Source organism: Myotis brandtii, unplaced genomic scaffold (assembly GCF_000412655.1).
Source record: "Myotis brandtii unplaced genomic scaffold, ASM41265v1 scaffold56, whole genome shotgun sequence".
Lineage (NCBI taxonomy): Eukaryota > Metazoa > Chordata > Mammalia > Chiroptera > Vespertilionidae > Myotis > Myotis brandtii.
Window position 1 is genome coordinate 291,253 of NW_005370080.1, and position 72,089 is coordinate 363,341.

The 72,089-nt window shown below is 42.0% G+C and overlaps 1 pseudogene; it reads left to right on the top strand.

Annotated features, from left to right (window-relative positions):
• The first annotated feature begins 33,524 nt into the window (after window positions 1-33,524).
• LOC102242801 lies at window positions 33,525-49,747 on the top strand (annotated as a pseudogene).
• The last annotated feature ends 22,342 nt before the right edge of the window (window positions 49,748-72,089 follow it).

The following is a 72,089-nucleotide window of genomic DNA, read 5'->3' on the forward strand; positions in this document are numbered from 1 at the left end:
AAGAAAGTGAGTACTCACAGGCTTGATTGTGTATGTAGAACAGAGTTCTAAATAGAGGGAAAGAGAGTAGAACTTCATACTACATGATTTAAACTATTAGCCTAGGCTTGCCGAGGTAGTCTGTCAGTCCAATGACACTGACTGAACTGAAGTTCAATGCCAACAAAATTAAGCCAATGCCTTTCAGCCTCTGACTGTACTTATATGACTCTTGAGCTACCATAGTCACACAGAGGTTTAGTCTATTCTGCATTAGTTTATGAGCCCCCTCAGCTTGAATTGGACACAAAACATGACTATGCAGTATAATTTTCTCCTGAATAAATTGGTTTTCAAACAAGTTTCTCCTTGCCCAGTAAGAGCAAGGGGCAACTGTAATATACCAGGAAACCTTTGAAGTTCTACCTCTCTGTCTTGTCTCTCTCTCCTCAGTTCTTGCATTCACATTTTAGACATCCCCTTGGTTCTAGAGGTTTTCTTTTTTGGAGACATAGCTGTCAGTTCCCTATTGGTTCATATTCACAGTCTCATGGCAGCCTCTTCTACACCCAAACACAATCCAGGTTCTCTCTGCCACAACCAAGGCCCAGAAAAATAGTCCAGGCAGGCGCCATGGCCTGTCCTGACTCAGCCTCCCTCCCAGCAAGGGTTGGATGACCCCTATTTCATGCAGGCCATTGCCACACTTCCTAGGGGCACACAAGATAAGAAGCAGAATATGCAGACCTGTGACTTTCATGGACAACCTATTTCTGGGACGGTGAGGCTCTTGAAATCAATGTTTTGATTTTGTTTGTTTGACTCTCAGGATGAAAAGATTTCCATCAAGGCAAAACAAGGAAACAGCAACTGCTGGCCCATTGAGAACACTACATATTTACTATAAAAAGAGGGATTGGCTGTGAAACAGGTAGGAAAACAAAATTCAATAGCTAATAAAACTGGGGTGAGTATGGATGAGAAAAAAAAAGAATGGGTGAGAACGACACAGTCTTTTGGTGGGCAGCATCAGAGAGAGCCTGCTGACCCCTCAGAATTTCACTCGGGCTGTGCCAGCACTTGGTGGGGGAAAGCAATTATTTTAAGAAAATCTATTTGAGTTTAACATTGTCATTATCCTTTTAATGCTGCTGTTCCAACAACTCAGTTAAAAGAGGGTTTAAAAAATAAGAAATGCTCTTTTTGCCAATACAATTAAAGCATTTTTGGAGAGGCAGATGCTATTAGTTCAGCCTTTAGATGTGTTTTTTTTTTTTTTTTTTTTTTTTTTTTTTTTTTTTTTTTTTTTTTTTTTTTTTTTAAAAAAAAATTTAAAGCATTTTTGGAGAGGCAGATGCTATTAGTTCAGCCTTTAGATGTGTTTTTTTTTTTTTTTGCCATTTCTAGAAAAAAATTGCAAGTGTGGTACAATGTTGTAACCAAGTCTGGTATAGGCATGAACAGCCAAGTGATTATAGTGGCCTACCAGGAAAACACACACACACACACACACACACACACACACACCAATGCAAAATGGAGCTTCCTCTAAGATTCAGAAAAATCTGTTTTACATCAGTAGAGAATAAGTGGAAAATTACCGTGCTTTCCAAACAACAAGAGAAGAGATAACTTTGAGGAACTAACAAGACGTTTCTCTCTGTGTAATAAATCAGTTGCCCTGGAAGTGGGTTATCTCATTCTTCTTTTTCTCTGCATAGGGCAACTGCATTTGCCTGACATTAGGTGATTCAAAGGGCTTGAAGTTTAGCTAATTAAAGGAGCTTGAAGAGGGAGCTGGAGAAGCAAGAGTAGATAATTGAGAAGGTTAAAAGTTTTGGCCCAAGTTTATTTATTAGTTGAAATCCAAAATTAACTCATAGAACACTATGCCTGAAAATATGTGGGGTTATGAAGGCAGGACTATACATCTGCTATTGATGGGCCAGAAAAATCAAAATAGTCCCTTTCTAGCAACACACAAATGATCCTATTTAACATTAAATAGGGTAGATATAAGCAAAATAAAGAAGTAATAAGAATTGCAAGAGTACACTGCCCGAACATTTTGTACAAACAAATCAATTCTAATTCGGGGCATGTGTGGAAATTGGCTTTGTGCTATTGATATAAAGATGACCACATTGCTATGAGGCATGTGAAAGAAATCCACATTATTGAGGCTATAGCTTTGGTTCCCAGACTGAAACTTCCAGACAACCGTGTTGGGAAACAAAACCTTTCTCCTTACTGCAAAATGCAATGCAAAGGGTGGTTCCAACCACTCTGTGCATGACCTTGAGTTCCTACCAACCACTCTGTGCATGACCTTGAGCGACTCTCCAACCATGAGATGAAGGGCTGTAGTAAATTATCTCTGACACATTCAAACTTTTATGTTCTTAAGACTATGAATGCAGTATATGGTCCACTGTTTATGGGAGTTTTCAGTCCAACAGAGAGAGAATACATGCACACGATTTGTCAATGCAAGGCCGTGCATTTCAGGTTAACTGCATAGTACAGGCATTCATGTATGTATGGCCAAGATGCTGTGCTTATAAGGCAGATCTTCCCATGACCCTCATCCTCCTCTAACTGTGTATGCCTTACCTTCCTCCTTCCTCTCATGCCCAAATTTCTAGAACAATTAGTCTTCAGCTACTGTCGTCATGACCTCATCTTCCATTAAATTCCCAGCACACTGAAATTTGGCTTCTACTTCCCCAGCTCCATGAAAACTGTTTTCTACCAAGGTCACTATCAACCCTCAAGTTGCCAAATCCCATAGACTCTTGAGGCACCTCATTTTGACTTCTCAGTATTTTATACCATTGACAAGTTGATCTTGAAACTGTCTCCCTCCTTTATTCCCGAGATCCTATTCTCTCTGGTTCTCTTCTTTCCTTACCAGCTGCTTCTTTTCAGTTTCTCTTATAGGCACCTCCCCTCTGCCAGCCCTTAAAATCCATGTGCTTCCTCAAGTTCTGTTCTGGGCTCTGGCTGCATACTCTACCTCTCTAGACAAAAGCTTTTAACATCACAAATGCTGCTGACTCTCCAATCTGTCTCTCTAACTGAGACCACTCTATCCTGTTGTTTATTGGCTAATTCATCTGGTTGTCTCAAAAGTATTTCAAAATTACATTCAAGGTCCATCTTAGGACCATCCCCCCAAATTATGTTTTATCTTCCTAAAATCAGTTCCAATCTGTTGCTCAAGGTAGAAATTTGGGAGTTACCATGAATTTCTCCCAGTCCTTCATCCTGCCCCCCATGTAATAAATTGTCAAAACTCATCAATTCTACAGTCCAATTGTTGCTCCTCTTCACCCCCTCTATCCCTGCCCTGGTCCAGGACCACACCTCTCTCTCTCTCTGGAACATTGCCTGGCCGCCCTGACTGTCCCCAGCCACCCACTGACATCAGTAGGTTCCTTCTCACACCCCAATTTAATCATATTCAACATTCTTTGTTGTATTGAACTTAGTTGATGTTATAAATGCCGATGTGGTTAGGGCTACGCCTGCAATTTACTTTGAAATCCATTAAAAAATAAGATGAAATTGATGAATAAATCAGGAGACTGATAAACAACTGTGTGATGAACTAGAGTGCTCACTGTCCAGTTATTGTTGATAATTGTTAAACAAAAGCATGTATCATCTGACAATGCCATTTAAACTTCTCAAGTACTGGACCACCGTAATGCAATTCTGTGCCATCATTGCTCCTAACACAGGTACGGGCAAAGCAGATGCCCTGCAAATATTTTGGCAGAAACAAATGGAGGATATAATTTCTAGTTGGCCTTTTGTCTAAGCTCAAAGAATGACGGAGAATACTAGAGAATGAGTCGGGATATATACATTAAACATATTTGTTCAATTATACATTTTTAAAAATCATTGATTGAAATATGTTTTTGAGGCATTAAGAATTCATCTACATACCAGAAAGTAGGGCTTCTCTCTCTATTTTTCTTCATATATGAGATTAAAACAGCAGTAACCTTGAGGCACTTTTCATTTGAAGAGAGAGTAAAATGACAGATTATTTTGTCAATAGTAAGCTGTTAACATTGAGTTCAGTAGATATTTAAAAGGAATTTACTAGAGCCTCACTATGAAACATTACCTGAGTCTCATGCCTTGGAATAAACTATGAGACCATTTCGTAATAAGCCCTTTCTGCAACCTCAATAAATATATACTTTTGGATAGTGTCCAACACACTCTTTTTATAAAAACCTGCCCTTTTTTGGAACAGCAATATGTTTAGGTTGACTAAAATTAAGAATTTCTTTTGCAAATAACACAATTCTAGAGATATTTATAATCTAAAAATCAGAAGGGATTCATTTCTCACTGTACACTCTCAGTGTAAACTGGAACTCTTTTGTCACAAGAAATCGGAACCAAGCATATTCTAGTTCCAAGCATAATTTGGCATTACTTTATTATATGTGGTCCAATTTCTTGCAGTGAAATAAGTCCAATTTGTTTCCCATGAATCCAATTCAGAGTAATCTTTCCAAAGGAGTTTGGCATCAGAAGAACGTCAAGGAAAGCATGCGGGTAGGGGCGCTGAAAAAGAGGGATGGGCCATTAGTACCGAATTCTAACAGTGAGTACTCTGTGGACTTGCCAATCAGTTTTCATCACAACCTGATTTCCAGGTACCTTTTCAACTTTGTGAAAACTTCTTCGGGTATCCAAAAAACATAAACAAAAAAGCAAAACCAGAAACAAGATAACTTTTCCTCCCATTTTTGATGTCAGCCTAGGAACATTTGGGGGAAATGCTACAGAGGAAGTCTTATGAGGATGTAAACGAAGATATACTTTTACCAAATGTCAAACTTATGTTGTCAAATTTGATATGCAATGCCACAAAAATGGATTTATTGCATAGATTTCCGTGGTAGTGGTTCTCTGTGGGAAAGAGTATATTTGGTTAGGAAAATAGTTTGCAGTCAAAGTATTATTGCTTTGGGGGCAAGGAGGATGTCATTCAGAATAATATAGCAGTAAAACATGCTGATAACTTTTTTAGTTACCACATTGTTAATAGAAAGTAACATGTGTGAGAGTATCAACCACAGTTTGCATTCTAACTATTAGAAACTTTGGCATTAGATTTATGGAACTGGAAGAAAATGTAAGAGTTTGGCAGAACCAAAGCAAAACTAAGGATTCATGGATCTTCTGGAATATTAGCTCTACCACTAGGGTCTGAGGTTTGGTCACCAGAGATGAACTAGCAAAAGTGAAAACTACTTGCCCTCTTTGATTAAAACTGCCAGTCTTGCCAGCCAGCGTGGTTCAGTGGTTGAGTGTTGACCTATGAATCAGGAGGTCATAGTTTGATTCCTAATCAGGGCACATGCCTGGGTTGTGGGCTTGATCCCCAGTGTAGGGCACACAGGAGACAGCCGATCAATGATTTTTTCCTTACTACTGATGTTTCTCTCTCTCTCTCCCTTTCCCCTCCTCTCTGAACTCAATAAAAATATATTTAAAAAAGACACACACACAAAAACAACAACAACACCAAAAAGCTGCCAGTCTTTAACCTTGGGCGTCCTTTATGAGATGACCTAAACTAAAGCAACCCATATTCCGATGATAACCTCCAGTTAGTACATCTACTTGCTTCCATAACTTTGTGGCGAAAGCATGGACTTTGAATTGAACAGAGATGGGTTTAAATCCTAGCTCTCCCACGTACTACCTGCATGGAAGTGGATAAGCTACTTGGTCTTTTGAAGCCTCAGTTTTTTCATCTGTAGGAAAGGTATAACAGTGCTTACCTTTTAAATGTTATTATTGAGGGTTTCATACCATCTTGTTTGGCAGATTCTCAATAATGAGGAGCTGTCATTGCTATGAGAACAGCAGTAAATTTTCTTTTCCTCTTAGGGTGATGGTGACAGTTTCCTCCAATGACCTGAGAGTGAGGATGAAGGTTGGGGGCAGAATTTTGTCATGAAGACCAGTGACATTTTGACTTTCCACTGTCACTGCAGAGTAGGTCCTCCTGGGAACTGCTCCTGGTGGCCTCTTTTGGGGTTGCCCTGTTCTGTCCTGCTCCCCTCACCAGCAACCCTTGTGAGGCTACAGGCACAAAACCAGGAGAAGCAATTATAGCTACAACCCCTAAAGGGTGATGAGCTCTTTTTTAAAATATATTTTTACTGATATCAGAGAAGAAGGGAGAGAGAGAGATAAAAACTTCAATGATGTGAGAGAATCATTGATTGGCTGCTTCCTGCATATTTCACACTGGAGATTGAGCCTGTAACCCGGGCATGTGCCCTGACCAGGAATGAGCCGTGACCTCCTGGTCCATAGGTCAATGCTCAACCATAAGCCACACCAGCTGGGCTGATGAGCTTTTATAGAAACTCTATTTAGGGAGGTTTAATTTAAAAAATTAAAATGTGGCAATGAATAGCAGCTGCTTCAAATCCCCTGAGTGATCTCCTCCCCGTTTTCCTCTCCCCCAAACCCCTCCTCACTGTGATGGTTATTCTTATGTTTCAACTTGGATAGGCCATAGTTAGTATTCAGCTAATCAACCACTCTTCTGGGTGTTGCTGTGTGAGGTGTTTTGTAGATGCTCCTAACATTTACTAACAGTTGACTTAAGAATAGGAGATTTCCTTCAATAAGGGGTGAGCTTCATGCAATCACTTGAAAGCCTTAAGGGTAAAAGCCTTAAGAGTTTTCCAGAAAAGGAATTTTGCCGCAGGACTGTAGCAACAAAGTCTGCTGGAGTTTCCAGGCTACTGGCCTGTGCCACAGATTTCAGACTAGTCAGCCGCTGTGAATTGCAGGAGCCAATTCCTTAAAATCGCAATCTCTCTCTGTCTCTGCTTCTCCTATTAGTTCTGTTTTTCTGGAGACCCCTGAACAATAGATACACCTTCTTTGCAGCCCTTTCCAGAGATCTTCCCATGAAAGCGTTACAGCTCACCCAACAGGAGTCCAGTCAGGGACGCTTTTCTGTTCTAATTGGTCAGTTACCAGGCTGCACTGGGTGTTATCTGTTTTGAAACCACTCTTGGCTGCACTCTGAGAGCACGTAGCCCAGGAAAAAACACAGAGGACGGTGTTTTGGAAGATGGACTTCCCTTTCCGAAGGCTTCGCTTGGTGTCTATCTCTCCAGCCTGATGCTCTTTTCCTTGCTATGTCAAATTTCTTGCAAAGAAATTGTGCTGCTGATAAACATTAGTTATGGAAAGGTTTTCTTTCAAACCCAAGGGAAGGAACAAGATAATTTCCCCTGGTTCAGGAAAGTCAGAGTAGAATAAAGCTTCTTGAAATATGAGCTTGATAAAAATAATATTGTCAGTATGAAATAAAAATGAGGACTTGGAGACAGTTTCATTCAAACTCACTTGATCATATAATAAAGCTGAGTGTGGGGCTGGGAAAGGGATTGGAACATGATGAATTGAATCCAGCCGAGCCCTTAGCTTCTGAAGTTTTGCTTGGATGCTGGAAGAGTCACTTGGGCCAGAATTGCGCTGTTGATCTCTGGGCCTGGGTGGACAAAGAAGTCTGCTGAGTCCTCAGGTGAAAATATTTCTCTGAGTTCAGGCTGACTTTGCTCTCTCCCACCCCCCAAACAGAAAACATTACTAATTTGTGTTGGTGGAGTTGGCCCCTAGAACATAGGACATTTACACAGATAAAATCTGCGATAGCCAGAACCCTATTATATCCAGACACAGGAAGCTCAGCGTTTCTTTAAGGGTTCCTCTTATAGTTTCTGGGTATCTGATGAATGCTAACTTGTTCTACAGTTTCATCCTGGTGGAATTCTGTCATTTAAATTTAATATATGAACAGACTCTTATTGGTTCTGCTGTTATGCTCTGCTGATCTCTCTTTTCCTCAATCATGGAGTTTTCCAGGTCGCATGCTCACTTGGTTTTCCTTCACCCCAGCAGTGGGTTCTCTGGTCTTAGAGTCCCTGAGCCTGGCTTCAGGTCCTTACCTGGCTTCCAGCACATTCCCACATATCTTACCTGCTGCTTCCATGTATCTGTGGAGAGCTCGCCGGGCCCTTCACTGGGCCTCTGCCCTGTGGAGCAGAGACGGTCCCTCTCCCCTCTGACAGACTCCCTCCTTGACCAAACTTCAGTCAGGCTCCTTTGAACCCTCTTCTCAACGAGGCCTTGTCCTTGGCCGGCTGAGCCTGGTATAGTGAGAATATACCCCACCCCTGACACACACTGAATATCTGATCAAGTTCCTCTTAGTAATTTTCCATCCACTGACCCCCCTCACTCTGCCCATGGGCTATGTATCTGCAGCTGTCCTTGCTTTGCTTGGAGTTGAGTTGAGTTCTATACTGAGGTCTCTCTCCCCTACTGCAGTAGCTCAAATAAAATCTGTCTAGCCCAGGGGTGGGCAAACTTTTTGACTCGAGGGCCACAATGGGTTCTTAAACTGGACCGGAGGGCTGGAACAAAAGCATGGATGGAGTGTTTGTGTGAACTAATATAAATTCAAAGTAAACATCATTACATAAAAGGGTACGTTCTTTTTTTTTTTTTTTAGTTTTATTCATTTCAAACTGGCCGGATCCGGCCCGCGGGCCATAGTTTGCCCACAGCTGGTCTAGCCATTTTAAAACAAATGTTGGGTACAGTTTGATACCTTCCCTGAGTTCAAAGTTCACTCAATTTCTGTAGTCTGATATGGCTGACAATGGGGACATTTGTTTCCTTAATAAGAAAGTTCCATATTTATCCACAAGGTAAGTCTGGCCTACAAGGTCCACCAATCATCTCAATGATGGCATTTGTTTCCACAAGTAACTCACAGTCTGGTCCCTCCCCAGAGTCCAAGGGGAGGGACTGTGTGATCTGCCTTCTGTCGCCTGCAGTGCCTGGCACACACCACCTTCATGCCTCTCCTCCTTCCTCATTCCGCAGGATCCAGTTAACTCTCTTTCAGCCCTTGCCTGCCCTATGGCAATGACTTCTAGGCTGCCTGTCTTCAAATCTACCTCTGCAGGGTCACTTATCTGAGATGAAGGCCTCATGACTCCCTCTCTGATACTCCTTAATGGCTCCCCGTTTCTTACGGAGTTAAGACAAAGCTTCTAAGTGGCCTGTATGGGCTTTCTCCATCCAGTTCCTGTTGGCTTTCACCTTTACACTCATAATAATAGTCCTAAACCACTTGTCTTCCCTAGTTCTCATTGTGTCTTGGTCATGTGGCCTGGAGTAGCTACTATGGGCCTACCCATTATTCAGAGGAAAGGAAACTTGTAAAAGGAATATAAGACAGACTTTCTCTACCCTGGAGGTTTGCAATGTGTTTATTTTTGAATAAAGAGGAAGAAGGTGCTTTGGCCACTGGGTCTGTGCTTGAAATTTCCAAAGCAGTGATAGTGAGGTCTGCCAAGGAGAAGAAAGTGGTGACCAGTATGCAGCTTAAAATTTACATGCAGCTCGAATTTGTTGTTTATTACTTTGAATCCTGATGTCTCATCTGAACAACTTTTTTCCAATTTTCTTCTCTGTGGGTATTACCTGAAGACTCTGCAGATTCTCTTCTTTAGAGAGAAAAAGGGTGAGTTGGTCAATTTATATCATGATTCTCCCTCCATTATTTCAGATTTCTTCACAAGGTGGATTTGATGAGAAACTTACTGGTGAACCATCAGTTACTATTTTTAACATCTTGACATTAGGGCTATAGGGGCTTAAAAAAAACAAAACTTTTCCTCCCATCCTCTAAGTTCTTCTAGCTGGGCTAACAATCAAATTAACCGAGACAGATTAACAGGAGAAAATCAAATTTTAACACATGTGCATGAGGAATTCACAGAAGCATAACAATTCCAAAGACATTGAGTTAAAATTGGGTAAATATGTCATTTGGACAAAGAAGAAAGAGGAGCTAGGAGTCTGAGATTTCAAAGGGAGTGGGCAACTTACAGGTAGTTGAGGAAGGGCAGGGGCACACATGGCAGGTAAAATTTTACCAGGCAACCCAGAAACAATGAGACATAAGGCCATCTAATAAACAGAATTCTGCCTGGGGCCTTCCTATCCACCACACTTAATTCAAATTAAGTTGTGGAAGATAAAAAAAAAAAGTATTAATACTTTTCCTGCTACCTTCTAAGTTCTTCTAGGCTGAGCTAATAATAAAATCAACAGAGACAGATTAACAGGAGAAAATTGTGCATAGGGAATTTACGTAAGCATGAAATTCCAATAATTGTGTGGCAACATTGGGTATATAAGGCATTTTGAACAAAGGAGAAAAACAGGGGGGATGGAATAGGGTCTTAAGAACAAGCGATTTACAGGTAGTTGAGGAAGAATGGGACATACATGGCAGAAAAATTATTGTTTGGCAACTCAGAAACAATAGGACACAGAGTACCTAGCTAACAGGTTTGGAGGCTTCCTGACTAATGCTAGGGTGAAGATTCTTAAGATGATTAAGCCAACGGTCCCTTCCCAAAGCAGGTGTCTCTGACTGAATCTCTTGAGAAGGAAAGGGAGAATGTCAAAAGTTCTTAGATTCCCTTTAATAATCAGCTTAAAATCAGTATCCCAAAAGGCAAAAGCATCTTGGGGCTAGATCAGACTGTGACCAGTCTGGTTTCTGACAGGCTTATGAGTATCTATTTCCTGGTGTTGGGAAACTTTCATCTTATAAGAAAAGATGGGCGCTTTGTCTTTTTATTTCAGTGTCTTCTCTTTGCTCATTCTCCAGGCCAGCACTCGCAGCTTCATGCTTCCAAGTCAACTGGACTATTCCTGGATGTCTTGCCCATGACCATGATCCTCTTTCCTTCTGAGCCTGTAGCTATAGGACATGCTCATTTCATTTCCCCCTGAGTCCTACCTCTTTTTCTGTTTCATCCTCATTTCTGGTTAATTATCATAGTTAAAAACCCACTCTGTCTTTTTATTCCTTTACCTATGGACAATTTTATTAAGCTTTCATTATGCCTTGTGGTGGGAATGGAGATAAATGAGACAAAGTTCTCACTCCTGAACCAAACAGTAGTTTAAAAAATCAGCCTGGGCTTCAGAGGAGGCAACTTTTAGCCTGTTTTCTGAATGAGGATCATGCTGATAGAGACGTCATCCTCACACCCATACCAAGTCAGATGCTAGAAACACCTGTGACAAGCATTTATTGGCACTGCCTGGATGAATCAAAGAAACATACCTCCCCTGCCCTGTTCCCGCTGTTTCTAGGTCCAAGGGTAGTGAGAGTAAGAGGCAGAAGCTCCTCTACACAGTGGTACTGAGGTTTTCTTCCTTTCATGTAATCTCAGAACAGAACAAAAGTTCAGCTTCAAGTGTTAAGCATGCCCATGCTCAGGCCTTCCCCCAGCACTGCTGTGCCCTCTCTTGGGCACACTGGATGGGATCCTCTCCTATCCTGGGCACTTGGCATCCATGCACCTTTTGCTTCTCTGGTGTGGAGACCCCATGTCTGTCTACTTGGCCTGAAGGGATGGGTTGGGAAAAGTTTCCATTCTGCCCCTTTGGCTTATGATCTTCCTACCCAGGAAGACCTATAAAATGCAACCAACGCCTCATTAATTTTAAATGAATCTCCCCATGTAACCACTCATCTCTGACGGCCACAATTAACCTCAACTCCACAGTCCTTTCCTTTTGTGTTTGGCTGGCTGGTTCCTCACCCATTTGCCCTCTCTTAACTTCTACCCCGGCAGTGTTGCAGGCGGTTCAGTAAAACTCCAGGAGGGACTCTCAAGTTTACAGCCCCTTTTCTTCCTACAGCTTTTGGGCTCCCTCCCCCTTTCACTCTGTGCCTACTACTTCCAAACCATCTAATAATGCTTTAAACATGTTGAGTAATCAGACTTCCCCAGGAGGTCATGTTGACCTTGCAATTTCCTCCCCTACCTTCCTCTTTTGACGTTCAGATGTGAGTTTTCCGTTCTATGATGTGTGTGGGTCGTGGGTAATGGAATGGGCTTTATCAACTATGCATTTCACACAGCAGGAAGAAGGAAATTCAAAAGTTGGTCTTTTCTTTACAGCTAACAAACCACACTTTGCTTGTTGCTGGGGCCCCTGGATTTCTTTGTCTCACACTAGTTCTGGGTCCAGCTTCCTTGATCTTTATTGAGTGGGGAAAGCCTGAACATGTCACAAAGGGCTGAATATTCCACGGGCCTAGAGGAACGAAAGGTTGTGTTTTCAAATCTGCTTGTCTATCTTGTATGCATTTGGACTTTACCCTCTGAAGGTTTCAAGGCCCTCTTCAGTGTGTCCATTCAGCCCTGTGGCCATGGACACCTGAGGGAAGGTCTCATTACTCCAATGTTCTTTTCTTCACTTCCCACATTCTCCCCAGCTTTGCCTGCAGTACAGGCTTTGGGGAAAAGGGAATCGCTGCTGACAACTTGCAGGTGTGATTTATATTCTGAATGATGGGAGGACCTAACTTGGGGGAGGGGGTGTGCTTCCTTCCTCAGGTGGGGAGAGACATAGCAATTATGGTAAATGCAATAAGGTGTCTAGAGAAAAGCAATCATGTGAATGCAGAGAGCCCAGGCTCTTGTTGTGGAACCTGAGCAGTGACCTTGCTCCCTGAGAGGCTTAGGGATGTTGCAATGATGATGCAATCTTGATCCTTAACTCCCTGTGTGCTGGAAAGTACTCCTAGAAGACAGACACCCACCCCTGGCACCTGGTGGCAGGAAATGGGTTTCACATCCATTCTTAAATGATAAGGAAATAGTGTAAGATGTGTCACAGGCTCAGATAGCTTTTCAAACTATTATCAGGTAAGAGAGGGTCTCATCTCCCCCAGTTGCTTGTGGAAGTGGGGTTCTTGGGGTACCACAGGAATAAGAATTTCCGGAGGCCCCCACGGGAGGATGAGATATGGTAGAAAGCTTTATTTCTGTAGGATTATATACCTGAGCTTTCAAAGTCCCATTTCCCTTTGTCCAATCATAGAAGAAGTATAGCTGGGGCTTCAGTAGAACTAACATCAGAGTAAGTGTCCAGAGTTTCCTCTCCATGTTAGAGCCAGGTCCAGTTCAGTGTCAGCCTAGCTTATCTTGTATTTCCTCTTGCAGTCCATTAGTTCATTGAGTGTGGGGTCCACAGCGAATGCAAGGAAACAGGAGCAAAAAAAACCCCATAAGCCAAGAATCAAGAGCAAAAAGAGAGCGAACTCCTTTATTTAGCAGATTATGTGTCCCCAAACGTTTGAGGGCTTGTAGTGGCCATGCCCATTCTGGTCAATCATCTCTGTCCCCAAGTGTGATTGACAGGCAAGTACCTTCTTTATGTCATCCAACTTTACTGGGCATGTTTCTATTTCCCCATTGTCCATTCCCCTTTACCCAACGTTTTGCAGAATAGACTGGTGGTTCCCTGGGGAGTGCAAAGTTGCAGCTTCCTGGTGAAGCTGCCCAAATGACATGTCTATAATGTCTGACCTTTGCTTCTTTCCTATTATTAACAACTAGCTAATTACAATAGTATCAAAACTAGCTAAGGAATTCTTTGTGTTGATTGTTTGCTTTCCTTCAGTCCTGCTATTCTTCCTTCCATCCTGCTTTCTTTCTTGATTTCCTTTTCTCCTTCTTCACTCCCTACCTTCATCCCAATCCCGGCTCTGTTCTTTCCCACACTTTTGTTCCTTTAGACTCTCTCTTCCCCAGCCACTTGATACTGCCTAGGAATGGGAGAGGTAGGGGGTGACATTCTGTAGTCAGTGCTAAGTTGATGGGCTCCCTGAATTTCTCTTTTTTCTGACTTTATGAACAATATTTTGGACCTCTTTCTCAATTGCTTTGGTGAACCAATGATAAGGTTGTCATTGGTTCACCAAATAAAAATGGAGGATGTCCAGTTACATTTGAACATCAGATAAACAGCAAATAACATTTTTAGTACAAGTATGCCCTTGCCATAATTGGGACATATTTATACTAAGAAGTTATTCCTTATTTACCTGCAATTCAAAGGCATCCGGACCCTTCTCTGGTAATCCCTTCTGTGATATAAGCTGGCAGGTATTGCCTCCTTCTTTTCTCTATAAAATCCAGTCTTCTTGAGGGGACATCATATTTCTTTTCCTTAGATGTTTTATTTATTTTTTTCTAAATAACTAAAATAGCCAACTGATCTTTAGCTCTCTGTGACCCTCCAGAGCCAGTGTCTGGGTTGAGGGTGATTAATTCAGGGACACTCCACTCACTGAGTACCGACTGAGTGGTGGCCTTGTGCCGGGCACTTGGGGTAAATCACCTCATGGTATAGTCACAGCACATCTTGATATAGTTGTTCCAACTCCATTTCACATATATGAATCAGAGTGTAAGTTATTTCCTTGGAGACAGGCTGGATTTGAACCCCAGGTTTCTTTTGCTCTGAATTCCATAGGTTTTCACTCGGTGGGTGTACACATTCAGGTCTGCTAAAGAAAACTCTGAAAAGACGATTGCAATCCACTCATTTCTCTCTTATATATAGCCATTTCCCACTCGTCCTAAAATGGACTACTTCCCAAACCTCTGGAGAAAATTTCCAAAGATGGATCCTATTTGGAGATCGTGTCTGTCTTAGACGAGAGATGAGTCCTGTGCTTCTTCATTGGGGCCACCTGTTTTGATCGGAAAAATTAGGACAAACTGGTAAGAAGCTCTCCAAGTTTGGGAGCAGGCCAGTGAGTTCCTGGTCCATGCCCTCTGGGAATATGCTACCTGGGGTGGGACTGCAGGAAAGAGGGGTCCCACCGCCAGGCAGTTTTCTGTAGGCACTTCCCCTGTTCCCTGGGCCAGTTCTCCTTCCTCCTGACTCCTTTCCATTCTCCCACCCTTTTCATTCTCCCGCCTGCAATCTCTCTTAACTAGCCTTTCTTCTGGTAATGCCTGCTTATCTCTTAGTGTTGTTTTACCTTAATGCTTGACAGCTCTCTCAGATACAAGAATTTAATATTATTTTATGTCGTCTCGTCATTCTGTGATTGAAAATTTTCTGAGCAACCCTAGCCTGTTTGGCTCAGTGGATAGAGCACTGGCCTGTGGACTGAAGGATCCCGGGTTCGATTCCAGTCAAGGGCACATGGTCCGGTTGTGGGCTTGACCCCCAGCAGGGGACATGCAGGAGGCAGCTGATCAATGATTCTCTCTCCTCTCATCACTGATGTTTTTATCTCTCTCCCTTCTTCTCCGAAATCAATAAAAAAATATATTTCTTTTTTAAAAAAGAAAATTGTATGAGCATTTTCCTCATTTGTGTTAGCGATCTTCCTATAAGCCCTAAACACAGAGTGGGAGATTTCAATGGATATGACACTACTTAAAAGAGAGAAAGAAAAAAAAAGTGTTCAGTCTTTGTCCTTATCATGGTGCAAGTTTGTGTTCCTAATGGGGAATTTTCCAAGAGCTCTCAGTGCTGTGACTTTCTGGGGTAAATGGGGGAAAGGGCACACTTCCCATGCCGCATCCTTTTTACTCCCTTCTGCTCCTCTGAGCTTTGCTTCTGAATACACAAAACCCATGTTTTGACTGCCAGGAGGACTTCTGCTGTGAGGGAGACACACTGTAAATTACTCTTTCAGTCAGTTAACAAACAGGCAGTGTCTTTCTCACCAGTAATTACGGTTTTGCTTTGAGTTGGGAAGATTGTTTTGGGGACAATAAATTGTGATGTCAGTTAAACTTCACTGTCTTTGCATGTGATTCCTCAGTCAGAAATTGGTGTTCTTAACAGTTGAACCTCTGGGGTCTCCAAGGCTTTGCAGCTGAAAATCTTGGAGTCCTCTGCTTTGGAAAGGGGTGCAGTGGTGGTGGGGGAGAGATTCAGAGAAGAGAAGGCCCTTTTGTTTTCAACTTTGGTGACAGTACATTTGAAAATTGGAGAAGACAACTTGGCTCCTCTTATTAAGTATTTTTTATGTTAGAGAATTTTAACAAGGTTTTAAACTACTAATAATTTGTGTTGTTGTTACTGTTAATCCTCACCCGAGGATATTTTTTTCCATTGATTTTCTTTTAGAGAGAGTGGAAGGGAGAGGGAGAGACAGAGAGAGAAACATCATTGTGAGAGAGACGCATCGATTGGTTGCCCCCCGCACATGCCCCAACGTGGGCTGGGGATCGAGCCTGCAACCGAGGTACATGCCCTTGATTGGAATGGAAACCACTACCCTTCAGTCCCAGGGCCGACGCTCCAACCACTGAGCAAAACTGGCCAGGGCAAGAATTTTTTATTTTATTTATTTCAAAATAGAGTGTATCTAGGTCATGACCATCTGATTATTCACAGTGACGTGTTCTTTTGTGTACACACATCTCTTCTAAGAAGCACCCACACAAACATATTTGGATCATATTGTGTCACTGTGGAAGGCCATGAGCAACAGAATTTCAAGTAGAATAAGAGAATCAGAGCTCTTCACTTCATGGAAACTCTTCCCAAAATCCCATTTAATTTTACTGAGTGGCAGGTTATGATAAAATCATTTTAACATGCCTTGCTATTTCGTAAGTCCTCTCTATAATTGTTTTATGACATTGTTGTTCTGATCTCTTTAGGTAATCAGTTATAAGGACTTGTTTGGCAAGCTCTGTAAGAGAGAAAGCCATTCACCCAGATTTTAGGCAATTGTGGGTGATGGGTAAGGCCTGCTGTGTCTGGGGCAAGAGCTTGTCCACGTCCAACAGTGTGGCTTTGGGTATTCTTTCATGTAAAGGGGAGGGATTCTTTGAGTCATAAGGCACAATGCTCTTTCAACAATCTGCTAAATTGACACTGGGGTTTGGCCTATTTTTATTTCATCTGTGGATGGGGCAGGGTAGAACTGGGACAGTCTGACCTGCGGAATTTCTGACTTATGAAGCTCAGAGGTTTTAAAACTAAGGCAGTAGGGCAGCGTGGCAAAGAGGATGAGTTCTCAAATCAAACCCTGCTTTGGTTCTGGCTCTGCGTTTATTATCTGTATCATTTTGGGTAATATTACTCCACCTTTAGTGTTCTTATTTGTAAAATGGGCATAATAATGCTAACACTAATGTAGTTCTCTCTGCCTTCCAAATGCTTCTGGAAGCTTGATGCTCCTCACCACTTCCTCTGTTGCTACCTTGGTGCAAGCACCATCATATTCCATCTGGATTATTACATGGTCTCCTAACCACCCCTCCTTCCCCATCTGTACAAATGGCAGACAGAGTGACTCTTTAAACAGCAATCTCAAAACCCGCCCCTAACTGCCTTCCCTTCTCATTCAGAATGCAGCCAAAGTCCTCGCCCTGGCTTCACCATGGTATGGAACTTCATTTACCAGTAAATGTAGTATATTTTGTTGCTTGGTTTTTTTAGAATGTTTCTTTGTAGCCATATGACTTTTTATACTCTACCTAATTTTACTGCATAGTACAGTGTTTTTATACAAACATTTCCCCCTTACCAAGCCAGTTTAGAATTTCTTTCAGTGCCCGGCCGGTGTGGCTCAGGTTGAGTGATGACCCATAAACCAGGAGGTCAAGGTTCAATTCCAGGTCAGGGCACATGCCCAGGTTGGGGTTTGACCCCAGTAGGGGACATACAGGAGGCAGTTGATCAATGATTCTCCCTCATGATTGATGTTTCTATCTCTCTCTCTCTATCCCTTGCTGAGATCAATAAAAATAATATAAAAAACAAACAAATAAATAAAAATACAATTGCTTTCAGTACGTGCATGATTAAACATTTCCTAAAACATTTCTTTGTAATATTTGGATGTTCTTATATACCAGCTAATATGGTTAATGACCTACCCAAATGGTATAACTAGAACTAAAATCAATATTTCCCAATTCTCATCCAGTACTGTTTCAGAGAATGAAGGAAAAGAAAATTGATGGCTTGCTAGGGTAATAGGATTCCTTTCCTTCCTTTCTTTCTTTCTTTCTTCTCTCCTCCTCCTCCTCCTCCTCCTCCTCCTCCTCCTCCTCCTCCTCCTCCTCCTCCTCCTCCTCCTCCTCCTCCTCCTCCTCCTCCTCCTCCTCCTCCTCCTCCTCCTCCTCCTCCTCCTCCTCCTCCTCCTCCTCCTCCTCCTCCTCCTCCTCCTCCTCCTCCTCCTCCTCCTCCTCCTCCTCCTCCTCCTCCTCCTCCTCCTCCTCCTCCTCCTCCTCCTCCTCCTCCTCCTCCTCCTTCTTCTTCTTCTTCTTTTTCTTCTTCTTCCCCTCCTCCTCCTCCAAAAGGGTGAGCTCGCTCCAGGATATCTCTCATTCAGCAGCTAGTCTAGCCTAAGCTTCTTTACTTGGTGTCTGGCTTCCAAGAGGGCAATAACAAGCAGTAAGGCTTCTTATGTCTTAGGCCTGTCACAATTCACAAGATGCCACTCTGCTGCATTCTATTGGTCAAAGCAAATCTCAAGGAGAGAGCAAAAGAGTTTTCTTACTGTGAGGAATGGTGTGTGCATGTGCATATGGAGTTGAGAGGTTGGTTGGCTGCCATCTTTGCAGATGATCTATGGCACTGTTTAACTCCAAATGAAGGTTTTTGTCTTGGACTCCCCATGAATCTTTATGCCTATGGAAGAGCTAGACTATAGTAGTCTCAGTACCTAGCTCTTGACTGAAGATCATAATCCCTGTTGTGAGGGGTCCAGTTTTTCTCTTCACTTAAAAGAGAAAATCACTATTGATTAGAAGCCAATTACTTTGGAGCTGTATGCTCTGTAGTTAAGATTTTTTTTAATAGATTTCACAAGCATTTATTGAGCCCCTCCAAATGTCAGACACTGGCCAGGCTCTTTAGGCCATTTATTTGTGCCATTTAATTCTCACAGCAACCCTGGTGGGGATTTTGATGATTCAAATGGAAATTATTCGCTTTTTTTTTTTTTAATACAGGACGTCATTTACTCAGGGTCACATGACTGATAAAGGGCAGAGATGAAAGTCAACTTAAGCTTCGTGTATCACACATTGCATGCTCATTCCACAGCACCACTCAGCCTGTCTTTGCGTAAAGAAAGTCACAAAGGAACGAAGATAAGGAAAGACAATAATGCTTATTTCAGTCCACTTAGTTGAAATGAGTCATGGATCCATTTAATATACAAAGGAAGGGATTGGCATATACATGGACTTTGGAAGCAAAGCTATTTATGTGCTTGTCAGGATTTTGTTTTGGAGTTTCAGGAAGTTATAAATTGAATTATGAGTTTTGATTCTCAGGTATGTCAGTTAAAATTGGGTCTAGCAGCACACAACAAACAGAAAGCTCCAAATAACAGTGAGTTAAATAGAATAGATGCTTATTTCTCTCTTGTGAAATGAACTCTGGAGGCAAGTACAGCAGGGCAAGCATGTCTGGTCTTCAAAAACCAAGAACCAGGCTACGTTTTTCAGCTCCTACAAGGGAGTAAGCATTAAATAGTAATAACCGAAATTGCAAAATAATTGCAACAATTATTTAGTTTATCTAAGAAAGGTTGTTAATACTGAGTTAAGATGTAGTAATGTGCGTTAGTCATGAAAAATCACACACCGAAAAACCTAACCGTCCTGAAGTAGTGTATGAAAGGGGTCTTTAAAATGATTGGTCAGGGACATTTTTGTCAATTTTGTATGCGGATTATGTAGTAGAAAGTTTAACATATTCCCCAAGATAAACATTTTATTTTCTCTTTTTTTTGTAGAGAAGAATTGTAAAACCTATATGTATACAATCTTATTTTAGGAAATTAAGACCGATTATAGAATAGAATTTAGATTGTTTCTAAAGGGCAAAATTCAAAGTTTGAGTAACAAAAATATGTGCTTTGTCTTGACAAAATATCTTTATTTTAGATTATATATATATATACACACACACACATATATATATTTGAGCAGAATATTCATGATAAATGCTAAACATACAAAAATAAGCCAATCTATTTACTCTTTTTTCATTTACAAATGTAAGAACGCTACATCCCTTCAAAAGAATTTCAAATGTTTAAAAAAAAAATCAAGGACCAGGCTCCTTCTGTTTGGCTACTCCACCAGCCTCCACAGAGGCTTCCACTCCTGGCCTTGGAGGGTCCATGGTTTTTATCTGTATTTAGTCATTGGGAAGGAAGAAAAGGGAAAGAAGGGAACACTCCTTTCCTTTAGAGACTTCTCAGACGCTGCACATGACATTTCTGCTTGTATCCTATTCGTCAGACATAGTCACAGACCATATCTAGCTGAAAGGCAGGCTGGGCAGTGGGCAGCTAAGAACTGGGTGTTCTACTAAACAGGCAAATGGGGGAGGGGTGGATGGGGGGTGACTAGCTGTTTCTGATAAAGTAGATGTGGTTTGTAAAGTGATATTTTAATCAATGTGTGAGATAATAATAAAAGTTTAGATTAAGTTATTAACAATTAACAATGAATAAGAAAGATATTACTTTTTCCCTAGGTGCTTGTTTTCTCTAGTAGTAAGCTACACCGGTATTATCTTTAAAGCACAGTATTTGGTGTAGTATTATTGGTTGTTTAAATTTAGATGCTTTAACAAAGCGCTCTATTTTGTAAAATAAGAAAAATCCACTTCTCATTATTTCAGATAAACCTTGTCGATGGCATAAGCCATCCTGTTTAGACCACATAGCCAAGTGTGATATACTGCTACTACCTAATAACAACCTACTTGAACCCTGCCAATAAGTAGGAGGAAACAAATAGTGCTCTATTTTGTAAAATAAGAAAAGTCCACTTCTCACTATTTCAGATAAACCATGTCGACGGCATAAGCCATCCTGTTTAGACCACATAGCCTAATAACAACTTACTTGAACCCTGCCAATAAGTAGGAGGAAACAAATAGGTCTACTTAGTACTGGATTTGTTAAGCTAAACCTATGAAATGAAAAATTGTAATGTATAATAATAGACTTTATGATTACCAATGTCTGCAAAGGAAGCAATATTTGAACAAAAATTATGTCCTACAATTTGCTTGCTGCTATGACGGTCATGGCAAAAGGATGTAGACATTAAGTATATTTATGAAATAGATTTATTCAATACCTTTGATATGTTTGGCTTTGTTCTGCTTCCATATGTCTATCATAGACTATGAGGGGATAAGACACCTTCTCTGTTTTCTGTGCATTAATAATACAAGTGACAGAAGATGAGAATTTAGCTAGACTTTGGAATAGGAGCAGGATTTGCATAGGGAGGAGGAAAGTAGAAGGCACGTGGCCCAGGTAGAACTTTGGAGTTGATTAACACACTCATACCTGCTCTCCAGGGAGGAGGACAGCAGCTTGGCTGGTGCTGAAGGGAAGAGTAGGAGATAATGTTGGTGGGGTGAGGTCAAGTGGAAGACCTCAATGGCTAGAAATAAGAGTTAGTACTTTGTTCTATCAACAATGAGGATCAATGGGCTATTTCAGAGCAGACGGTTGATGAGGAAAGTATGAGGATGAGGCCTGGGGATGGATCATCCCCCTGCTCCCACCTTTGGAAGAGGATCCATAAAGGACACAGAAGGGAAACACCAGGTAGCAATAAAACCAGGAGGGCAGAGTGCTAAAAATTGAAATGAGGGTGGTTATTACCAAATTTTGAAATGTTCCAGAGAATTAAAGATGAATGAGAAATGAGGAGAGGTTATTATTCGATGTGGTCAAGGATTGCTGCTGACATTTGAGAGCTCATGGTTTCAAGGGAGCCACGTGGGCCAGCCTGCCTGAGGGTAAGAAATGAATGAGCTCTGCAGAAATGCAACAGGGGGTGAGATTGCAAAGATTGGCTGAGAGGAAGGAGGTGATGTGGTTGGAAGGGAACTCCCCTACATCCACACCCTGAGATGGGGAGGATTGCATGTTTTTTATTTTTTTATTTTTATTGATTTCAGAGAGGAAGGGAGAGGGAGAGAGAGAGCTAGAAACATCAATGTTGAGAGAATCATTGATCGGCTGCCTCCTGCATGCTACACTGGGGATCAAGCCCGCCACCCAGGCATGTGCCCTTGCCCAGAATCGAACCTGGAACACTTCAGTCCACAGGCCGGCACACTCTATCCATTGAGCCAAACCAGTGAGGGCAAGGTTTGCATGTTTTCAGGCAGAAAGACATCAGCTGTAGAAAGGGCCAGAAGAAAGATGTGGAGAGGGAATAGTAAAGTCCCTCAGGTGTTAGGGGTTTAAACATCAGAGGGGGCTGGTTGTCCTTAGATAGGAGGAAATCTGCACTTCTGGAGCTGGTAGGACACAAGACAAGCAAAGAGAGAAGCAGGCTGGAGCTGGAGGTGGGGTTAGCAGGTGTGGAGGGAGCTCTGGAACGCCCATGGGGAGGTGTGAGGGGAGATGGGCAGGCGTCAAAGATGGTAAAGCGGAGGAGTGATTTCTATTGACTGTGCATCTGGGATTGGGAGCAGGGCTGCCTGCATTACTGTTTATTCATCAGGGGTCTTGGGCCTCAGTAGGAGTGGAGGAGATAAGTGTGGTGATGGCCTGCATTGGTGATAGGCATGCTGACCTTGACAGGCCTTAGAGGCAAAGAAGTCTCTTGGTGATGTGGAGGTCCCCACTTCCACTTCTTCTTTAGAAAGGATTCCACAATACATATTATCATTTCATAAATGTCTCCAGGTGAACATTTTATTTCACATGAGCAGATGGTGAATTCAGGGTTCCCTTCAGCCACTGGACTCTGTGGATTCTATGGCATATGTTAAGTGCTGCAGAAGTACTAAGGTACTAAATGTGGCAATAAATAACTTGGCCCAACTCTAATTGTGTGCCTCACAATCTGTGTGTTTGGGAAGTAGCTAGAGCCTCTTTTTGTTCTTTCTTTTAATTCAATTTGAGGTCTTGACCTAAAGTACCTCACAGGCATTTTCATATGGTCAAGGTGTTATTGGCCTCAAGAAAAGGCAAAGCTCATAGATATAGAAGGTGCCTTTTAAAAGCTGAGTCATTAGAGCTTCTGTGTCCTGACCAGATGTGAGGGGTCCCCAGGTGGCTGGATGACATAGGTGTGGAATCTGGGTACTGTGGCTTCTGATTTGCTGTCAGGCAAAAACACACAGCAGAGACGGGAGGGGAGAAAACAATAGAAGGTGGAACCTCCAGGTGAGTGCAGACACCTGCCCCTTCCCTTCCTCATTCAGGAGAGAATGAAATAGAATGTGTTTGTTTCTCAGGTTCTCATTAGTTACTTGGGCACACAGAGCAAACCTGCACAGGAAAATGAGTCAGAGTTTGCGGGAACCCTCTGCTCTGGAAACCAGCATTTGTGCCGAGACTGAGACAGCTCTCCCTGAAAGCCTCCCTGGATGGCAGGCCAGCCTCGTGTCCCCTTCTCTAAGCAGAGAGGTGCTTCTAGGAGCAGGAGCTTCACTGGTTTGTGTTGTTGAAGGACACTCTGGTTACTAAATGGAGCAGAGAGTGCTGGAAGCGAGGGGGGGCGGGGCAGTCTTGAATCTCCAAAGTGAGCAGGGTGGTTCTGAGGGCATCTTTGGCGTGAAGTACACCAGCACTTGCATCTCTGAGATCTGAGGTACCCAAAGCTGAGGGTTGACGGAGTCTCATATTCCTCAGAAACATACTGGTATAACTCTTTGGTTGACATACTGTGTTCAATTTGTACTGCCTCCACAGATTCAGAGGTAGTTTATTCTGTGCACAGAGGGTGGGGTGTTAGAAACCTGAGCCTTTAGGTTTGGAAAATGTGATCTTTTTCTCTTAACTCCTGTGCTAGGTATTCTGAGAACTCCAGGTTAGTTCCAGAAAGGCCAGTCTTGACTGCTCTTGGAAAAGAACTGTTTTGTGTTTTTTTTTTCCCTTCTGTTTCCCTAGAAGCCACAGGCTGAGATAAAGAGTGCCTGAAAGATAAGACACAGGGCTAGGAGTTAGTGTTACCCAAGGTTTGGCCTCCATCTGCTGGGTGACCTTGAATGAATACCTTTCTCTCTCACTCTGGAGTTGGCGTGTGGGCTGAAAACACTCTGGTCGCAGGAGGAGCTCACTGAAGTGAGGTGAGCCTGGTGGAGGTCACTTCTGTAAAGGGCTTTGGGCTCCTTACACAGAAAAGCACAATTAACAAGGTCCAACAACCTCCCTTCAGGCTCCTGCCTTGCAGCCCCTGAGCTTCAGGCCCAGGGATGGCCAGCTTCCCCACCCACAGGCTCTGTATTAGGGGTTCCTAGTGTCCGACAGGCCCTGGGTTTGTGTCAGTGGACATTTAATGTGACTTATCTCGGTTTGGCTAAGGCCTGATGAAGTCAACTAGCCAACAGTTCCACCATTGTTTCTGAGAAGAGGCTCAAAGGCAGTTCTTTAACCACTTAATTACCCTCAGTTGCAGAAAAAGCAAAGCCTGGGTTTGCATGAGGTATTTGCATATCTGTACAGCTTTCCTTCTGTTCATGGTCTCCCCAAATTCTCAGAAGGCCCTACTGAACAGCTCATCAAATTTCAGGAGTCTTTTTTTTTTCTTTTCTTTTTTTCTTTTTTTTAACTTTGGCTAGGAAAAGGAAGTTATTAAGAAAGTCAAACGTTCTCAATTTTTGTTTCAGTTGCGTTCTGTGCTTAACAACCATTGGGTTTGTTCTTTAATTTTGTATGTGTCTCATGTACACATTCTTTTACAAAGCATCTGATGCCTCAGATATCAACAGATATTGATAGTGTTCAATTTTGACTCAGAAAAAAAATAGGTTCAATAACTTTTATTGCCCCGAGACCATCTCTCATCTGTATAAGAAAGGCTGTATCTGGAGCAAGTTTCTGGGAGATTCTGTCTTCTCTATGGACTAGAAGAATTATTTTCATGGTCCTTTCTGTAATCAGTATTACATGGAGAGTGGAAATTTCAGACTGACTCCAAAGACAACCCATTATCTGTCCTATTCTAAACAACAAGAGTTGGTTACTTTTCAGCGAAAAAGAATGCTATGGCTTGATGGTCTTTTCTTCCTGCAGTTCTGACAGTGAGGTTGTGCAGTTCTTGATCTCCCTGTACTACTACACACAGTGCTAATAACTCCCTGTCCTCATCTGTTGTCCTTTGTTCATGATGGGGGAATGGCTTCCTATAGTGATTTAGCTATGTTCCTGACATTATTTTTTGGGTCACAAGAAGATGTTCAATTTTTCTATCCCCTTGACATTTCTCCCCCCTTAGGCTACTCCAAGTCTTTTCATTCTTTTTCTTTCACAGAAACATCTGGAAAGAGGAGCCTATAATCATGACCTTCACTTTCTCTCCTCCCATTCATTCATGACTTAATTTTACTCTGGCTTGTGCTCCATTACTGCCTGAAATTGATCTGGCAAAGGTCAGCTAGGATCTCATGGCTAATTCAGTGACTTGGTTAGGATCTATCATTTTTCATGGGGAAATATTAATCTTCAACAGAAATTTAGCATTTCCTTCAATTCTGAGTGTAGGCAGCAAACCACAAAAGTACTAGTAGTACCCATAAGTATTTCAAAATCACATTACAACTAATATAGATATCTGGAGGTAGTTTTTTATTACTATTGGGAAATTACAATGGTTTATATACTAACTGCTAGATCTTATTACTTAATAAATGAGCAAAGAAGCATAAACACGATTTACAATATGTTTTAACATGCTGATGTAAGTAGTTTTATTTATTATCATATGTATTTTATCTTGTATAAGTAACTATTATTTTGAGAAAGGGCCAATAGGTTTCACCATACTGCCAAAAGGCTCATGGAACAAAAAAGGGCAGAGAACCCAGTTTTAATCATCAGCAACCTGATTTGGCCAGAGTATTTCCTTCACAATGAGAAGAGCCTCTTACTAAAAGCTCTCTTCTCCTCTGCTCACACAATAGTACCTTTCTTTCATGTTCCTCATTATTCCTTCCTTGGCTCTTAGTTCTTCATTAGTTTATTTCTCACATTTGAGATTTCTCCAGGATTCTACCCTCTCTCCCACCATTTCTCCCTCCCTCCTTTCTTTCTTCCACAAATATTTATCGAGTTTCTACTTTTAAGTACCTCACAGTCCTGGGGGGTTCAGACAAGCAAGAAGGTCGTTATGATATAGTCTAATGTGTGCTGCTGGATACTTGTAGACACTTAGAAGAAAAACCCAAACCAGCCTTTGTAGAGGGAAAGACTTCTCATTGGAGCCACCCTTAAGCTAAGTCCTGAAGATCAGGTAGAGTTAGCCAAGCGGTGGTGGTTGGAGCAGAGTTGCAGCTATGAAGGACTGGTCAGTTGATGAAGGTGAGGCTGGAGAGATAAGGAATGGCCAGGCTGTGGGGTGCATTTCAAGCATGCTAAGCATACCTACCAAGATAATTGAATTTTAGAAAGATTTCTCTGGTTTGGAAGACAGAATGGATTGGAAGGGAAAACACTAGAGGTGGAAGACAAGTTGAGAGGCTGAGAAAGGCTAAGGCTCACCTTTGCTCTTTCTTGACTGCATTACTCGTGTCCATCCCAGGCTCATGCTTTCCTTCTGTCTGAGATGCTCTTGCTCAACCCCAGTGGGCAAGGGTATTCAGCCTCCCAGGTAATGTCCTCTCTTCAGAGTCTTTGACTTCCATGTTCTTGGAAGACATTATATTTTATACATTTTTTTTTATTTTTAACATCTTCTTGGAGTTATTTGAGGACAAGGAGGTTATAGAATTTGTTCATAGTTGTATAGCAAAGAGAGCCCACAAAATCCCTCAGAGCTGTCCTTAGAATCATGAAATCTCAGAGTGAGAAGATCATTTAGCCTTTAAGTATAAGCACTTTGTTTTTGTAAAGGAGAAATTTGCTGGGCTTACACCTCCCCTGGCACTCTCTGCTACCACTAGCCCATCAGTAGGTGTTGCTAGAACTCAGAGGTGTTTGAATAGGACCTTGACGTTTTTCACTTTTAGTGATATGGATCTAATATGTTTTCAATGGGAAAGAGAAATTTTGTGCCAGGATGACAAAGTAGGATGTAACTAAGTAAAGTAGGTTGTATCTCAGCCAAGGGAAATTGTAGGGTTGAAAGTCAGAACTTCCAAACCCTGGACCCCATGGTGAAATGCATTTGTGTGGCCTACTCTCTTGGGGGTGGGGAGTGGCAGCCCCAAATGTAGAGATTTTACCATGAACCTGGATGAAACCCTTGAGCTGTCTCAATAATTAGCAGAGGGTGAACATTCACATAGCTCCCTCCTTAGATTTCAGATTCTTGCTGAAGGTTCTAGAGCAGTGGTTCTCAACCTTCTGGCCCTTTAAATACAGTTCCTCATGTTGTGACCTAACCATAAAATTATTTTCATTGCTACTTCATAACTGTAATGTTGCTACTGTTATGAATTGTAATGTAAATATCTGATATGCAGGATGGTCTTAGGCTACCCCTGTAAAAGGGTCTTTCGACCGCCAAAAGGGTTGCGACCCACAGGTTGAGAAGTGCTGTTCTAGAGGAAAAACAGGGCATGGATTATATATTTTTTTTCATGCTGACCCTTGCTATATTTCCCAACTTTTCCCCATGATCAGAATGAAAAAAAATGTTAATAGGTTCAGATTCATTGTTCTAGCAGGTGGCAGCCAGACACCAAAGAACCCTGGGATTTGGAAAGAGCATTATAAAGATTTTAGGTTGAGAACTGCTGTTCTAGAGGAAAAACAGGGCATGGATTATATATTTTTTTTCATGCTGACCCTTGCTATATTTCCCAACTTTTCCCCATGATCAGAATGAAAAAAAATGTTAATAGGTTCAGATTCATTGTTCTAGCAGGTGGCAGCCAGACACCAAAGAACCCTGGGATTTGGAAAGAGCATTATAAAGATTTCAGGTCACTCCTTAAACTTTCTGTGTCTGCAGGTCAAGTGGAGACAGGGCTGCTCGCTGACTTGTAGAGATGATCATGTAATGAGCTCTTATTCTCTGGCAGAGAGAATGTTGATCAGTAGTAGAACCAATCTCCTTCACATTCTTTGCAAAAGCAGGAATAGTGGGGGTGGAAGGTGGAATTAACCATTAAAGAAACAAACAAAACAAGAACTGAAGGCCCTACAAATAAATACATACTTCTAATGGTGAGTTAGAAAACCCCAGTTTACATTGGACAAATGCAGTTGATTCTTGAATAACATGGTTTTGAACTGAGTGGGTCAACTTATACTATGGATGTTTTTCTTCTTGTAAACTTACAGTATTGATAAATTTTTCTCTTCCTTATGATTTTTGTAACATTTTTTCTCTAGTTTACTTTATTGTAAGAATACAGTATATATGTTGATAACATGTTATATTATCAGTAAGGCTTCTGGTCAATAGTAGGTTAAAGTTTTGGGAAAGTCAAAAGTTACATGTGGATTTTTGACTGCACAGGGGGTGGCACCACAGCTTCCATGTTGTTTAAAGGTCAATTATACTTCAAGAAAGTTTTCTCAAAAACCTTGGACAAAATCTTGCCTTAGCCAGATCTTGGCAGGGAAAGTTCATTTTGTTCTTGTTAGGACTAATTAGCATTGGAATATTTATCAAGTAAGTTGGTGAGTCCTGTGGATTAGAAAAATTAAGAGTTACAGTTTTTGAGGCAGAATGAAAGAAAGGGATAAAAATTGTGTTTTTAAAAATCTTGGAACTAGCGCTAGCCAATTTGGCTCAGTGGAGAGAGTGTGGGCCTCTGGACCGAAGGGTCCCGAGTTTGATTCCAGTCAAGGGCACGTACCTTGGTTGCAGGCTCCTCTCTGGCTGGGCCCTGGTTGGGGTGTGTGCAGAAGTTAACCAATCGATGTGTATCTGTCACATATATATTTCTCTGTCTTTCCCTCTCTCTTCCATTCTCTCTAAAAATCTATGGAAAAATATCCTCAGGGGAGGATTAAAAAAAAATCTTGGAACTAGATTGGACACCTGCAATGTATCAAAATCCATATGTTGAAACCCTAATCCCACTGTGATGGTATTTGGAGGTAGGGCCTTTGGAGATATTAGATTGCAAGGGTGGATCCCTTATAAGTGGGATTAGTGCTCTTATAAGAAGAGAATCCAGAGAGCTCTCTCATTCTTTCCACCATGTGAGGACACAGAAGAAGTCAGTAGTCTCCAACCTGGAAGAGCTCTTATCAGAACGTGACCAGGCTGTCACCATGATCTCAGACTTCCAGCCTCTAGAACTGTGAGAAGTAAATTTCTGTTGTTTCTGTTATCCAGTCTATGAAACTGTTATGTTACAGCAGCCTGAATTGACTAAGACAGCATTGTGGTTCTTGTGTTTTATTACTGCAGCTGAAACCCAGCTTTTATAAGATACGACTCCATTGAAAGGAATGCAGCACTGTCTGCTGATGAAGCTATGAACTAGTAGCATTTTACAAACTATTAGAAATATGTTGAGCTAGTATAGATAGGTAGATGCCAAGTATGGCGTGGTTTCTTCAAATATAAAATATTCTGTGGCACCCCTTTGAGTTTTATTGTGGCTCTCATGGTGCTTCTCTGCACCATTGGAATTTAGCATTAGGATGGGGATGGTAGACTAGACGCATTGTAGAAAACCATGTGTCTAGTGAAAATCAATGCTGTTCTAAGAATCAATGACAGCAAAATCTCCAAGGCCTGTCCATATCTGTCAACTCCACACAACAGATGCTCTTGAAGGCAGTGGACTTTAGAAACATAAAATATTAGGGCCCAAGGAAGTGGCAAGAAGTTCTAAAGTTGTGCTTGACCACTAGATGCATGTGTCTATTCCAATTTAAATTCACTGAAATGAAATAAAACTAAGAATACAATTCCTCAGTCACACTAGCCACATGTCCAATGTTCAAGTCAACTTCACATAACAGATGCTCTTGAAGGCAGTGGACTTTAGAAACATAAAATATCAGGGCCCAAGGAAGTGGCGAGAAGTTCTAAAGTTGTGCTTGACCACTAGATGCATGTGTCTATTCCAATTTAAATTCACTGAAATGAAATAAAACTAAGAATACAATTCCTCAGTCACACTAGCCACATGTCCAATGTTCAATAGCCACAGTGCAGATAAAGAACATTTCCATCTTCACGGAGAGTTCTGTTGGACAGCACCCATCTGACCTAAAGTGGGGCTCAGCAAACTCCATCTCCTCTACCAAATCCAGCCCACTGTCTGTTTAGTACAGTCCAGGAGCTAAGAAAGGCTTTTACATTTTAAAATGTAAAATTTTAAAATGGTTGAGAAAAAATTGTGAACATGAATTTTCTTTCTTGTTATATAAGTACTTACAAATAGCCTTGGTTTTGCTTCTTGGCCCATAAAGCTTGTAGTATTTACTATCCAGACCTTTCCAGAAAATGTTTGCCAACTTCTGGTCTGAACGTCTGACCTAAAGTGGGGCTCAGCAAACTCCATCTCCCCCACCAAATCTAGCCCACTGTCTGTTTAGTACAGTCCAGGAGCTAAGAAAGGCTTTTACATTTTAAACTGATAAGAACAGATACTACACTTGATCTTAGCCAAAAGGCCGAGAAGCGATGGCTTTTACATTTTAAAATGTAAAATTTTTAAATGGTTGAGAAAAAATTGTGAACATGAATTTTCTTTCTTGTTATATAAGTACTTACAAATAGCCTTGGTTTTGCTTCTTGGCCCATAAAGCTTGTAGTATTTACTATCCAGACCTTTCCAGAAAATGTTTGCCAACTTCTGGTCTGAAGCATTTTCTAACTACAATTGAGGAAACTGAGGCCTGGAGCCAGAAAGTGACCTGTGGTAGATCTGTCTCACCTCTGGTGTTTGTTCAGCCTGTTTCTTGACTGTGTCCTGAACTCTTTCCTTCTGAGGGTTCTGTTGTCATTCACCCAGCAGGTAAAACAATGGGTTCCTTTAACTGTATTGTGAACTGGAGAGTGATTAACTCCTTGAAGAGACCTTGATCACCATTGGTTTATGAGCCTGTCCCAAGTAGGTTCAGGAAAATCATTTGCTGGAGCCACCTGTTCACTAAATATAGACACTGGGATTCTCTTCAAATGAGGTTACAGACAGAAGTACCCAGATGGAGTAAAAGACGATTGTCATCGTACAACTTAAAACTCATGTTCCTCTGTCAGACAACACTGCCTATGATGATCCATGAAGTAATATTTTAAAAATCTTTAATTATCTTAAGATTAGTACCAGATGTATTGCATTGTTTTGGTATTATAAGTTCTAGGAATTAATTTGTCAAATATAAATGTTTACAATATGCAGTAATCCCCCCTTATCAGTGGTTTCTCTTTCTGTGGTTTCAGTTACTTGCGGTCAACTGTGGCCTGAAAATATTAAATGCAAAATTCCAGGAATAAATTCATTAAGTTTTAAATTGTATGCCGTTCTGAGTAGCACGATGAAATTTCACTGTCCCATCTGAGATGTGAATCTGTCCAGCGTATCCATGCTGTGCTTCCTACTCACCCTTTAGTCACTTAGTAGGGGGCTTGGTTGGTTATCAGATCCACTGTCAAAGTTTCCCAGTGCTTGTGTTCAAGAAACCCTTATTTCACTTCAAGATTAGTGAAGCTGGCAATTCAGATATGCCTAAGAGAAATCCAGATGGAGTAAAACACAATTGTGCTTCCTTTATGTGAAAAAGTGAAAGAGTGAAAGTTCTTGACTTATCAGGGAAAGAAAAAAAAATGTTGAGATTGCTAATATCTATGATGAGAACAAATCTTCTATCTGTGAAATTGTGAAGAAGGAACAAGATATTCCTGCTAGTTTTGCTGTTGCATCTCAAACTGTAAAACTTATGGCTGCAGTGTGTGATTAGTACTTAGTTAAGATGGAAAAGGCATTAATTTTGTGGGTGGAAGACTTCTGCAAGGGATTCCTAAGATGAGTGACACCAAGCGATGTACTGCAAGTAAGGGATGATTACACAGATTCAGGAGTAGGATGGGCATTTTATCTTCTCACATCATCACAAGAAAGGTGAATACAGTACAATAAGGAATTTTGAGAGATAGAAAGAGTGAGAGAGAAAACACACTTACATAAATTTTATTACAGTTATTGTTATAATTGTTTTATTTTATTATTAGTTACTAGTGGCCCGGTGCACAAAAGTCATGCACAGGTGCGATCCCTAGGCGTGGCTGGCAATCAAAGCGCTAGCGTCTGGTGTGGAAGGGTAGGTTTCAGCTGATCTATGGAACCTGGGCAGCACCTGAGCCCCTGGGCCCTGCACACACCCCTCTGCTTAAGTTATAGCGCCTGAGTCCCCACATGGAGATGTGGTGAGTGTGGCTGGACATGGTGGGCCAGGGCACAGTGTGGGCCTCTGGGCCACCCATTGGTGACCCATCGAAGCCAGGCAGGCAGTGTGCTTTCTCCCGGCCGGCCTCACAGACCAGCTCCTGTGCGAACCCACAGGTAGCCCGACCGGCCCCTGTGGTCCCCGTGGCTGTGGCCTGGCTCACCCAAAAGAAGCTACACGGGTGTGAGGCGGGCTCCTTGCAGGTGCCTGGCACTTGAGCATGGGAGCTTCCCTGGCATGCAAGCCCTGGTGTCTCGATCTCACTCCCCCTGCAACCCTCCACCAAGAGCTTGGGGGACACCCCATATTCTCACCGCACCTCCATCCCTGTCACCCCCGCCCTCAGGTAGCTGGTGAGAGGTCGTGGTGTGTCACCGACGCTCGCCATGTTCTGTGTCAGCGCACATCATAGCTAATGGTTGAACTTCAGGTCTCCAGGTTGAACTCCTGGTGGAATGACTGCCTGAGGGGACAATTTGCATATTAGACTTTTATTATATAGAATTGTTGTTTTCTTATTTTGCCTAATTTTTAAATTAAACTTTATTATAAATAAAGTATGTATATACAAGAAAAAAATAGTATATGTAGGGTTCGGTACTATCCACATTTTCAGGCTTCCACTGGGTGGTCTTGGAACGTATCTCCCATGGATAAAGGTGTTCTACTATACTGAAATTTTAATAATTCCATTGGTCATTTTTTCATTTTTATTTTTGTTTTAAAAAATATACTAAAATCTAAAAAAGGGGAAAATGGCTTGAATAACCTTGAAGATGAACTAGATCCCCTACAGAATATCTAGGTTAGAGGAAAGAGTTAAAGTACAATATACAGCTATCCTCATTATTCACAGATTCATGTTTCAAATGTGCATACTGGCTAAAGTGTATTTGTAACTGCTAAGTCAATAATTACAGTGCTTTCACAGTTATTCGTGGACATGCACAGAGTGGTGAAAAATTTGAGTCACTCAGCACTCACATTTCCAGTTGTTGAACAAGGCCATGCTCTGCCTCTGGTTTCAGCTCTCATACTGTGAACTAATGTATTGTTAATGGTTTATTTGTGCTACATTTCCACATTTTTGTGCTTTTTGTTGGTGATTTCACCATTTAAAATGGCCCCCAAGTACAGTACTGAATGCTGTCTAGTGTTCCTAAGTGCAGGAGGCTGCAATGTGTTTTAAGCACGTGTATTAGAGAATCTTTGTTCAGGCATGCATTATAGTGCCGTTGGCTGTGAATTCCATGTTAATGAATCAACAATATATATTGAATGATGTGTCTTTAAACAGAGACACACATAAAACAAGGTTACCGTATTGATGGCTGATGGAACTGATTGGCTGATGGAGCTTGTGACCAGATGCTTGCGGGAACCTAACCTGGAAATTCCCCAGGAGCAATGGGTCAGTGTTCACTGAGACATCATGGAACATAACTATAATGAATAATGAGAGTCAATGCTACTTGTAACATACAAGATCCTGTGAACTCCTCACTGTGCCTCTTGCTGGGCAGCTCTCCTGGGCTGGCCTCAGGGTTCAGACTGCATCTGAACAGGGAGTAGTTTAAAAGTTGGCGCAGTAACACATGTGCAAACTGCCCTATTCGCAGGGGTGGCTAGAACTCATTTCTCTAATGACAGGGATTCCTGACCATCATCATCTTAAGGATGAGCTCTTACAACCAACTTGTTGTACTAGTATAGTCTCATGAAAGTCTTTTATTCTCCCTGTGGCCCAAGCCAGGTAGTAAAGTGACCAATAGGATTGACTTAATTCATAGGCAGGTCAGGTGAAAGATCAAGGTGATCAGGAAGAGACTTTGGCTATGCCACAGCCATCTAGGTTTGGACATTTTCCTGGCTTTATTTGCCACCTGGAAGTTACAGTGTGCACCAGATAGGAGTGGATTCATTGAACTGAGGGCAGATTAATTGGTGTGGAGGTTCAATAAGAACTACTTGGCTTTTGAGGAAGCCAGGACTATAAGAGAAATACCTGAAGGGAAGGAGATAGTCTATCGACTGATCAGGATTTCTTGTTCAGAATCAACAGGTAGATGTCTGGTGGGACCATCACTGTGTGTGGGTAGCCTGCTTGTGATTCAGACCAAGCAGCTGAGCATAGCTAAGACTTTGATGATATGTGCTAAGCAAGATTCTCTTTTTATTTATTCTTTCTTTTCTTTTTTTAAAGGAGGAAAGTTTCCTTGAGGTTGCTGAGCACACTGGAGGTTCTTTCCGACCTCTTTGGAATATGTAAGAGAAATGATGTTTGAGCATTTTTCCCTATTTGGAAGTGTTTCTGGAGTCTGCTATATCATAACTTTAGCTCATCAATGTCATAGCTACCTTCTGATCGTGCACTGCTTTCTGTGGCATCTTCTGAATTAGCATCAGGGGATGACACATATAGAAATCTTAGGGGAGAGAAAGCCAGAGAGCGAGAGGGAGAGTGAGAGCGTGCATGCATAAAAGAAAGAGTGAGAGAGAGGGGGCAGGGGAGGAAGAGAGAGAGACAGAGAGACTGCATGAGACTGAAAAAACAAACAAACCATGAAACAAACCCCACCCCAAAACAAACAAACAAAAACACACACTAAAGTCCATGCAAGTCCCAGACCAGTAGAGGCTGAGCTCTCTAGGACATGTCTCTACTTGAGCTCTAGAACTCTAGGACGCACACTGGATGCCTCTATCTGTCATGGCAAAAGCAGCACTCACCACCTAGAGCTCATCATTTCCCTGCCCCAACCTTCTTGGGCTCCTTTGTGTCCTATCATGTTAGTAGACTCCTTCCACCACCCTTCCTCACCCCTATTATCCAAGCAGAGCTGGAAGTTATTTTAAACTCTTCTTCTCTCATCTAACACATTCCTAAATTTGGTCTGAGGCTAGCCCACCTCACAAATATGCCCATATTCATGTATTCCCTCTGTCTAATTCACTACCAGTGCCTTACTTCCAGCCTCTCACACCTTTCCACTTACCCATTTCTAAATCATTTGAACTTATCCTTTCCCAGATTTGTCTCTTTGCTCATCAAAGTGGTTTCATCAGGTCTCTCTCTTTCTCTCTCTCCTTAATCCTCACCCGATGATATTTTTCCATTGATTTTTAGGGAGAGTGGAAGAGAGAGAGGGAAAGACAGAGAGACACATTGATGTGAAAGAAACACATCCATTGGTTGCCTCTGACTAGGGCCAGAGCCCAAGGAACCTGAAACCAAGGTATGTGCCCTTGACTGGAATTGAACCTGGGGCCCTTTGGTCTGTAGGCCGAAGCTCTATCCACTGAGCCAAACCAGCTAGGGCCATCAGGTCTCTTTTTGATTAGAGTCTTCTGATGACTTCTCATCACCCTCAGGATAAACGCTGCCTTCCTGTGCGTGACAGATGACTCTCTTAAGAATTTCGCTCCTGTGTCTTAGCCCAGGCTCTCTCTTCAGACTTTCCAACTTGTTTGGTGAATGTCAGGTTTATTTGCCTTTGTCTGTATCACTGCTTCTGTCCAGAATGCCCTTCCAAGCTTGTCTGTTTGGGAAACTCCCACTTGGTCTTTAAGACTCAGGTCCAGGGTCTCGGTGCTCTCCCTATGATGATGACCAATATACTTACCAACTGGTCTGCTTGGGCTCTGAGCAATTAGAACAGATGCCATGGAGAAATCCTTCCCTCAATGCACCAGGTAACTGTCACCTGGCTTTACCCCACCCTGGCAGAGCTGAACATCCTTCTTTTGTGTCACCACTGTACATGTGGAGGCACCCATTATTCGCCCTGTCTTTGTCATTTGGCAAACATTTAATAAGTTCCTACTGTGTTTAGACTTTGTCTAGATCATGGGAAGATAAACATGAATAAGACAGCATGTCTGCACTTGGGTGCTTATAATCTAGTCATACTAGTACAACATTTTTTCCTTAGGTGGTTATATTGATAAGACTACGAGCCCTTGGACAGTGGGGACCAGCTCTGTCATCTCAGAATACTTGGTTCCTGCCTGGTGCTTGGCAGGTAGCATGCTCCGTCAGTATTTGTTGAATGAGGGTATCTGGCTGGGATCTCCAGTATCTGGACTCAGGGGTTAGGGTATCAAGGTGTTAAAATGATTCAAGGGGTTGATTGGCCATGAAGCTAAGGGCTTCTAGCAAGAGGTGTTAGGTAAGAATGTTTATTTATAAAGTTATAACCCAGAGAAACAGTTCATGTGTCTTCTCTGTTCCTTCTAATTCAGCTTTTCCCCCTTCTTTTTATAATTCTGTTTTGAATGGAATAATGTCAACCACTCACTGGTTTTATATAGCACCTACTGAAGTAGAACTCAACAGAAATTGTGCCTATTAATTAAAAAGCCAGAACGTGGGCAGTTTTTGAACTGCTAATTAAAACTCTTACCAGTGAGGTTGCATTAGCAGTTTTAAACCTTTTTTCTTTTCCTGAACCTAGAAGAGAAAATGACTTTAAGAAAAGACAATTGCCAAGAATGACAGCATCCTGTCTTAAAAACTGTATCATGTACCTCTAGTGAAATCATAGGGTCAGATATCTTCCTGATGCTTTGAAGGCTGTTTGTGGGTTGAAGTTGTGAGGGGCTGGAGAGGACATAAGTGGCCTCTTCCAGCCACTCCCATCTGTCCTCAAATGATGGCTTCAGCTGTGGGTCTGTAGATAGCATGGCTGGTAGGTAAGGGCCTGAGAATGTTTCCCTCCTGAGACTGGTCAGAAGAGAATATCTTACCAATTTCTAGGAGCTACTGGGGCAACTGTGGCCTCTGCAGCTTCGGCTCACCCCTGCTCATCACCTTGGCTGCCTGTGGGGAACCAAGTGAACTCCACGGAAGGTAAATGTCAGAAGCACCTCAAGCCTCAGGATCTGCTCCCTACTCCGCCTTCTTTCAGAAACTGGAATTCTCTGCCATGCCTACCAATGCCAGTGCTTGCATACGATGTGGCTTTCTGGGCATGGTGCCAAGGAGCTCACACAGAACTCCTTATTCAGCTGCAGGCTGCATCCTGTGCTGGCTTTTGGGGTGGGCAGCCCAGCAGGGCTCCCCTCGTGACTAGAGTCAGAGCTCATGTGGACTCTCTCGAGGTGGGCATGGGCGAGGGGCATGAGACTGCTCCAACAAGTGGCCCCATTGTATCCTGACCTGGGAGGCTTCAGCAAGCGGCTCTGTGATGACCACTGAGCAATGGAGGAGCCCGGGGCGTGTCTGCAGGGTTTGATTCCACTGAACCAGAGGAAGCAGCCATGTGGTGAGCATGTGCTTGGGGCCACGCTTGGGTCCAAGGACTGGCAATGTGCTTTGAGTTTGGTCTTTCTTTCTTTTTCAGAAGGTGGTTGATTCATGCAAAATGCTTAACGATGCCTGCAACGCACGGAGCAGGGATCAGATCCCCTTTGATGTGCAGGGTCTTTTTGGAGGTTCCAAAAAATAGTTCAAAGGTTTAGTTTGGACCCCACACCTCCAGCACATGTCAAAGGCAAGGCCCGGCTCCACAGGCAGCAGGGCGGAGAAAACACTTGTGCCGGCTTCTTCCTCTGTTTTGTCTTGTGCTGAGCACAGATTTCCAGGCCTCACACCGTCCTGGTGGCAGGAGGGGAGATTAAGCAAAGGAAAATAAATGGTTCTGGACTTTGTGAGGGCCCAGGGAAGGAAGGGTGCACTTGCTTTTCCCTCCTGCTGAAGTCGGGGCGAGCGCCAGGCTGACATTTGCCTGCAGCGACAGGCCCTCTCACAGCCTTGGAGCTGGAGCTGTCTGAGGGAAATGCATTCCTAGGCAGAAAGAGAGCCATCTGGCCGCCATGTGGGTCAGACCGCAGTTCTGCCTGGGTTTGTCTTCCCTGTCTCTTCTCCTTTGGGGTGTGGAACTTAGGGCTTGGCCACGACTGGGGTGCAGGTGCTGCGTGGGGGGCAGGATTGAAAGGACATGAAAGGGCAGGGCAGGTGCATCCAATGGAAGACTGTGGGAAACCAGGCTCCGGTATTCTGAGAGTTTCCTGGCCCTTCCCTGCCCCCAAGGTGCGGGCACAGGGCGGGTGCCCCAGCTCTGCCCACAAGCTGGAGGCTGGTGGGGTGGGTGGTGTAGGGTTTCTGCCTCCTTCTTGAAAGCAAAGCAGAACCACACCTGAGAGTGGGACTTGGCTGTGAATGTGGTCAGAGGTTCAGGAGTGGGTTTCCTTCCCTTTCTTCCTCTCTAACTACCAGGAGCTCTTGCGTCCCTTGGAGGAGTCACTTCTCTGTTCTGTGGGCTGTTTACCTGTCAGGCAGAGGTGGATGCTTCTGCCGGGACAGAACAGCTGTTTCCGGCTGAGGGGACATTGGTGGAATCCAGACACTCCATCCTTTACTCTGTTAGAAAAAAGGTGCAAATCAAATGACATCTCAGGCTCAGGGTGTGCACAGTGGGCAGGCACCAGAGTATCACTGGACAAAGGGCCAGGCATACAGGCTCTCAGGGCCCACCTCTCTGTCCTTGCAATGATGGCACATTTCTCTCCTCATGCAGCTTAGGGTCCAGCCCCGGCAGCCCCGCCCCCTCTTCAGAGCCTGTGTCTGTGAAACACCACACATGCTGTCAGCGTCCAAAGTGATTCCACACAACATATGGGAGTCTCCTGAGGTCAACACTCCAACAGTTTGGCAAATGACAAGAATATAGAATCTTACATTACTGTTTTATTCCATGTATCTCAGGCTTTTGAATCTCTTTCCAGTTCTCCAAAAGATTTTCCTTTTGTTTCTTTTCAACCTTGATTTCAGGGGAAGTTCCACAAGGCCCTCTCTTATGTGTGGCTGAAAATAATCTGCACGTACCCCTCGAGTCTGTATTAGGCTAGACCAGCTCTGCTGTCCTGCTTCTAGGAAAGCTCAATGAATCATTCTTTTTCTTTCCTGGGTTCATGTCCTTGGAGATCCCCTCCAGTTTCAGAACATTCCTACACATTTCTCTGTCACTTCATGCTGTGTCTTTGCCAGTTTTTCGAAATCGTTCCTTTTCAGGGGATATAAGTTTCCTCCCAGGAATTATTTTCCTAGTTTTTTCATATCACTTTCTGGCAGCCCTTTCCTTCATGTCGCTAGGTTCTTATTTTCATTTTGGAACAAATGTTAGCTTTTTTAAATGTTCATTTCTGATCGAGCTAACAACTACTGATTAATTCCTCTGGATCAGGCAGCGTGCTGGGCATTTTCTTTATCGGTAACTTTCAGAGAAATCCTGCATTGCTATCTAATTTTTATACATGAAAATACTGTCACTCAATAAGTTAGATTTAGTTGAGCAGCTCTTCTAACACAAAACAACTCTCTTCTCTATATTTCAAATGGTTCCCCTCATAGCCAGGAGGTTGGAGATTGCTTTCAACCTCACCTAACAGTTAGAAATTGCTCCAGTTCTCCCTCATAACTAGGTTGGATATGTAATTAATCCAAAGAAATAGATGAGCCCTAACTGATTTGGCTCAGTGGATAGAGCATCAGCCTGCGGACTGAAAGGTCCCAGGTTTGATTCCGGTCAAGGGCATGTACCTTGGTTGCAGGCACATCCCCAGTAGGAGGTGTGCAGGAGGCAGCTGATCAATGTTTCTCTATCATCGATGTTTCTAACTCTCTATCCTTCTCCCTTCCTCTCTGTAAAAAATCAATAAAATAAAATAAAATAAAATAAATAGATGAAACTCCACTTCATGTGTGTGTTTCATTTAATGTTGGTCAACATCATACACAGATACTGCTCTCGCCTGTGGTGAACAGTGAAACAATTTGATTCGTTTAAGAAACAGCGTTAGACTCACTTGCCAATGGCATATGAGAATCATTCCATATTCCTTCTCATCTCATCAATCCACCTCCTGATTTTGTGCAGTCTGCTTACCTTTTCCTTTTCTGGCTTTGGTCCTGGGCGTCTGGGCCAGTCTGCATAGCTACTCTTCTCTGGCTCCTTGGAAGGCAGCCACTCAGCACTAGGCACAGCAGCAGCCAGCATAGCAATGCGAGGTGTGCTCTTTGGGGGGCACGGGACGAGAGGCATTGAGTGATTATTTTCAACATCCATGGTGCATGACTCAAACAAAATACTATGCAATGCCCCAGATCCACTTCCACGTGCCTTAGGACTGGAGAGGAGGAGGCCAATTGGAGGGGTTGGGAAGCTCAAGTCATAAAGTCAAACGGATGAAGACATTGATAGTCACACTGGGACTATTTCATAATTGGAAAATTTGAGGTAGAGGAAAATGAAGTGATTTGGGAAGGGAAAACGTATTCAAAAACCATAAAATCTTATTTCAAGTTGGGAGGGTCCTCGGGCCAAGAGAAGTGTTATTGATGAAGGTGGAAGAAGTGGGGCTGTCATTGATGCCACTTGCGTGGAGAGTAGGAATGGACAGGGCTGCTTTGTGGTATTTTCTGTCTGTCTGGTCTTCATGGCTGGATTGTCAATTTCTTGGGGGCTGGATGATGTCACATATAACTATAGTGCCAAGCAGAGTGCTTGAATAGAGCACATGCTGAGAAATATTAACTGTTAGTAAATTGATTGACATAAACTTACAAACTCACTTAAACAAGAGACTTGATTAAATCACAGCTTAGATGGATGCCCTCTACGTACTACAATATGAAAGCCCCGAGTCTCTGTGTTTGTTAAGGCACAGGCTAACCTATTAAAACAGAAAGATCCTAAAATACATTGACGTTATCAGGATTGAAGCTTCTCCTCTATGTGACAATCCAGAGGCCAGCAGGCTGGGTCTGGAGGCAGGGCAGCAGCTACAGCTGCATTCAGCAGGGAGGAAAGGAGACTTAGAGTGACCTGAAAGCAGTACATACCCTTCTGCTCATGGCCTCACCAAGCTTCAGGGAGGGCTGGGAAATATAGTCCTCATCTGAGGGGCTGTGCCCAGGTACAACTTAGAACTTGCATTATTAAATATGGGGAGAATGAATATTGGTGGACAAGTAACCTCTGATATAGTCCCTAAGCTAAATTTTCCTTCAGAGCTTTCTCTCCTCTCCCCTCTTGTCCCCAGCTCCTTTTCCTCCCTTCCTTATTTCTTTCTTTCCCTCCCTTTCTACCTCCCTTCTTTCCTCCCTCTAACCCTGCTTTCTTCCTCCTCCTCCCGTCTCTCTCCTCTGTTCCTACTCTATTTTCCTTCCTCTTTGCCTCCCTCCTTTCCTCCCCTTCTAATAAACATTAATGCAACCCTTATTACTTACAGATACTTTCCTAGGAGTTGAGTAAAACACCCATGAACCAAAATATTCAAATTCTAATAGAAGAAACAAATAATCACCAATTGCTGGAAAACAGTTTTGGTCTCTGTAGGCCAAATCTATTTCTGGCCTTCCCTTTTGTGGGAGAGGAAGAATATATCCTCTACTCTTCTAGGTTCTTTTGGCTGGTCTAATAATCAAATAGACATGAGACAGATTAACAAGAGAAAAATAAAAAAATTAATTACATGTGTACGTATGGGAACCCTGCATACATGAGAGGTTCAGAGACAGAAAGGGAAAATGAAGTATATATGATATTCTGAGCTAAGGATGAAGAAAGGCACCTTGGAAGTGCAGAGGGGAGGGAGTTCATTGCAGGATGGTAAGAAGAGCAAATGTTCAGTAATTAGCAATTTGCCCTGCCATGTAGATAGGGCATAAAAAGTTATCTCTGCTGATAACTCTTACTATGGGCAAGGCCCCAAATTTAAACTCTTTAAAGGAGTGGTAAAAATTTCTCATAAGCCCACAGGGTCTCGATTGCCTTTAGCTCAAAATAATTCACACACCCAAGTGACACATCTGGGGGAGGCCTATTCGGAACCTTTTCTCTTGCTAGACCCATAATAGTACAGCTCTCAGTGGTATTTGCTTGGTGATCAGTGAGGTAATTTGTTCTTTTTCAAGGAGTTTTCAGGGAGCAGAAGCTGTGGTTGCTGAACATTATTTGCAAAGCACCTGTTGCCCTGTAGATGTTGACAATACAGAGCTCACCCAGAATCTGAATCCTTCTCCTCAGGAGGCATATTAGAAAGAGAGATGGAGTGAGATGATGACATCCTCTGAAGGATGCAGAATCAAACCACCAGAGAACAAGAAGATTTTTACCCCTGAGAACTTAACTAATCTTAGTTGGTTGTTGGGAAAACATTATAAATGGACACAGCATCTGGCAAAGAATTAAAGCTAAAGGAGAACTGCCTAATACATCATGTTTGGTACTTAATCCTCTTAGGCTTATGATGTTTTATCCATTTTAAAATTAGTTCATGTACGATTTCAGAAATGTAAAATTACTCTTTATTCAACTAACAATTCCTCAACTTGGATTGTAAATTGATCTGGCCTTGCTGAGATTTATTTGTGGTAAAATAAAAGAAACTTTAGATTTTGATTCACAAGACTTGAGTATGAATCCTGTTTTTGAGTATTTTGGCCACAATGTTAATCTATGAAAGGAGGATTATAACCAATTTAGAGAAATTTATAGGGATTTAATATGATAGGTGTGAAAGCATTTGATCAACTCTCAAGCATTGTACAGATGGTAGATTTTATTATGACTTATTTAATTAATTATGTTTAATTTTATTTATTTATTTATTTATTTGTTTGTTTGTTTGTTTATTATTTATTTATAAAATGATCAGTTTACTTTTTTTTTTTTAAAAGACACCATTGATTAATTTTATTTTTTTTAAAATATATTTTATTGATTTTTTTACAGAGAGGAAGGGAGAGAGATAGAGAGTTAGAAACATCGATGAGAGAGAAACATCGACCAGCTGCCTCCTGCACATCTCCTACTGGGGATGTGCCCGAAACCCAGGTACATGCCCTTGACCGGAATCGAACCTGGGACCTTTCAGTCCGCAGGCCGACGCTCTATCCACTGAGCCAACCCGGTTTTGGTGATCAGTTTACTTTTAAATAACTTTGAATGGCCAGATATCAGCTTGGGTATTTTGACATTTATCCACTAATTATATAAAACTACAAATATAATTTCAATGTTTGGATTGGGACTATAATAATCTCTGCTCAGGAAAACAAGTTTTCTAGAGTATTTGGAATTATCTTTAGATGTCTTCAGGGTTCATTTTCTTTCTCAAAGCATAAGACTTATGCAATTTTTTTGTAATAAAATGTATTTTATAACTGAAAAAAAAAATCTGCCAAGTGATGGTGAAAATATTGTGGGGGGATTCCTGGCTAACAGTACCTATATGTGATTTCTTTTTCCCTCAACAAGAAGCCAAATTGTAGAAATCTTGTATTTGGGTGGTAATGTCTTAAAACAAATAATCATGTTCAAGGATTACTTACTTGAAGGAGTTGCCCAGGGCATTATTATGTTATCTATAGAATAACTTTAAGATAAAAGGAAATCCATGGTCAATACAAAAATCCACCTAAGAGGCTCTTCCTTTGAACTGCTCTTTTATGATTGTCTTCCAGAGCTGGTAATACAGAGCAAAAAGAGTCTGAACACCATGAGTGTGTCCCTGGACAAATGGCTCATCTTTTCTCTATGTGAGGTTCTTCATCTGTCAAATGGGAAGCCCACTGGTGGATTCCTACCTCATCAGGCTGCTCTGTGGAGGTGCTATAAGGCATTTGAGGGTGGAGGTTGCTCAAAACCACCTGGTCTTGGATTAGACACTTCCAGAGGAGTACACTCCTCCATGGGCTAAAAGAGACATATTTCAAACACAGAAATATATAAAGCAAATACCTTCTAGAAAGTAATATGAACTAAAAACCAATGATTCAAATCCTGCCAGGTAAAGAGCTGTGCCCTGCAAGCCAGATGCAAACTCTTCCTGCCACTAATGTACTATTTACTACCTAATAGAATACTCAGTTTGTTTCCAAAGAGCTGCTTTGATCATTAGGTAAGATAAAACAAAATCAGCTTGATTATCTTGTGAATTGGTCTGTTCTATGACAGATGATGATAGAATGTAATTGCTATGAGCTATAGATGTTCTTGTTATTGTAAACATAGGACTGTGGCTTTCTTAGGATTGCTAAATGAAAGAATCATTCTCATTGTAGAGTCTGGACATCAAACCAGTCCTACTTCTACTGAATGTCTCAGATTAGAGTTTTAACAATTGGGACCTTTAATATTCAACTGATAGATTGACTGCTAACAAAGACCTGCTATGTTCTGAAGTGCAAAATGGGAGAGGAAGGGAAGATTACTGACCTGGATGTGAGACCAGGGTAATATTATGTTATCTATAGAACATTCCTGCTTGTGGCACTAGCTCAATTGGTCAAAAGTGGGAGTTGTAGGAATCTGGAGAGAAACACCACAATCAGCTTAGTTCTTCAGGCAAGGATCAGGCTGGTCACAGTCAAGATAATTGGTTTCTGACCTGCTTGGTGAAGCAAAACCACCTGCTCTTAGTTCCAAGAAAACCAATTACTAAATTTAGAACCAATCCCTGGTAAGACTAACTGAAAGTTTCACGGTGGCTGGTGAAACTGACTATTTCTTGCTCTCTGACTTGCCTGCCCTGGGTTCTGCTCTGCCTCTCACCCTGGTACTAAAGCATATATCCTCTGGGTTTGAGGTCACCCCACTCATGGTTTGACACATTTTGTGTATTTCTTGAAAATGCAAAGCACTTATGATAAAACATGGCTAAGGGATAGAGATACCATCAAAATAAGTCTCACAAAGCATGTTTCCTAGTGCCTTTTGCCAACAAGTAACAGTTCATCTCTGCCACTTCCATCCAGAGGACCCATGTGGAGGAAGGTCAGATATGGAAAAATTAGAATTCATTTTCTAGTCTACCCTTCTCACATTTAAAGATGAGAAAAGGGAGGGCACAGATGGTCAGTGGCTGAGCTGATAGAACTTATTTCTTGTGTCTTCAGTGGGAATACCCTCCTGGAGCTCAGTCCCAGAATGCAGTGCCAGTGGACCCCTTGAAATTGTTAGAGCTCCTACTTTACTGGCCTTCAAGGCCATGCACCTGGGATTGTGGCCTTTATTTTCTTTGCCATTTTTGGGGATTGCCATTTAATGTCACTAAGCCAGCTGTTTCCTCAAACCCTCAAAATAAGAAGCCCTCATAAATTTACAAGTTGGTCTGATGTTCACATGAACTAATGGATGGAAAGTGTTGCCTATAATTTTAAAGCAATCTCCTGGAATAAAGTGTGATTATATAAATATCCACCACATAACATCATCAGGATTACCTTTTCTTCTTTGTTGGCCTGGAGTACCTTAATCCTTAGGTTGGCCTTAATTAATTTCAGGTGTATGAGTGATGTTAATGATGCTCTCATTCAGCCCTCAGCACTGAATTGCTTTACAATTTCTTGGACTCCAATTGCACTTTGTACTCTCAAGCTCAGCAGGGATTTTGTGGAGAGGGTATATCTTTACCACACTTTGAAAATCCCTATTCTAGCAAAAGATAAACCAAAGGATTGATCATTATTGTTGCAAATCAATTCCAGAAAACCATTAATAGGGAGCTTTGCTAGTGTTTAGAGAATGGCTCAAATTACAAAAATTCAGACAAACATGCAACTTTTGATGAATCCAGCTATTGTTTAAAATCAGGAGAAACATGATTTTAGTTTTCATACCTGCTGCAATGTGTTAATGACCAAAGGTTGCACAAACACTCCTGATATAGAGAGTTAGTGAAAATACTTCATGCCATTTTCCATCACTGTTCTAAGATCACATCTGTTTGGAACTGAACCGTAGCATGTGTGCTGGGGAACCTGTATGAAATTAACTTTTATAGCTGCCTTTACAAGCAGAATCTTTTATTGTCTACAACTTGGCTGGGATTCAGGAAGTTCCCAAAATGATTTATTGTCATATGTGCCTATTCTATGGCGGCTGATGAAACTGATATATTATTTGAACATATGCAGTCATTCTGGCTAGAGAAAACAGATCATCTGAGCCTTTTATCCAAAAGGATAGAAGAATTCATATTGTGGAAGAGAAAAAAAAAAGTTGAGTATTTTGTTTTAAGTGAAATAATTACTTGCAGGAGCAAAACATTTGTTACCAATCCTATAGGTCTTTTCTTGCTTGCCAACATAGTAAAAACATTAGAATCTAGAATACATTCATTAACTAAATACTTAAGGTAATATTTTCCCAATAAATGTTGGATCACATTTTTGTAATATTTGGAATGGTTAGTTCAATTTATTAGACCATGATATTAAGAATCAAAGATCATGAATTTAAATTTCTTTCATATTACTTAATGCAAATCCTCCTCCCCAGACAAAAACCTCTTTTAGTTTAACAGAGGGCCCCTTCAGTTCGACCAGTCATCTTTCTAATGGTTGCAAGAGGGATTTTGTGAAATGGAGGATGAAATAATGGAGTCTCAAGAGCATGGTTTTCTATCTGTTGATGAATCGGAACTTCCATACATGAAAGCACTATTAACCTATCAATAACAAAAATATCACATTTAGTTAAAGTAGAATTTGTGAAAGAAAAAGATTAACCATAATTCTAGGACATGCTTTTATAGCACACAAAATATTTAATCCTATAGCAAAAATCTGGAGTTTCTGGATTCAATGTGAACCCTCTCAGCCACTAATTGACACACTCATATTTCAATTTGAAATATGTAGTCAAAGATCTGGGATTTGGAAGAGAAGCCAGAAGACTCCAGATCTTGTAAGGCTGTGTTAAGCAGTGAGGCATTTAGATTCAGTTTTCTAGTTACAGTGTCAATTGAAAACATTTGATTTATAGTGTCAGTAGAAAACAAAATAAAACAAATTATATACTGTCTGTAGGATTGTTTATAAGACAAAAGTGGGGGTAGTTTCTCCAAATGGAATTACAGTCAGTTGTTTTTTGTCTCTTGAGAATATAGGTGCTTACTTTTTTGGAACACAATTTGGAGACTGGTTTTGGGATTTTGCCTGGTCTTCAATAATACGTTTCACTTCAGAAGCACTTTTTCTTTAAAATGGAAGTGATTTATGTCATTACTATCTCACTCAGCATCATAAGGAATTTGGGTATCAACAGATGTTATTCACTTTCTGCAAATACAAAAGCAGAAACGAATTTTAAGGGACTTAGCAGCATTGATTATAAAACTATTTCATCCTTACAATTCTGGCATATGTTTCTGTCTATGAGCTGAGCGTGGAACCAGAATGAGTCCTAGTTGAGTTAAGTGCCTTGGTTATATTCAGAGTTTACATTCCCTCACCTTAAAATTAGCCTGGAGGTTGGACCGAGTTATATGTTAATAAATTTATTTCCAATCATGTGAGGTAGCTTCAAATAGTGAAATAATCTTTCATCATGGTAGACAATTGCTAATGATATCAGAACAGTCTGATCCCATTCCAAAATGGATTCTACTCTGCACACTCTTAAAAAAAACCCAAACCTACAAAACATTTTTATTGATTTCAGAGAGGAAGAGGGAGAGAGAGATAGAAACATCAATGATGAGAGAGAATCATTGATCGGTTACCTTCTGCACTGAGCCTGCAATCCTGACCTGGAATCGAACCATGACCTCCTGGTTCATAGGTCGACGCTCAACCACTGAACCACACCAGCCAGGCTACTCTGCACACTCTTAAAGAGCAGACAATTCAAAGTTCATGTCTAACTGTCAGGAGCATCATCTTTGCTTTTAAAGAGGATGCACATTTTTAAGGGGCTTGGAAACAGTCGAATGTGGGTAATGTTAATTTGGTGTAAAACTTCAAGTGGCATATTACTAATGCCAAAAAACAAAGCAATTGAGGATCTGGTAACTAATTACTAACAGCATTGTCACTATTTTGTGTAAGTGTGAACAAGAATCATATGTTTCTTATAGTTCATCCTTGTTGATGTACCAGTGTTGCTGGTAAAAGTGTGATAATGAGCATACTGAGGACTGCTGTGGACCCCGCTTGATAGCAGTATTTTGTACCCATGCTCAGAGGCCCTGAGCGCAGTGGACATTCTTTAAACAAATGAAACAATTTAGTAGTGTGAGTGATTTAAAAGCGCTTTCACAGACCTGAATTAGGAGACCCTGTCATCATAATCTGAAGCTAATGACACTGCGATTGGTGTTGCAGGAAGCTCCTGTGACTATCAGAGGAGTAGTCTAGATTTCACTACGTGGCTCTGCTTTCCCCAGGGCGTTAGGTCTTGCTGTGGAAATAAAATGGAAAAATATTGGTGACTGTGGGGGAACTACAATAATTCAGAGAGTTCAGGAAGAGACAGGCTGTTAATATTTATTCAAGATCAAATCAGCAGCTGTGGATACCTGTTTTGTTGTTGTTTTTTAAGAACCTTTTATTCAAGAATCTTGAGAAAATGTATCTAATGTTCAGGATAGGATGAAAAGGACCCACTCCAAAAACTGGATGGTTACGGATGAAAAGAACCTGAGACCAAGGGCCAAAGTGTGTGTATAAAAAAGGATGCTGATTATTGTTTAGAGAAAAAACATTTTGTATGCCAATTTTCAGTGTGAAAAAACAGTTGATGTGAAGAAGAGTAAATCCTGTGAAGCTGATGTCTCTAGTGACCTTCGAAAAGAAGTAGAAAATCATTATAAGCTTTCTCTGCCTGAAGATTTCTATCACTTCTGGAAGTTCTGTGAAGAACTTGATCCTTAAAAGCCAGCTGATTCACTTTCCGAAAGCCTTGGACTTCAATTAGTGGGTCCGTATGACATCCTTGCCGGAAAACATAAAATGAAAAAAAAATCATCGAGCCTGAATTTTAACCTTCACTGGAGATTTTACTATGATCCTCCTGAGTTCCAGACAATAATTATTGGAGATAATAAAACTCAGTTCCACATGGGGTATTTCAGGGATTCTCCTGATGAACTTCCTGTACATGTTGGTACAAATGAAGCAAAGAAAAACTGTGTAATTGTTCAAAATGGAGATAATGTGTTTGCTGCGGTTAGATTATTTTTGACGAAAAAACTTAAAGAAGTAACAGATAAAAAGAAAACTAGTTTCTTGAAATCCATAGATGAAAAGCTTACAGAAGCAGCCAGAGAACTGGGGTACTCACTGGAACAGAGAACCGTGAAGATGAAGCAGAGAGACAAGAAAGTCGTGACAAAGACCTTTCATGGTGCAGGCTTGGTTGTTCCAGTTGATAAAAATGATGTTGGGTACAGAGAGCTCCCTGAAACAGATGCCAACCTCAAGAGAATTTGCAAGGCAATTGTTGAGGCACCAAGTGATAAGGAGAGACTAAAGGCTTTTGCTCCCATTCAGGAAATGATGACCTTTGTGCAGTTTGCTAATGACGAATGTGACTATGGCATGGGGCTAGAGTTGGGAATGGACCTCTTTTGTTATGGTTCACATTATTTTCATACAGTTGCTGGCCAGCTTTTACCTCTTGCATACAATCTGTTGAAGAGGACTCTCTTTGCAGAAATTATTGAAGATCATCTGGCAAACAGAAGTAAAGAGAACACAGACCAGCTTGCAGCATGAGAGCTGGCTTTCCTTGGTGTACAATATTTTAAAGCATTAATATTAAACTTGTGATTTTTGTTTGTTTTTAAGGGATACAGAAAATAAACTGATGGAAACATTTACTAAAACTTTCAAAAAAAAAAAAGGATGCTGAAGATACAAAGGCAGAGTAATTTAAAGAGAAGAACTCAGAATCACAGAATCCTAACATGTGAAGCTGAGAAGATCAAATGGTAATTATCTAATCTCTTGCCATTTAGTCCATGATGAAACAGAAGCCCAATGACAGTAAGATCTTGGTGTGAGAGAATTAGAATTAAAATCAGCCTCCTAACTCCCAATCCAATATTCTCTCCAGTACATCAATTTTTTGAGAAAAATCTAACTTCTCATTCTCTAAACCCATCAAGAAAGCATCCAACTGCAATTTAATAGTTGGGTAGATCTCTCTCTAGATAACCAGACTTGTGCCAGACACATCTCACTCTTCATTGCAAATTATTAAATTTACTCTCTGGTATGAATCAATCTCAAGTGCCTCTGGGAAGCCTGAGCCACCTCATAGGAACACTGGACTGGGAATCAGAAAGCCCAGGCTCTGCTCTTATTTCTCTGTTCTCTTATTTATAAAGTTAAAAGAGTGACTGGGGGATCTCTAAATACCTCATCTCAGTTCTGAATTACTAAAACTCTATTTAGACTCCAGATGGGAGAGACCAAGATGGCGGCATAGGTAAACACCGCAGACTGCTGCCGCAAGCAACCACTTCAAAAATACAACTAAAAGACGGAACGGACATCACCCAGAACCACAGGAAGGCTGGCTGAGGAGAGACTCTTCAACTAGAAGGAAAAATAACAGCACACCGAGGCTCAGAGGAGGCGCAGTGTGGAAAAAACTCAGGTGCGGAGGTGCGCGCGCAAAGCGGGCTGGTGGCTGAGAGCGCGGTTGTCGTTTTCGGTCAGGGGGGAGTCTCAGACTCTGAGCTCCAGATACGGGCGAATCGCTGGGGACTCGGACCCAAACGGGAGAAGCGGGAGTGTCTGGCATCAGTTGGAAGGCAGCTTTCCCTCCGAGGTTTGCAGCGGTTCCGGGGGTTCTGAGAAGCAGAGCCTCTGGGAACGGGACTGAGAGGGGCCATAACCACTCCCTCCGCCCGCCCTGTTGAGCCCGCCCCGCCCAAGCCCTGCGCAGAGCCATTTGCCAGATCGCCGCAGGCAAAGGCTAGATTAGCACAAATCCCTCTATTAACTACAACAATCAAGGCTCAACTAGAACAAGACTGCGCACAAAGACCACTAGGGGGTGCACCAAGAAAGCATAAAAAAAACGGAGACAAAAAAACATGACAGAAATGGAGGATATAGAGCTAAAAAACGCAATTTTGAGGGCTTGCAATAAACTTCTGGAGAGCCTCACGAAAACTAATGAGACCCTCGATGCTATGATAAAGAAACAACTAGAAATTAAGCATACACGGTCGGAAATAAAGAATATTACACCCAATAGCAGACCAGAGGAGCGCAAGAATCAAGCCAAAGATTTGAAATGCGAAGAAGCAAAAAACACCCAACCGGAAAAGCAAAATGAAAAAAGAATCCGAAAATACGAAGATAGTGTAAGGAGCCTCTGGGACAGCTTCAAGCGTACAAACATCAGAATAATTGGGGTGCCAGAAGATGAGAGACAGCAAGATATTGAAAACCTATTTGAAGAAATAATGGCAGAAAACTTCCCCCACCTGGTGAAAGAAATGGACTTACAGGTCCAAGAAGCGCAGAGAACCCCAAACAAAAGGAATCCAAAGAGGACCACACCAAGACACATCATAATTAAAATGCCAAGAGCAAAAGACAAAGAGAGAATCTTAAAAGCAGCAAGAGAAAGAGACTCAATTACCTACAAGGGAATACCCATACGACTGTCAGCTGATTTCTCAACAGAAACTTTGCAGGCCAGAAGGGAATGGCAAGAAATATTCAAAGTGCTGAATACCAAGAACCTACAACCAAGAATACTTTATCCAGCAAAGCTATCATTCAGAATTGAAGGTCAGATAAAGAGCTTCACAGATAAGGAAAAGCTAAAGGAGTTCATCACCACTAAACCAGTATTATACGAAATGCTGAAAGGTATCCTTTAAGAAGAGGAAGAAGAAAAAGGTAAAGATACAAATTGTGAACAACAAACATGCATCTATCAACAAGTGAATCTAAGAACCAAGTGAATAAATAATCTGATGTACAGAATGAACTGGTGATTATAATGAATCAGGGACATAGAAAGGGAATGGACTGACTATTCTTGGGGGGGAAAGGGGAATGGGAGATGCGGGAAGAAACTGGACAAAAATCGTGCACCTAGGGATGAGGACAGGGGGTGGGGAGGGAGGGCGGAGGGTGGGGCGGGAACTGGGAGGAGGGGAGTGCATTTATCATTCTTCTAAATTTAACTTTGCACAAGTAACCCATGTAAAAAATCTATATTTTTCAAAATCTATTTAAAGAGGAGATAGTGGGGGCTGTATCCTGGACAGGATGATGACTGTCTTTTCACATGCAAATATATGGTAAATTCCAAAAGGGAGGGTGTTGATGAACTGCTAGTGGAGGAAAATGGACCCAGGTGGCTTGACAGTATCAGCAAGCAAAGTTGAGAAAGACCTGAGAGGTCTTTGAACAACGTGATATTTAGATGAAAGGAATGACCAATGGACCTGATGAACAGAGAATCTAGATCAGTGGTTCTCAACCTGTGGGTCGCGACCCCTTTGGTGGTCGAAAGACCCTTTCACAGGGGTCGCCTAAGACCATCCTGCATATCAAATATTTACATTACGATTCATAACAGTAGCAACATTACAGTTATGAAGTAGCAACGAAAATAATTTTATGGTTGGATCACAACATGAAGAACTGTATTTAAAGGGCCAGAAGGTTGAGAACCACTGATCTAGATTAAGCTCATGGAAAGCCCATTGGCTGAGGACATGACAGAAACCAGATCATTGAGTTTCTCCAAGTGTGTTACAATAATATCATAGGAAAGAATTATCCTGTGTTCCCATACATTTTTGAAATAATGGGAAAAGAAAACTAAATTAGTTTCTTTATGAAGGACTTCTCATGCCTTTGATGTGATAAAATGCTTTGGGAGTCTCCAAGGTGCAGAATTTTCCAGATTCATTTGTCTATGAAACACACTGTTTTCTGGCACCTTCCTTGGGAAATGCTGCTCTAAAATATACCCAGAGAGGGGAGAGGACAGTTCAGGTGATACTTTAAAACCTCTGGAGGGATGTGGCTCAAAAGTTGAAAGGTGAGACCCAGGCACCCAACAGGGGTCCTGCTGTGGGCAACAAAGTGGGCTAAGAGCATATTTCAGTCAGGGGCTGGAAACTTTGCAGCAGTGAGAATCTGTGGAAGAAGCTGACTTTGACCTTGAAGTGAGGGACCAGGATAAAGTTCATACATGCCTTCTCAAAGGAGGGAGAGGGTAAATAAGAACTCCAGATTGTCTAATGTTTTCAACTATACCAAATTTAAATGATTGCTAGTTATTTCCTGGCCTGTAAATGGTATACACAGAAGAATACCCTCATGCTAAAACAAAGGTTAATTTTTATATGATATTTTGGGCAAAGATGAATTTTTCAGTGCACAGTGTAAGTGAAAGGAGCAAGTTAGAGCCCAGAACAAAGTTTCAGATGAAGAAATGCAGAATCTCATTGCTGCAGGGACTCAGGGTTCTTAACTAGAGGTCCATGGATATGCATCAGAGCATCAGTGGGTGCATGTGCGTACTTTTGTGGTAATGTGTACAACTGCTGGGTTTTTTTTTGGAACAATGTAAATGGCTTTCATCAAATTCTCAAATAAGTCTATAATCTCAAAAGCAGTCAACAATGCCCTACAGAGGCTCAGGGGAGGAAACTGAGGTTCAGATTGAGGAGCATATTTGTTTTTATCTTTGGTTGCTGACAGTAAGGTTCACTTGAGAGCTGATAGGCAATAGATAAAATGGAGAATCCACGAGGGAGCCTTGACCATTGGTTTGGGGGTTGCCCTTGCTCCTAGACTGAAGGAGGCTATGAAATATACATTATACTTCCTATTTTACAGACAGAACTCAGATCCAATTATTCATTGTGATCCATGACTTGAACATTTGTACGAGAACACCTGAGTCGACTCCCATAAGAAATGACTCAGAATTAATTTGTTAAATGTTCCATATATCTAAAACACAAAACAGTAGTGAATTTCAGTTTTGAACATGCCATAGTCATGCAGGTTTTTTTCTGTGTTCAGAATTACACTGTGCTTTTACCTTGAGAATCACAAAGATTTTGAAATCAAAGAGTTTTCATTTTACCTTTTAGAAACATAGTATAATTTATCTGCATGATTGCATTTTAATTAGTACTCCCATTGCCTATTTAAACGTGCAAAGATATAAAATGAGCCAACCAAACAGGAAGACATATAGCCTAGGTCAGTGGTTGGCAAACTGCGGCTCGTGAGCCACATGCGGCTCTTTGGCCCCTTGAGTGTGGCCACGAAGTTTCAATCGCACAGTACGTGTGCGCCTGCACATGGTATTTTGTGGAAGAGCCACACTCAAGGGGCCCTCGGTGTTTGTCACTGTGCTGCTATTGAGCATTGCCTTGGGATAAACCCCATACCGGGCTCAAGTTCAATAGTGTGAACTGGTTCAAAATAAACCTATTTGTATGCATAATATTTTACAGAAGGGTTAAGCTGCCTTAGCAATTGTTGATGATTATGGATCCTTGCACAGCTCTAAGGATCTCAGAACATTCTTTGGAAGTAAATCAGCCATTCCCACAATTTAAAAACAAATGTGTAAAGAGTTTTATTGGGGTATTTTTACCCAAGTCTTGAGTGGTTAGGCGATGACCCTTGGAAACCCCAAACCACATCAGTGTTCGACCAGTGTGCATGTTGCTGTGGCAGGAGAACAGGGGGAAAGATACAAACCACAAGAATGGACTTAATTTGGAGGAGGTTTTAACTCTCTTTACAGCACAGCAAGAGGAGGTGGTTTATCATGGTGTGTGCTGCTATTCTGGGAGCCCCCACTTTTCAAAATTCTAAAGACTGAACAAGGCTATTCAGAAAAGAATGAGAATTCGCCCTTCTGGACCCAATCTTGGAAGACCTGGCTTCCAACGCCTTTCTAACTAAGACCTCTGTGGGTTTAGTAGATTGGTCTCGAGTCCTTCTGCCTTTTCAGCAGTGGCTACAAGAGGTCAGGTGAGCTTCAGCTCAGGCTAGTGGTCAGATTGCCATGATTATCCCCACAGCAATCAGCTCTCAAAATTAGGTTGATAATTGGTTTAAATACTAGCCTATGAGATTTCACAAAATATCTGCTCTCTGATAAAATGAAATATTTGTTACATGGCTTGCTGGACTATCAGCTAGTCAACCAAAACCAGGATTTATTGGAATGAAATGCTTACACCGTCTTCTTAATTTACATTGTAATCCAAGTCTCTAGAGAAAAATCATGTAGCGTCTATGTAGCTTTGAAAGAGAACCTGAAGCAAACTTAGAAGTTGTAGCTTTGAAGTAACGCCAGCTGTTAAGCAGTTGTGGAATGATTTTCTTGTGATGTCTCTTTAAGCAGAACAGTTCATGGAACAGAACTGTCATTTTTTTTTGGTAGAATTCAAAATCACACTTCTTGTAAAGTAGGGCATTTCCATCTTTATCATTAGAGCATTATGAGGTCCATTGACAATAATTTTTAAATAAAATCTCAACTAATAATTGTAGATGTTCAGATATTCTAGGCCCTAGATAAACAGTCAGAGACACTTGACCTCTGAACTCTTAATGCCTAAACAATGCACCTCCAACTCCATAACTGACATTGCTGATGGCAAGGGCTCCTAGGCTGATGACTTACTTTTCCTCTCCCATTAAATTCCTCATAAAAGGAGGGAGGGGTGTGGACAACAAAACAAGGGTGACAAGCCAGAGACTTTATCCATCTTCACCTCAGCACAGACAAATGAGAATGAATTCACAGACTTCCTGCTCTTTCTCTTTAAACCCATTAAGCCTTCACTGGTAAGCAGGCCTGCTGTTGCTTTTGTGTAGTTCTCCCTTCCCCCATTTGCTTAAAGCTTTGAAAGTCCTACAACTGCTGGGGCCATCATTCTCCAAGAATACAACCTGCACAATGGCATGGTGACAATGGGAGAGGGAGGCTGGCAGCAGCTCCTTTGTGCCTCGGAAGGTTTCAATGGGTTTGTGAGGCTGAGGCAGCCACCCCCACATAGGTACTGAGGGCTGACAGGTGGAGCAGGTTCTTTCCAGCTGATCTGCAGGAACACATTTTTGCCCTTTTCAAGTGTCATAGAGCCTGGGTTAAGGAGGCTCTGGCAGAGTTCTCACTGGTTCCCATGCTTTTGACTTGAGTACTGTGCACAGTGCTTGGAGACACAGTGCTAAGTTCTACCTTCATTGACTTTCAAGTACCTCTAGGGCTTTGCTCATGATCAGGACCTGCCTCCACCTCTTTTGCTGCTGTTCATCCTTTGCCAACCCCCTCCTTTCTCCCCCAGTACTCGGTGGTACCTCTCAGTCTTGAATTAATGGAGAAGGAAGAGGGTCCTAGGATCTTTCATATGTACCTATGAGGCAATAATTGTAGGTCCTTGGCTCAGAAATCTTTGTAGCTCTTTATTTCCTATCAACTATATTCCCCTAAGATCTGGGTTGGGTCACCAGTAATTTGTATGATCTTATGTAAGTTTCTTGCTGTGAGATAACAGAAAAAAATGTATACATTGGCCCCTGCCCTTGGTTCCTGGCACAGAGCTCCTAAAACCCTTGGGATTTCCTGAATGATAAGAGGACTAGGAGCATCTTTTGTTCTAATATTTGGTTTTTGACCTCAGTTGTCAACATACAGCTCCTAGATCTCTTGGAATTTCCTGGGTGATAGCAGTTTCTTTTGTTCTAATGAGATGACTCCTAGTGGGCTCCTGGATGGGGACTTGTCACCAGAAAGTCCAAGCCATGATTACAAGTTTGGAATTTTCATCCTCTATTTCCTCCCCCTCCTCCATTCTCCAAAGAGGAGAGTGAAGGGCTAGAAATGAAGTTAATAATCAATCATGCCTATGGGATGAAGCCTCCACAAAAATCCCCAAATACTGGGTTCAGAGAGCTTCCAGCTTGGTGAACATTTGGAGGTGCTGGGAAAATAATACCGCTGAAGAAGTCATGGAAGCTCAGCACCCTTTCCCAAATACCTTGACCTATGCATCTCTTCCATCTGGATATTCATCTATATCCTTTAATAGTAAGCTGATAAACAGTAAGTAAACTGGTTTTCTGAGTTCTGTGAGCTGCTCTAGCAAATTAATTGAACCTGAGGAGGAGGTGGTGGGAACCTCCAATTTATAGCTGATTGGTCAGAAGCACAGGTAACAACCTGGCCTGGTGATTGGTACTTGAAGTGGGAGCGGGGAGCAGTCTTGTGGGACTGAGCCCTTAACCTGTGGGATCTAATACTAACTCCAGGTAGATAGTGTCAGAATTGAGTTACACTGTAGGACCTCACCTGGTGTTGCAGGATTGCTTGGTGTGGGAACGCCCTCCCCCAACCCCTCCTGATACACATACACATTCACATATCCGGTGTCAGAAGTGCTGTGAGTGTGGTAGTGGTGTGAAGGTAAAGGAGACACATAGGAAGGGCAGTGTAGGTTTTCTTTGCACTTACATCCTCTGAGTTTCAGTTTCTTCATCAGTAAAATTAGAGTAGTTCAGTGGTTCTCAAAGTGTGGTCCACTGACCAGCAGCATCAGCATTGTCTGGGAACTTGTTAGAAATGCAAATTCTCAAACCCCAACTGGGACTTTCTGACTCAGACCCACTGAGTTGGCCAACACTCTGCATCATTTTCACAAGCCCTCCAGGAGATGTCAATGTGATGCATGGTTGACTTTGAGAGCTTCTGGACTATATTCTAGCACTGGCATTTGTGTGACTGCTAGATTCTGCTTACCAAGCCAGTTCAACCCTAACCCACAAACTCATGATAACACTTTCAAAAAGGCTTTGTATGTCAGCTGTGAGCATTCTTGCAGACCTACAAATGAAGAATTATAATCATGGGATGAACTATAGGAAGGTGAACCATCTCGGCAGGTTAAAAGCCTTTCCATTCAGAATTCTATATCCCTCTAAGTCAAACTGAAATGATTTCACAGGACAGTGACACATGCTCGATTCCTGTTGGACTGTTCTAGGCAATACAGACTTGGATGTGCACACTTACTTGCCCTAAGAAGAGAACTGAAGGCAAGGAATCAGTTCTTTGTTTGATAAAGGTACCTCAAGAACACTAATAAATGTGTGCAGTTTCAACTGTTAAAGTAACTGCTATGTTACATCTTAAGACTAAGCAGACAGGCCCTTCTGAAATAGATATCAGAGTTATTATAGTGAAGTTCTTACCACAGGCCCCACTGCATACCCGATTTCTCCTGCCTCTTATGCACCCTCCCTCATTCCCTCCTCCTTGCTTGTGTAACTTTTACTTATCGTTTGGGACTCAACCAGGCATCAGTATATTCTGGGATGCTCTCCCTGAACTTCCACCATTGGATTAGGAGCCCCTCTGCAGTGCCCCCTTGCTTATCTGTATCATAGCTGTCAACACAGTGTGTCATAATTGCTACTTGACTCATCCATTTCCCCACTTAGCAGATCTCTATGAGGACAGGGACCATTTCCTTCTTCACTCATCTCATCTTCAAGGTCTAGAATGGCACCTGGCAATAGGAGAGCTTCAGTAATTATTTATTTACGGAGAGTGACTCTATGTCTCCAAGGACCCTCCATTAGATTATTTGTTCCTTCTATTCACCCATTTGCTTAGGCATCCATCTATTGCCCAAAGAGTAGACATTGCCCAAAGGTAGGATGTGGTGCTGGCTGTGTTTGGGGATTCAGAAAGGCACTCATTGCATCCTCTCCTCAAAGACCTGATGATCCAATGGCTTCCCTCGCCCGTTTTTTGCTTGTTTGTGCACCTCAGGTGCAGAAGGCCAGTTCATGGCACACCATACTCATTGATCTCTTCAAGGCTCTTCTCTTGATTGATTGTTTTCCTTTTTCCTTTCCCCACCCCCATGTTTGTCCTCTCTGTAGACACCCAGTTTAACGTATTTGCCTGTATCATTTTATTTGTCTGTATTCTTGTAAAACACATATTTCTGTGTTGTGAACATGTGTTTTCAGTTTACATAAATGGTATATAAGAAACCCCATTCTGCTTCTTTTCCACTCTGGATGCTAACAAGCGCCGGGTTTTGTGTGCAGCCGTCCTGTTTTACTCATTTATTCCCACAGTGATGAGCATGTGACTGACTGCCTCCTACTCCCCATTACCACAAACTCTAGATGAACATCCTCAAACATCCCCCCTTGTTGTCTGATGGGAGACTCCCTAAGAGTCCGTGATATACACAGGACTCAGGGGCAGGAGTGCTGGGTCACAACAGATATATGTCTACGTTGGGTGAGTACTGCCAGACTCTCCAGAACGGCTGCCTGGATCTTGTAGGTTGGCAGGAGTTCCTCAGATATACTTCAGATTGTAGTTCCTTGTCAGCTTTGACATTGCAAATTTCTTCTTCCAATATGTTCTTAGCTCTGTTCATGGTCGGTGTCCTTTGTTTGTTTGTTTTTTAATTGTCCTTAGCATGCCATTTGTGAGCACCGACTGGTGTCTCTCCACCCCACCCCCATCCCACACCCACCCTACCCCTATCTCATCCCAGGGGCAACTACCTCAATTATTACACATATTGAGATGTCTTATACTTATTATGTGCCTACCTACCCCACCTCCCACTTAACAGAGCTTCTTGAGAGAGGAACAGGGTCATGTTCATTAAGTATCACCAATAGAATCTCAGACACACAGTGTCTAACTTGAGGGAAATCTGCTTTCTCACACATTAAATACAATCTTCTCAATAGCCCAGATCCTAAAGATTTGAAAATATCAACTAACTAATCTGATGAGTAAATTCATGCTGTTGTGTTACTGGTTTAGTGTGTAAAATCGTCCATGTGATATTCACATCTCAGGAGAAAATTTCTGGAAACAGAGAATTCATAGCAATATAGAGGGGTGATTATAATAATGGAATTTACACATAGCAGCATAGCAGCTAGAAAGGATTGAGGATATCTGGGGTCAGGCAGTCCTTCCAATGCCACTCAAATGATCTCATCTGTGTAAATGTCAATATTTAGGAATGTGTGTGGTATATTCACACAGTTAGCCTTTCCTCCCAGGCTTTATACTTACAGGTTTCTCAGTAATGTGGGCAGATAAAGATATAGCACATGGAGTTTCTGAGTAGCTATTTTGATATGGGTCAAATTTTATCATAGCAGTACACTGATACTTTTACCCTGAATAAGATGTGTTTGATGATATACTTTGTTGCCAGAGGAGGTAGAAATAATACAGGAGGCATAGGAACATTTCTCCCAAGAAGAGTCCTTTCTTAGGATCCTCAGGGGGCCTTTCTTTCCTGACCTTTCTTCCCGCCCTGAATGTCCATGCAAGGGCCCTGTCTCCACAGTTGCAGAGGTCAGACAGATAAGCCCAGAGACAGAGTGCTCATTGGTTGGGCCACTGGGTATCCGGACAGCAATCTCCTTCCATTTTGCGCTTCCATTCCTTTTTGTATGCTTGTTTTATTTTCCTCTTTCTTTCCACAGGATGAGTTCATTGTTACCTCAGTTCACATGGCAGAAAACACAGCCACACCCTGATGTCCACCCCTTAATTCCAATGTCCTGGGGTCTGGGAATTGGGATTCTCACTGGTCTGGAATGAGTCTGGCACCTATGCTTGTCCCAGTCAACTTGGCTGAGGCTAAATAACCACTTTGAACACTCGTGGCTACTGGGAGCTCCCTGCGACCAAGGCAGGTGTTAGGGTCAGAAATAGAATATTGGGGACCAGCTACAATTATAAGAAATATTAATCATGCTCTATTAACTGTGCTGGTTCTGTTCTGATTAGAGAAAGCACATTCTAACCTGACTGAGAGTTGTACAACCTGGGACATGGGAGCTAACATCGGAATGCAGTCCATCCTCCTTTCCTCAGAACTGCCTATCATTATGGAAAGATTTACAACCTCGAGGCTGAAACAATCTAGTACCAGAGGCACTGCTATTTACAACCCCAGCCCCTATTACCTGTAATCTGGTCCCACCCTCTGCAACCCCACCCCCAAGCCCGCAAGACTTGTAACCTGTAATGATTATCCCGTGCCTACTTTCCCATGCCTGTAATTCCTACTTTCCCACGTAATCTTTGTCCTTCCACCCATATAAGCAACTGGCTTATGGGGAGAGGCGGAACAGATTTTTGTGGCTGACCTGCTGCCCTCCCATTCTGCCAGCATTATTGGAATGGACACTCATACATGATTCAACCTTGTCTCTGCTTAGTTCAAGTAGTGGCAGGCAGCCCAGACCCTTTGGTTGTCCAGTTACAGAGGTAGTTCCAGAAAAGAGCCCTGGATATACAATCTAGTAGGTGTCTGCTATCACAGCCATCTTTATATAAGAAAAGGGTTTCTGGGCACTAACCTAAGGCCCACTTTTGAGAAATGGCCAATTCTTTTTCATCCCAAGATACACACAGAAAGGAAGGGAGGAAAGTAGGAAGAGAGGGTAGGAAGGAGGGAAGGAGAGAAGAAAGAAAGGAAAGAAGAACAGCTCTAACACACATTTCTGTCTCACGTGGCAGGTACATGTGTGTGCCCATATACAGAAAGGCATGTTGTCAGAGACACTAAAGTACAAACACGTGCTCTCTTGAGGATTCAGCATGTGAGCTTTTCAGTACACACACCCCACACAAAAATTTCCCTAGGAAAGCAAATAATGTCAGGTTTTAGGAAAGAGCAGAGATCTGTTATGATAATAGTGTTCAACAAGTATATCATTCCGGGCTCAGAGTAAATGCCTGGGGGGAGGGGGTACTAAAATGCCTTGATTGGGGTTTTAATGAGAGATTTTTCTCCTCTACTCCACCCTCCACTCCCGTTCTCCACCCCCAGGTATTTCCTCCAGCCGTCCAGTCTAGAGCCCTGTGCTGGGGAAAACTGAGAGAATGTTAGCAATTCAACTCGACCAATTAATTTGCGGGCACTTTCTGCATCCTGCTCAGCAGGGCCTCCCTCTTGCCGGCTGCTGAAAACTTAACAATGCGCCTCTCCATTGTGAATGTGTAATGGTGTGTTTACAAATCCTTGGGGCTACAATATCCGCTCCTCCCGGCACACTTGACGGAGGCTAGAGCAGGTCTCCTCCTTACATTCGGATGTCAGTAAATTCTTATGTGACAGTAAAATTCGAAACAGGAATCCTCTCTTCAAAGAGAAAAAGCCAAACCCAGGGGATACAGGAAATGTTCAGCTCCAATGACTTAACTTAGGTAGACACTACCTCTGCCCCGGTTCCTCTCTGCCGAGGAGGTTGCCATCACACCCTAGATCCGCACGGAAGGTTTTAGAAATTGAGGTGGCCCATTAGTTCAATATGTATTGAGAGCCCCTAATGCTGGATCTCCTGTGGGGGACCAGGAGAAATCGACCAGGTAGAGATCCTGTCTATGGAGCTCACAGTCCAGTTCTGGAGCCCAAGTGCAAAGGTGAAGTGTGAACAGATTTAAGGAAAGATGTGAGGCTAAGGATAATTACGTACCAAATAAGTATCACTAATAGTGAGTGCTGTTTTTAGCCACAGTTCAGAATGAAAGAGGAAGGAAAGAGAAGAGAATTGGTTTTTGTTTTGTTTGTTTTTTGGTGTGTTTTTTTTTTTTTTTTTTTTTTTACTGGTTTTTGTTTTGTTTGTTTTTTGGTGTTTTGTTTTTGTTTTTTTTTTTTTGCCTAGTTGGGTGTGTTTGCCTGTGAGCCACACAGTGATTGAGTAGAGGAAGTAGGGAATTTTGTTGTGAAAACATGGGCATATAAAAGGCCCTGCAGGAGTCGGTTTTCAAAAAATCAGCTGAATTTCACTGTAAACTTTACAATTAGTTGTGTCACTAAGTCAGTGGTTCTCAAACCAGGGGTGCTTTTGAATACGGAGGGTTGGGAGTCTGGTTAAAGGAGGGGAAACGGAGAAAAGTTTGACTGAAGGCACAGGAGCACGAAACAGCTATGAGAGTGAATGAAGCTGACTTCTTCTGTAAGTGAGCTGGTCGCCTGGTTTAGAGTGATCCCAGCTCACAAGCAAATATCTTGGAATTTGGTAAAACTGTCAACAATCAACTTCCCTTACAAGGGAAACCTCGTTTTGACGCGTTGACCCTGGAATGTTCGGTGTTCTCACCACTGGCCCCTGTCCACCTGTAGAAGTTTATCCAGGGAACAGACAGTCTTCCCTAGGTTGATCCTGGTATGGCAAAGAGAAAGGAAGTTTGGGATCCCATAGTTTTCATAGTGTTACTAGTGTCAGGAGAGGGATTCTGGCAGGTTAAACTGTCTCTGTTAGTTAACACTAACCCCACCTATCAGAGCACTCTTTGGCATCAAAACAAAACAAACCAGGAATCTTAATGGGAGCTGGTGCTGTCCATTGAGGATGCTGGGAAGAGAGCCCTTGATAGGTGCTGTGAGGATGGTTGCAATATAGAAGCACAGGAAAGAGTAAAAGGCCCCATCACACTATCATGCCAGAGTTAATTATTTTGAAAGGGTGAAGGTCAAAGTGACATTTACTATAGGGATGTCTTTTCTTCATACAAAATAACATTGTGATGTCTCTAAGGAAAATCAGTGCTTGACTTGGCAAGGCATTCCTTGCGATTACTAAGGGAACAAGTTGGGTGTTGGCCGGAGTGCTTCTTGGTGCAGATGAATATATTATACTGGAATTGGGCACCCCGTTTTGTTCAGACCTGGAGCTCATCCCTAGCCTGCTCACACCCCCCACCTTCACTCTTTTCAGCTGAAGTTGCTCATTTGCAAGAAACCAGAAGAAATCAAAGTGATAGAGCCCTTCTTTGGTTGAGTGTTGGAACTTGCAGAGAGAAGGAGTGGATGCCCACATTGGGAGACTTGAATGAGAGGACTGTGGAAAAGGAGGGGTTGGAGAGAGGGAGGAATGTGCGAGAAGGAGCTTCCAGATGGGGCATGCTCCTTGTGGAGGCTCAGCTCAGGAAGACAGCTTTCCCTTCTTAGTAAGAAGGAATAATTAAGTTAAACAAACTTACAACATCAGTTCCTGCTGTGCTATATGGTCTTCTCATATTTAACTCATCCAGAAAATGTAATAATAAATAAGATGCCATTTCAATAGTAACAAACAACATAGTATTTAGGAATTGATTTAACCAAGATTACATCAGACTTCCATGGGGAAAAGCTTTAAATCTTTAATAAAAGACATAGAAAATGATTTCAATAAATGTCATGTTCTTGGATGAACAATTTAATATTAAGATTGCAATTCTCCCCAAGTTAATATATAATCTCAATGTACTCTCAATCAAAATTCCAGTTGGATGTTTTTTCTCAGGAACTCAATAAATTTATGACAGAATAAAGATTCAGAAATAGCTAAGTGCATATTAAGAAAGAAACAGAAAAATAAAAAGGGGAGACTTATTTATTCGAATATTAAAACATACAACAAAGCTGTGGTAACACAAATAGTCTTCAGAAACAGACATATAGACCAAATGGAATAGAATACAAAGCTCAGAGATAGACCCAAGCTGCCCAAGTGGGAGAAGACATTTGCAATGTCTAAAACTGACAGAGGTTTGATATGTAGAATATGCAATGAAGGCCTGCAGACCATCGAATAGTAGAACACACAAACGATAGAAACAGGCGTTTCAGGAAGGAGAAAACCTAAAAGGCAATAACCATATAAAGAAATGCTCATATGTACTTATAACCAGAGAAATGTAATAAGAACAATGAAATTTTGCTTTATACCAATTTAGGCTTGAAAAAAATTAGAAAACTGTAAGATGTCTACTGATGGTGGAGAATGAGTTTGGGTAGCATCTCTCATGCCCTGCTGACTGAGTCGAGACTGGAGTGTAACTATTTTCATGAGTAACCTGGCACTACTTATGTAAAATAGATATCTGCATAAACTGTAACCTAGATATCTAGATATTCCACAACTAAGTCTACATCCCCAAGAAAATTTCACACTGCTCTGGATAGGGAAATATATAAGAATATTTCTATTAATATGCTGACATACTATTGTGTTGACCAAGGAAGTATTTGTCTATCACCAGGAGAATTACCAGGTAAAATGTGGTAGAAGTACACCATTTATTTAAGTGCTCTACAGTAATTAGGTGCAATGGATTAAATGTACATTAACAACATGGATTCTCTTAAAAGCATAATGCTGATTGAAAAAAGTAAGAAAGAATAAAATGTGCAACAAACCATTTAAAATACATGCACATCAAAGAGCAATAAACACTGTGCAAGAAAACATACAGATGAAAAGATGGATGTTAAGCACATTAGAATAATTGCCTATGGGGAAGAGTTAATGGAGTAACAAATGAGGATAAAGGAGATAGATAAAACAAAAAAACAGAGAGACAGACAGACAAAAGAAGGGCCTAAAGATGATAGTGTGCCCAGAGCTATCAAGTATGATTATATTCATCAGTGCTTGTTCTATATCTAAGGTTAAATAAAGGTTTAACTGACCCGCCAGTAAGAAATTCCTTACTCATCAGAGTTGGGTGATGAAGACCAGTAAGTCAGGAAGTATCTGAGGACCGATGTCCACCACCCCAGACATTTTTGGAGATAAAGAGAGAGAATAATCTGGGAAGGGGCTGGTGCCAGACTAGCCATGAATCAGTGGGTGGAATCACCAGGGGTTGGGGCAATAGTGAGAAAAATTTCCTCCAAGCATGAGGGGCAGTAAGAGTGAATTCCTTATCTTTGAGGCAGAAACAAGGCCACTCTTACATGCGAAGTTTTTAAAAATCAGTTTATAGAGGAGAGAGCAGGAAGTGTGATTCCCTGGTGGGGGGCATTGAGTAGAGGCAGTAGATAGAGGGAGCTAGGCAGACACAGGAGGACACTGAGAGGCAGGGTGTAGTGTGGCGACCACCAATGACAGGGGAATGAGCCACAGAGAAGAAGGAAATGAGAGTATCTAAGGGCTGTAGGCTTGTGAAGGGCTGGCTACTACGCTGTAGTCACTGAGCACGTGGGACATGGTCCCTCCCTGCACCAGAGTTCCTTGCCCTGCTTTCACTTTTCTGTCACTCAAGAAGTGAGCAATTCCCAATAGACCTGACCTGAGGAACACCCTGACTGGACACTCTACAGGCCCATTTGGACAGCAGGACACTGTTCATGGGGCCTCCTGTCCCAGGAGAGGATCGCTAAGAAAAACACAGCAAACACTCACTGTCTAAGGAATTATGTTTTCTCGTTCACCCCTTCCTGTGTACATTCCTGGATCTTGTGAAGGCCTCAGTCTCCTTATGGCTATTTTTCATGCACTGAGGATATTTTCCTATTGATTTTTAGAGAGAGTGGAAGGGAAGGGGAGAGACAGAGAGAAACATCAATGTGAGAAAGACACATCAATTGGTTGCCTCCAGCATGCGCCCCGACCAAGGCAAGGGTGGGGTGGAGTGGGGGATGGAGCCTGCAATTGAGATACATACCCTTGACTGGAATGGAACCTGGGACTCTTCAGTCCTCGAGGTGATCCTCTAGCCACTGAGCCAATCCAGCTATGGCTCCTTATGGCTACTTGTAACCTTCCCTCAGGCTCCCCATCTACTCAACAAGCCTTCTTGTTTCTTTCCCTGCAGGGCAGGGGCCTGTCCACCATTCCTCAGCACTCAACTCTTCCAGAATTCTCTGCTCTTCTCTAATCCTCCAACTCTGCCAACCCACCTCCTTTTCTTAAACATTCACATTCTACTGCAGTTTGTGGGGAAGATGACAATGTTGATTCAATTACAATAACATCCTTCATGATGCTTTTGACCTTGGGAAAGCTTAGGAAACAAGGCTCATGACCTGTGTTGTCTAGAGCTGAAATCTCCAGAATGTGTGAAAGGCCACACTTAGGGCCAGCTAACGGGGAATGTAGTGTGGAAACTGTATCTCAGTTTGGGCTCTGTCCTTCTGTTTTCTGCCCTGCCAGCTCTCACCGTACTAGCTTCAGTGAAATGTAACTGTTGTCAAGTGCAGGAGTTCCGTGTGTCTGCGTGTACCCAGACTTTGTGTATTTTTTGTGTCTCCCTGTTTCAAAAACATTTCATTTCAGTAACAAAGAGGCTTGTTTTTGCTAGGAGGTTTCGAAAATATATCACCGATGGAGACAAGCTCCACCAAATGCCCTCTTGTTTTTGCCGATGTGAATCAGGATGGCCTTTTCACCCTCTTCAAGAGGATATTTATAAGAACCAGACACAGCGCACATGTTAGAAAGATAACGTGAGAGGAGGCCAAGCACAGCTGGAAAGAGGCAGAATGCACTGCTCGCTCTATGGTGTTTGTGAAAACCCTCCTGTAGCTGTTATATTTTTCTAGTGGATCTTTGAAAGAAAGGGTGTTCTCTGCCTAGTGTACACACACACATACACACTTTCCTCGCAGAAGTCAGAAGCTTAATGCCATGATCTTTAGCAGGAAGGAAGTGAAGATCTGTTGGGCCTGGTTAAGGCAGAGATTATTTTTAGCAGCTGGAGGAAGGTGACCTGGAGAAACTGGCTGGCTGTGGGGGAGGAAGATTAGATGTGTCCTAGTCAGCTCAGGCTGCCATAGCAAAGTGCCACAGACTCAGGGATCAAGAAACAGATATCTAGCACTGGCGGGTGCGGCTCAATTGATTGAGCATCATTCTGTGCACCGAAAGGTCGCTGGTTCGATTCCTGGTTAGGACACATGCCCAGGTTTTGGATTTGGTGTGAGGGTGGGTGGGGGTAGCTGGGTGATCGATGTTTCCTCTCTCTTTCCCCCTCTCCCTTCCTCTCTCTAAAATCAGTAAAAACAAGATATCTATTTCTCATCTGGAGGCTGGCAGTCCAAGATCAAGATGCCAACAAATGGGTTTCTGGTTGCTGAGGGCTTTCTTCTTGGTTTGTAGATAGATGGCCGCCTTCTAGCTGTGTCCTAACATCGCCATTCCTTGGTGGTCAAGGAATGGGAAGGGGGGTGGGGGGGAGAGAGAGAGAGAGAGAGAGAGAGAGAGAGAGACTTTCTGTTTTATAAAACACTAATCCCACAATGAGAGTACCAATCTCATTACCTAATCTAAACCTAATTACATCCCCAAAGCCCCTCCTTCAAATACTATCACATTGCAGGTTAGGCCTTTAACATATAATTTGAAGAATCACATTTACTCCATATTACCCTGGTAGCTGGGATGTTCTCAATGCCCAGCTGCCAATAGCTGCCCGTGCTGGGTCAGGTCCAGCCTCAGGAAACTCCCCTTCCTGGTGTGGCCAGCATCCCAGGGGAGGGGGATAGTCACATGAACTGAATGGAGAGGCAGGCAGAAGTACTTTCTAAGAAAGCTAGCTCAAGGGCTCTGCCGTTCTACAGAAATGTACTGGCCTTTGATTTTGAACCAAATCAGCAAGTACTGGAGTTTTCTAGTTGGCCAGCCCCCACTCCTCTCAATTGCACTTAAACATTTTTTAAATAAAGCTTTTAATGATATTAACTTAACATCTAATATAACATATAATGTAATATGGACTTTAAATTTCATGTCATTTGGGTTTTAAAAATTTAACTTTTTTATCTCATCAAAGTAATTTTCTTGATGTCATGTGGAAAACTTACCTATTCATTTAAGCAAATCCCTATTTCTTTTGTATCTCTTTTCCCTTTCCCTTTCCCTGGTGGTAGAAAATATTGTGTAGAATTAGTTATTTCTTCATAGGCCCATTTTGTTGTAAATTATTTCATTTTCAATTTCTCTTTAGAGTATATTTGAAAAAACAAACAAACACTGGACTGTGCTTATAGAGACGGTTGCTTCTTGTAGCCTTGTGTTTTGCAGAAAAAGAGGAGGGGAGACCTGCTCCTGGGGAGATGCTGGGGCATGAATTGGTGGTACAGGAGGCTGCATGGCTCCTTTGGTGGCTCAGGTCTGGGTAACCAGCACACCATCAGCTGATTACCTCTCTATTCAAGGCGCTCACCCCTCTGAGGCTGGCTAAGGTGAGGAGGGGAAGAAGGCCTGCAGCATGAAGAGTTCATTTTCTTAGCAGCTGGATAAAAAGTCTCTTTGTTTTATTTTTCTCCTCTTTTTTTCTTGGATTTATATAAAAGTTCCAAGATGTTTGTGAACGAGTGTCCACAGTAACTTCAGACCATATCCCGGTAGCTTAAACTTGAGGAGCCAAACTTCACCATCTCTAAAGACAAGTAGGCGTGTGAGCGAGGCTGTCCACGCTCCTCCCACCAAGGGGGTTCTGTGCAACAGGCAAGAAGGTCTTTGCGGCATCAATGCCTCATTTGCTTTAAGAAGATACAGGGATTTGCGTTTTTTGAAAACAAGTTCAATTAACACCCTTTTCTTTGGGGGTATCCTTTTTCTTTTTTCCTTCAAAAGTCACTCACCCATCGATTTATACCAGATTCTTCCATAGAGGCAGTGGGGGAGTTTCCCCTCAGCCCTGTTCTGCTCCATGGTGAAAGAGGTAGTAAAGTAAGCCTTTTTCTGTCTACATATTCAAATGAAAGAAGGAAAGTGCCAAATTATCCTTCAGAATGTTGTAAGACCTGATTTGACTCCAAATTGTACTGTGAGAAGAAACAGATGGGAAAAGAAAAGAGGTCCTTTTTAAATGAAATCCTTTTTTCTCTCAAGAGGCTTCTGCAGAAAACCTTGCCCCCATTCCCAGGGTTGAGGCAAGCCCAGGAAAGCCCCGCCCAGCTTATTGGTGCGAGCAGTCTGGTGCAGGAACAGATATGCCGCCTGATTATGGCACCCTAATTGGTTTTGAAAACACACTGGCACAATGGCAGTGAGCCAAATACTCCCTCCCCCGCGCTGCCTTTCATTGCAGAAGGCTGATTCCCTACTTAAAGTGTTTTTCCTTTCACATTCCTCAAACTTTTTCTGAAGAGGCAAAATATCCCTGATGTTTAGGACTGGGTCCCAGCCACAACCAATCTGCCCATTATAGAAAGAAGACTGAGCCCAGCACGCTGGTTTTTATAGCGGGATGGAACTGACCAATAATTCACTTGTCTTGCCTGGAGCCAGCTCAAACATGAAGCAGATTGAAACATCATCAGACTTTCAATGTCATGGTGCTGAATCCAAAGTCCAATAAAAATAGAGAAATATATCTTGTGAGGGCATAGGAAACATATGGGGGTATGAGTGTGTGTCTTGTTTTATGGTTACATTGCAACAAGTGAAGCGATGGGGAACTTTGGAGTTTTGCAACTAACTGTAAGGGTTCGGGACGAGCTAACCCAAGATGTGCCTCAGTGGTACAGAGATTACTTTGAGCTAAAGGCAATTTTAGCTTTAGGCTCAAGTGAAACTTTGGCCCTTCCTTTCTATCTAAAGGGCAGGGTAAACTTTATTTATTAAATGTCTGTTCTTATCACCCCCAGTTACTTTTTATAACCCCCACGGTGCATTACCTCATTCCTAGCTCAGTGTCTTATATACCTCTGACTCTCTCATGTATGCGGGGTTCCCATACATATGTATGTATTAAATTTGATAATTTTCTCTTGCTCATATCATGTCTATTTTATTATTAGACCAGCCAGAAGAAGCTTGAGGGTAGAAGAAAGTTTGTTCCTCCCCCATGTTTCCATCCTGAAGCCTTTCCCCAACTCCCAAGCATTTCCAATCTGTGTGGCATTAATGGCTCCTCTCTATGTGACAAGGGGAAGAACGATGTGGGCGTGAGGCTGGCTTTGAGTCTTGGTGACTGATATCATTGTGCCGGTAAAGACATGACATGATGTTAATGTTGTACAAGCACAGTAGAGTTTTATTATGGCGGCGGCGGCGGTGGTGGTGGTGGTGGTGTGTGTGAGAAGAAAGATAAGAAACAGAATTCAGACTCTCCAGAATAGAAATTTGGTCTTTGTTTTAGCTTTTGCATTATGAAGAGCTGCGTACAGCTATAAAGATGTACATGATTGACAAAACTGCAGATTAAGTAAAATCTGTAAAGGGTTAGAATGCTTTGTACACATTGCACATGGCAGTGTTTATTCATAGGATCACATTCCAGAATGTGTTCTCTCTCTCATTCAAGCTTACTCATTCTACTTTTATGTGTACTTTTCTCCTCCTCTCTCCCCTTTCAGAAATCTTACTTGCAGCAGCTTACTGGAGATATTGTAAGCAGGGTCACTCTCAAGATCATATTTGTTTAGATCAGCAATTTCCAATCTTTTACATCTCATGGTATGCCAAAAAAAAATCTTCGGCACACCAAAAAATACATTTTTTTTGCCACTCCAACAACAAAAAAAGATATAATTTTGATTCATTCACACTGGGTGACTATTGTTGTGTTGGCTATTGTCATCTTTTTATTTGACAATTTAAAGAAAATGAGGTCTCTGCTGTTCTAGTCAGTGCCCCTGACTGAAATAGTCAGGTATAGCATGTTTTAAAAATTCTCAGAGCACACGGGTGTGCCATGCCACACCAGTTGAAAACTGCTGTTTTAGATCAAAGGGTATTGCTATTCTCGGATGTTGGCAATGGGATTATTTAACAAGAAATCCTTGTTGGTGTCAGTGTGACACATAGGATGTCACCACACTTGTGAAAAATCAGGATATAAGTCAATAGTTTCTTACCAGCTTCAAAGCTGGAAATGCTTTTACATAAAATGCTTCTTGTTCCTTGTTACTTCCTGATTGGAAAGGACCCTGCAATTTCTCCTGCTAAGTTCATACTGTGATTTTGCATGAGGCTGCTCATTAGAAAACCTTGGCTGCAAAGCTGCTTACCCTAACCACCGGAACCACCATGTCTCCCAGCTCTGTACCATTCAAGACCCCCCTCCCCAGCAAGGCACAGAAGGACACTGGTTGTGCTACAGAATTGGCAAGGTCAAAATATTTAAATCATTCCTGCTATTCATACTTTTCTGATTCAGGAGTGGCTAGAAATATTGAGAATATACATCCCTTCGGATTTCGCAAAACCTAACCTGTTATAGAAATTTTTGTGAATTTGTCACAGATGACAATTAGCCTGAAGAGTAAAGACCAAAACCCACAACTGCTGTGAAATGAACTATTTAAAATGAATGTATGTGTTCCAGAAGCATATCCCAAGATGTATTTGAGCATTTTAAAAACTTTGCAAGTCTTACTG